Source organism: Chrysoperla carnea, chromosome 1 (genome assembly GCF_905475395.1).
Source record: "Chrysoperla carnea chromosome 1, inChrCarn1.1, whole genome shotgun sequence".
NCBI classification, from domain to species: Eukaryota; Metazoa; Arthropoda; class Insecta; order Neuroptera; family Chrysopidae; genus Chrysoperla; species Chrysoperla carnea.
Window position 1 is genome coordinate 50,207,029 of NC_058337.1, and position 72,089 is coordinate 50,279,117.

Here is a 72,089-nt window from a genome sequence, read left to right on the forward strand (position 1 = left end):
TCTCTTTTCACTATTGAGTTATAGAGATGACAGACAGACGGGCAAACGAAAATTAACTAGTGATTTTATGAATACCTACACCCAAATTTTGTCTGTAGTATCAATATTTCTAGGTGTTACAAACTTGATACTAAACTTAATATACTCTAATATATTTTATATACACGGTGGATCATTTTAATCTATATAGGCAAATATGTCGTTTTGTAGTTAACCAATCAAAAAATAACTTAAACCAAAGTTGCAGAGTTTGATGGGGGACATCATGTTCTGATATCAAGACCTAGTTCTTCGGGTTTCTTTACTCGCAAATTTGGATCCTATACGGTAAGAGATAGAATAACACATTAAATTAGAAAGTTGATCCTCATAAAAAAAATAATATTTTTCATCTAAACCATTTTTTCAAAAATCGTCAGCTTTCGGAAGAAATGCAACTTGAAAATATGTCATATTGCATTTAATCGAAAGAAAACACACTAACTGCGGAAAAATGCTTTAAGCAAAAGTTGTCAAGGGCAATAGAGGACACTCATCTGTGTCCATAACTTTGACCTACAATTATCGATAAACTCTAAGCGTATTTCGAATAAATCCAATAATGTCATATTTTTAAGTCGCATTTCCTCCGAAAGCTCACGATTTTCGAAAAAATGGTTTGAATAAAAATGTTAGTTTTTTTATGAGGCACAACTTTAAAGTGATATTCTATCTGTTACCGTTTGGGATCAAAATTGGGTATTTTAAAGAAACCCCGAAGAACTAGAACCAATCTGATGTCAGAACATGATGGCCCTTTTCAAATTCTGTAACTTTTGTTTAAGTTATTTTTTCATTAGTTAACTACAAAACGAGCTATTTAACGATGTGGGAGGAGTAGTTTTTTTTGGGAAATTTTTGAGATATATCGAACAATATTCATCCTATTGTCAAAATTCGATTTTTCAATTTTCTGGGTAGAGAAAACACGCACAAATTTTCGTTTCGAAATGTGACAAATCTTAAAGGTAACTTGAGATATCACTTAAAATTTTATTAGTGAAGATACTCCAAGCCTGATAATTTGGATTTTTATGTTTTTTGAGTAATTTTCCTTTTTCCAGACGCAAAAATATAGTTGATTTGGCGAATCTACGATCGAACTACAAGTTTTTTAAGTATGAAGTGAAGAAATTGCTACGCATATTCTCGATTTATTTCAATTTTCTTAAAAGAGCTATTTCATTTAAAATTTTCAAACAATCCTTTTTTTTACACAAAATTGTTTCTTAGGAGAAACTTCGAAGTAGAAACAGTGATGGATTACCGCCTAGGCCCGTGAGGCCCGGGCCTAGGGCGGCACAATTTGGGGGGCGGCTGTTAATTTTTCAGAATGTCAAAATTTTAAATCTAATATAATGTAACGACAATACATTTTAAGGATCTATTCGAATTTTTTTTATATAAATTTACAAATAAATTTCTATGAAATAGAATGGAATTTATTTTCTGATTAACTTTTTTATTTGTGAGTGCAATACTGATAAAAAATGGTTTATAACAGAAATAATTGAATATTGATAAGCTTTTTTTGAAGAATTTTCAAAGCTCTGTTGATTTTTTGTATCTTTAGTAAAACTAATCTTACATGTAAGCCGCTTCTACAATTGCACAATGTTTTCTTATTTTATTTTCAATGATTATATATATACCGTATAGACGGTATACGGTCTAGACCGTAGACGGTATACCGTCTATACGGTATATATATAATCATTGAAAATAAAATAAGAAAACATTGTGCAATTCTAGAAACGGCTACATGTAAGATTAATTTTACTAAAGATACAAAAAATCAACAGAGCTTTGAAAATTCTTCAAAATACCGTCTATACCGTCTACGGTATACCGTCTACGGTATACCGTCTATACGGTATACCGTCTATACGGTATACCGTCTATACGGTATACCGTCTATACGGTATACCGTCTATACGGTATACCGTCTATACGGTATATATATAATCATTGAAAATAAAATAAGAAAACATTGTGCAATTCTAGAAGCGGCTTACATGTAAGATTAATTTTACTAAAGATACAAAAAATCAACAGAGCTTTGAAAATTCTTCAAAATACCGTCTATACCGTCTACGGTATACCGTCTATACGGTATACCGTCTATCCGCTACCGCTAATCAGACAGGGCCTAGGGCGGCAAAATACTTAATCCGCCACTGAGTAGAAAAAAGTATATAGAACTATGAACAATGTTTCTAAACAAAGAAAATATCACTTTCGAATAATCTTACTCGGCTTCGCCTCGGCCTTTTTATCACCAAGAAATCTAACTTTCTGGCCTAGGGTCAAAATATATTATTTATAAACGTTAAGAAATGTACAATAACATCGAAAATTTTTTTAAAGAAATATTTAAAAAGGGTATTTTATCGCAATTCAAAATAAAAAAGTATCTTTAATTTTAAAATTTGGCGAAACTCGATATACCTACCTATAAAGGAACTTTCACCAAAAAATACAAGTATACGATTAATTTAACAATTGGTGAGTAGTTTTAGAAAATAAGACCTAAAATTTTTTACAAAAAGTTGAAATTTCAGAGCAATTCTGTATATACGAGAAACTACTCGTTCGATCGTGAAAGACTTGTTCGCATTTTCTTGGTAAAAGTTGGTTTAAATAATCGATTTTTATGCGGACCGGAGAGAACAAAAGGATCTCTCTGTTACAAATCTCTGTTCAGACTGATTCTGAGCTCTATTATAAAGCGATCATACTGATTTGTTTTGTTTTGTTTTGTTTTTTTTTTTTTTGTTACTATGTCCATCGACAAAATTTTTATTCAGACACATGGTAATGATAAACGCTTATATCCATAATTGTTCAAGAAAATGCTTTGGAAATGGCAATCAATTGAAAATAAAAAAAATGTGAGCCGTCAAGGGACGCCTGGCTCTATTCTCGTTTTATTAAAACACAAAAAAATATGTATTATAAATTTATTTATCGAAAACTCTCAAAATTAATCCTGATAATAAAAATAGGATATACTATTCTGTGATTAAAAGTCAGTTTAGGCCGTTCTGCCATCTATATGAAAAAAAAAATCTTCAGCATCGTCAAATCGTAAAAAGCTAAACATTGTTTAGCTGTTCATTGTTTTTCATCCAGATAGCAGCACAGCCTAAACTGGCCACGTGACCTAATTTGACGCTCAAACTCAGCATCATCATGAAAATACACCTTTTACTCAGAATCTCTATTAATCAAGATCGCATCCACTTACAGGCTAACAGATCCCTCGCGTTCTCTACGTAGAACGTTCGTTTGTTCATATATATATATATATATATATATATATATATATATATATATATATATATATATATATATATATATATATATATATATATATATATATATATATATATGCGATCTTCATATCCCTATACATATCAGAAATCTATTTTAATCGCAACTCCAAAATAACGAATTGACTGCTACTGATTTAAATATGAAATGGAGAGGAGGGTGGAAGAAATAATGTTTCCTTAGAATATACCTATAATTAAATGACATAAAAAGGAAATGATTTTTTTCTTTATTTATACCGGTTTATACCATAGAGATAAATGTTTCAACTTCAAACCCTCTTTTCAACCATTACAGTGCCATCTATAGTTTATTGTAGTCGCGAATATAACTGTAATAGGAAGTAATCTCCCTTGTTATTTGATACCACTGGTTGACTGGTAGAACGTACACTAATTTTGACAAGTGTTTTATGAACACAGTTTACCAACATGTTATGTTTACAAAAAAGTTTTCTACAGAAATAATAATAGTTTCAAACTAGTTTCAAATATCCCACCTTTAAATTAATTCAAATGTCAATGGGATGAAAAACGTAAACAAAAAATATTATAATATTATGTAGAACAAACTATACCGGCAACACTTTATACCCATCAAGCATATAAAAATGGAAAAATCTTCTGAAACGGAAAATAGTTATGAAGAAAAATGTCGAATCTGTATGCTTAATTATAACGAAATGACAACTGTTCAAGTACTTAATAACTCATTTGATATGCAATGTTTATTGATTTTCCTTGGGATTGAGGTAATAATAAATAATTAGTATCAGTTTAATTTTTACGAAAATGCTATTCGGATACTATCGTTTGTTTAGCGTGAGTCTCACGTTAAGATAATTTGGAGTAGCGATATTTAGCGAGTGTTTTTTAAACGTTAGGATAACACATAAATCAAAGCATTTTTTAGATAGATTACGAATCCGTTATCGGAGCTGGTGAAAAATCAATAGTTTTTCTCTGTGATTGCGTTCACTCACTGATACATGGGCTGGTCATGGCGGGTCAACTTAGCACGGGTCTGTGGGATTTTTAACTTTTTGGTTAATCCTGTGATTACGTTCATTCATGATCCTCAAAAAAATCTGAGAAAAGCTCAAAAAAATTAGTTAATATTCTGTTCACGATAATCATCTACTACAAATTATCTTAACGAATATCCTCACCCATTATTTTAATATTTTCTTAACCATTTAATTAATGTTATTATCCATAAATTTATCAATGATTCTCGTAAAATTTTTCGTTCACAAGCTGATCCCTAGCGTGAGTCGTATTTACATAAATAGACCGCAAACCCAGATCAATTTTTAACACACTAACTCAACTTGAGACCGCTACATGTACGATTGTGTGCGGCTATCTTTGTCTAAGTTTTAATTAGAAGAATCTTATTGTAATAATTGTAATAACATTACTATCAAATTACTAGGAATACTCGAAATCAAGTGGAATCATGTTTATTTGATATGTAAAAATATTATGTTGTAAGCTAGCAATTTGATTTTTGAGCAAGCATGTTTTTATTTTAGGTAGCAGAAAATAAACCACTATTGAATTTAATTTGTAAGAATTGTTCGTGCCGATTGGACGAAATTCTAAATTTAAAGAAACAATGTGAAATCTCATATAATATTTTAAGCCAAATATCCGACATTAGAACCGAAAATAACAATCCACCTTTAAAATATGAAAATAATGAGTCAGAGACGGAAATTAATAAAGACGAAACATTTAACACAATTTTCGAAACTGATATTGATAATAACTCATTAAAATCGTTCAATTCGGATATATCTCAAAATGATGATAAAGAATCAAATGAAACTATAAAAAAATTTTCTGATGTCGAAACTATAGGGGAAAACAATTCATTGAATTGTAAAGTTTGTAATAAATCTGTAGCAAATAAACGTAGTTTACGACGGCATCAATTGCTACATCAAAATAATAAACCAACATATTTCTGTTCGCATTGTAAGAAGTTTTATAGTACCTCTAGTAATTTATCGTATCATTATAAGAAATTCCATAGTGTAAATAAATTAACACGAACTGCTTGTAAATTATGTTCTAAATCGGTATGGAACATTGGTGAACATATGAAATTCACTCATGGTGACATTAAACTTCAGTGTTCGTTTTGTGAAAAGAAATTTAAATCACGTCATGGTTTACGTGTCCATTTTGAAAACTGTCATGAAAATGTTGAGAACAATTTTAAATCATTATGTTCGATATGCGGTAAAGCGTTTCGTACGAATGGTGATTTATCAAGTCATTTACAAACAAAACATAATGATAAACGTAATTTTAGTTGTAAATACTGTGAGAAAAAATTTAAAACACGCAGTCATTTAACATCACACGAAAAAGTATCACATTTAAATTATCGTCCGTACGAATGTGAAATATGTTCAAAATCTTTTGCTTCCAAACAAATTCTTTTAAATCATGTACGAACACATACTGGAGAACGGCCATTTGTTTGTACAATTTGCTCAAAAGCTTTTGGACATACTTCATCGTTACGTAATCATATCAAGTTGGTTCATGGATCGAAAATATAATGCGCATTATAATCTAAGCAGATATAGCACATTTTGCTGAATCTCAAAGACTTCGTTAGGATACATTGTATGGATGACAGAACGTTACGCTATAAAAGCAAGCCCCAGAATCAGAATGAAGAGTAGAAGGTGACAAGGCAGAAGTGATGAAATAGAATATAGAAACAAATATAAGAAATATATAAACCTTAGGATTATGGATGCGTAAAGCGTACGATGTAATATGAGTACCTAAAGCTCATACCCAGCTGCAATGGAGATATTGAACACCTTATTTATAAAAATAATCAATTATTATTAAATAATAATTATTGTAAATAAAATCATTTGATAAATCAAAAATCACAGTTATATATTTAATATATGCCCCCGCCCTGAGCCCACAACACCCACTTGAACCTTCTTAACGCGTCCTTGGTCCTCCATAGCCCATTTCAGCTCCTGAAATTCCCTCTTTGTACACCAAGGACTTCAGCTTGAATGCTGAAGTACTTGGTGTACAATTTTGCGAGCAAAATGCTCATTTTGCTCGCAATATTTGCAATGTTTACAGTAAAGGAAGAGTTATTACTTAGGCCAACCGCCTAAGTAATTGGGTTGATAAGTCCGCCTTCTTCTGACAAAAATTGCTATTGTTACTACCTTAGTAACTCATCGTAATCATAACCAAAGGTATATTAACGTTGTTGTCTCGCTATGAGCATTGTGACAGATTATTATAAATTTTTGTATACTCATTAAGGATATTATAATACAATTAACATGAAAATTTGAAGTCGATTGATTGTCTCTAACTCGAGATAAGTTTAATTAAAGTTTGGATAATTAACATGAAAAGAATAGGAGAGGTTGTTTTTAACAAGTTTTTGAATTCTAGAAAAAAACTAGATTTAAGATTTTACAAAAAGTAACATTGATGGATTTGACCTGAGTTTAAAAAAAATTATTGACCGTTTAATTACTGAGATATAATTATTCAAAGTTAATGAATTTTATTGTTGTACAGAAACGACTATAATTAGAGTATAGATAGTTGAAGAGAGACTTTATTTTGAGATTATACTTTATTTTTCACGAGAATATCTCCGCATTATACATTAGAAAGGTAACGCACTAGTTCACAATGTATGTGTAGTATATGTATACATACTTATTAAAAGTATAGTCCAAAACATTTTTACAATATTGTACAATGACAACATCCTTAAAATCATCTCTGGCCAGATGATGTGAGAATCATTTTTTTCTGACCAGTGATCCTCAAGTTTCGAACTCACAAATGTCCACAGATACTTTATTATATGGACCGTATAATATTTAATAAAATGGCTCGGTGCTCTGAATAGCATTTTGAATTAAAACATAAATAAATTGAGAACAGCTTAGTATTTTAGAGTCACGAAATGCACTTGCGGCACTTTAACTTCGTTTATTAGGGTACTTCTTGAGGTGCTCCATAATTTTATGTTTGACGTTCTATGCTAGCAGATCGTTGATTTGTTTTCAATAAACAAAACACTGACATTTAAGCTGTCATTTGTTTATTTTATTTGTGTTTTTAAAAAGGAATTTTTTTGAATTAAAATAATTGGTATTTACACAACTTAAAGAATGCCCATATCTAGAGAAGATTTTCCATTAATTTGTCGCCTTTGTTTATTATTTGAAGAAAACATGTCCTCGATATATACACCGGAGGTTATTAAAATGATTCAAATTTGCGTTGATATTGAGGTAAAATTTGATTTTATCATTTTCCTGAATTAAAGTTAATTTATAATTTATCAAATTTAATGTTAGGATAAACCAAAAGTAATATTACAAATTTGATAATTATAAAATATTCTTTTTACAGATTAAACAGAATGACGAATTTCCATCATCAATTTGTAAAAATTGTTATGATCAAATGAATAAATTTTCATACTTTCGAGAAACATGCAAAAGTTCTCAAGAAATCTTAGAAAAAATAATCGAAAGCTGCGATACAAAGGATTCCGAGATAAACTCAGCAAATATTAAAGACGAATTTTCATCACAAATTAAATCTGAACTTTTTGATTCTGATAACGATTATAAGGATGATTTTGATAGAGATAACGATGATGATGATGATGATGATGATGAAGTAGATGATAAACAAGCGAATAATAGTTCAGTAAAAGAAGCAAATCGTGGTGAAACTAAAGAAAATATTGAAGAAATGTTAAGTAAAATTGATAAAACTAGTAAAAAATCAGTATCATGTAAATTATGTGGAAAAACAATGCCGGAACGAACACTTTATGGACATTTGCGATATCATCAACAAGGCACTCGACATAAATGCGAACATTGCTCAAAAGCATATCGTAAACCCGGTGAATTGGCAAAACATTTACAGCGTGTCCACAAAACAAAAAGCGTTATCAAATGTAATGTTTGTAATAAAACGTTTCTAATTCAAGCACAATTAGATTTTCATAAAAAAACACATTTTAATAAAAAATATCCATGTGACATTTGTGGAAAAGAGTGTTATCTAAGTGCAAATTTGAAACGACATAAGGAGACACATACAAAACGTGAGAAATCATTTTTCTGCTTACATTGTGATTCAACATTTTTGGGTGAAGTATCATTAAAAATACATGTTAAGAAATATCATTCGGATACACCACAAGAGAAGCATGCGTGCCCACTTTGTGGAAAAATGGTTTATAATGTACGACTTCATACATTGAATACACACTCTAATGTTAGACCGCATAAGTGCGATCAATGTGATAGAGCATTCGGGTTCAAATCAGTTTTATTAAAACATGTACGGGAAAAACATTTAGGTATTCAACAAGAGTATAAAGCATTATGCCCGTCATGTGGAAAATCATGTCCGTCACAGGGTGATTTGCGTAAACATTTACGTACCCACGCACAAGATCGTCAACTTTATGATTGCCATTTATGTGGTAAAAAATATAAATCCCGTGAAGGTTTGCGTAATCATTTAAAAGTACATTCAGGTTTACGGCCATATGTTTGCACGTACTGTACAAAAGCTTTTCATACAAGTACAATATTGAAAAATCATATACGAACACATACTGGTGAACGGCCGTTTGCATGTCATATTTGTGGAAGAGCGTTTACACAAAAAGTATCTTTACAAACTCACGTTAAAGGTCATAATGATTGAATTATTAATTAATTAATTATTAATTTTATTTGCATTTATTTATATATTTAAAATATTTTTTATTGTATATCACATAACTTAGTATTTATTTTAATGAAAACTTGTAGTGTGGAGAAATAGATTAATATATTCATCAAAATACCTATAAATATTTTATTTTAATTTTGTCTCTGTAACCTTCAAACAAGCTCGTGGTTATTATAACAGTTAATAACAGCTATGAAAAAGTTCGCCAAAGCAAATATTGGTGCACCAAAACAGATAAAAAAAAAAGATCATTGGGGGACCTTTTTTAGGTAAAAAACATTCCATGTCTTTTTTTAGAAATATTGGTGTTTACAAGCCCATTATAGTTATTTGATGCTACCAAAATTTTGATAGTGTAAACATTTAACTTTGACATAGGTAAAGCAATGGTACGTACATGTAGCATTGCTTTGTAAACCAGCTGGCTCTTTGTATTCGAGATCTAGGGGTGATTTCTAACCCTTTTCCAGTTAAACTTCTTCCCTCAACTGAACGCTAACGTTCTTTGATTATCCCAAAAAAATTATTTCAAATAGAATATATGGATAAAATTATAAATATCTGTCTCTTTATTTAAAGTGTTAGAAATGGAATATACTACCACCTAAAGCTTTTCAATTTGTACTAAATCCTTCCAAGAAATTGGAAAGAGCTTTGTACAATTCCTTTATAGTTTGATAAATTTAGCGGATTTTGATAATGAATTCGATAAATTTTTGTTAAAGGTTTAATTTTTTTTTAAATAAGTTTTTTTTTTTTTGTAAAAAAATACAGAAAAGTAGTTTTTCGGTTCCGGAACGATCCGCGCGACCTTCTGCACGCGGTTTTATCACTACAATGCTTTCATTGGTGACGTTTTCTTGAATATCTCTGCTTCTATTATTCTTCTCATACTTCTTATATTATTATTATTATTATTGATCGGATTGAATCTTCTATTGAGCCGAATAAAAATAAGTGAAAAAAAACAATTGACTGAGTTAATTGTTGAAATGCCATGTATAGACAGGGTAGACTAGGCAATCATATGTTTTTTACGTCATATAAGTAAAGAAAGACAGCCACTCTTACACACAAAGTAATAAGAGTATCTTTCTTCTCACTTCTTCAATGAACGATAATTTGTAAACTAATTTGTTGAACCCTAATTTGTTAAAATTTTTCAAACAAAAGTTGTTTATTTTTTTATAAGAAACATTTTTATACTTTTGTTCTATCTCTAACGGTTTACAAGATGGGACCCAATACCTATTTGACCTATGTTGCTCATTTACGAACTCGACCTCACTTTTTGCGTTCTGAGTACGCTATAAATTTCAGCTTGATAAAAGGTTATTTTCTAAATTGAATCAATTTTGAGATCAACCCTCAAAATTATAAAAAAAAAAATTTTTGGTTATTAATTCTAAGCAGTACAAGCTTTTGCTTTAGATGACACTGCCTAGGCCCTAGAAAAAGAATTCTTCACCCTTACAAATCGATTCTACGGATACAAAGCCATAGAAAGAGGTCTATAGCTCGAATTAACCCCATCTGTATCGGCAGAATCTCTGTTAAGGCTTTGAGAAATACATAACTCGAAAGCTAGATAACTCGAAAATTATAGCCTTAAAAATTCTTTTTGTGATTGTTTTCATATTGTTTGGTAGGTGTTGCTTAGGCAGTATTATCTAATTCTATGGCTTGTACTGCTTAGAATTAACAATAAGTGTTTTAAGCTTTGGGGTACGATATCTCGAAAACGGTTCAATTTATTAAAATATTCATCTAAGAACTTTTTACATAACTAATAACGGAAATTATATATAAGAATGTTTAGATCGGTCGGATGAAGGGTGTTTTATTTTCCTCAAAAGGGGGGGGTGAGCGAATTCTGACTGGGATTATGAATCTAATACCATAAAAACCGATTCTAGAGATCAAAAACACAGCTATTCATGGTCACAGAACTCCTGCCAGTGAATGAAGTATTGGACACCTTTTAACATCTTTTAAAATTACAATCTGCACTGAGCAAATGTAAAAAAGCTGCTATACTCAAATCACTTTTTTTCCGATATACATGTGATAATCTATCAAAAAAATCTCAGAATTTTTACTGATTTAATAAATATGAATATTCAATTTGTCCAGATTTTGTGACGCAGAGATATTCACTCAAGATTACCATTTACCACAGACATATACATATTACAAACTATGCAAGTCCGTGCATATGTAAGTCTGTGATATTTTCATTTGTTTGTTTATAAAAGTGACGTTTGCGGTTTGCTTTTGTAGAAAATGTTATTTAAATTATAAAACATAACAATGACGTTAACTAGGAATGATTTTCCCCTGATTTGCCGGCTATGTTTATTATTTAAACGAAATATGTCTTCCATTTATGTTCCAGAGGTTATTAAAATCATCCAAACTTGTGTTGATATTGAGGTAAATATTTTTTTAACTAAGAGGTATTTTGGGTTATTTTAAAACAGAAAACATTAACAATTTTTATTGTATAGATAAAAATAAATGACGAATTTCCTTCATCAATATGTGGGAACTGTTCAGAACAAATATTTAAATTTTCATCATTTCGAGAAGTATGTAAAACATCTCACAATCTCCTACAAAAAATAATTCATGATAGTCAAAACAATACGGATTATGATAAATTAAAAAATTCAGTACCATCGACCAGCGTTTCAGAAATAAACACGGTAAATATTAAAGAAGAATTGTTAATTAAAGATGAAAGTCAACTAAAAAGTGAACCTTTTGATTTCGAAAACAACAAAAGTGACCTAAATGACGATGACGAAGATGATAATAACGGCAATAATGAGGAAGAAGAAGAAGACAGTTTTGAAGATGACGAAAAAGACGCAAAACCTGATTTTAGTGACGAAGATGAGACTTATACGGAAATGGATTCGAATAAAATTGACAAAACAAGTAATAAAACAGTTGAATGCAGAATCTGTGGAAAGATGATGCAAGAACGAACACTATTGGGGCATTTACGTCGCCATCAACAAGGAAAAAAACATAAATGTGATCAATGTTCAAAAGCGTACCGAGAACCCTGTGAATTAGCGAAACATTTACAACGTGTTCACCACACAAAAGGTGATGTTAGTTGTCCCGTGTGTAATAAAACATTTCTAATTCAAGCACAATTAGATTTTCATTTAAAACGACATTTTAAGAAAAAACATCAATGTGATATTTGTGGAAAAGAATGCTACAAAAGTGCTAAATTAAAACGACATAAAGAAATACACGAAAAACGAGAAAAATCATTTTTCTGTTTTAAATGTGATTCAGCATTTTTACGAGAGGCTTCCTTAAAATTACACGTTAAAAAATATCACTCGGATACTCCATTAGAAAAACAAGCCTGCCCACTTTGTGGTAAAGTAGTTTATAATGTTCGGTTACACACATTACATACACATTCGAACGTCCGACCTCACAAATGTGATCAATGCGAAAAAGCTTTTACTTTTAAATCAGTTTTAGTAAAACATGTGCGAGAAAAACATTTAGGTATTATTCAAGAGTTTAAAGCGTTATGCCCAACTTGTGGTAAGGCTTGTCCATCGCAAGGTGAATTAAAAAAACATTTACGTACGCATATTGATGAACGACAATTCGATTGTCATTTATGCACAAAGAAATATAAATCACGTGATGGATTACGTAATCATTTAAAAGTGCATGCAGGATTACGACCATATGTTTGTACATACTGCTCAAAAGGATTTCATACGAATACAATTTTAAAAAATCATCTTCGGACACATACTGGTGAACGGCCGTTTGCATGTCATATTTGTGGGAGAGCTTTCACACAAAAAGTATCGTTACGGACTCACATGAAAGTGCACAGTACGTGAAACAAGTTACGGAATTTTTTTTTAAAGTGTTCTATTTGATATTATTATTTTAATTTAATAAATAAGTTTTTTATTTAATAATGATCATATCTATTAAAGTTACATTTGAAATATGCCTCTAATTCTTTTATCCCAAACATTATTTACAAATATTTGTTTCAAATCATGGGTGTGGTGCTCTGAAACTAACATGTATTAAACAAAATTTTTGATCAACATTAAAGTTAAATTTTTGCTGTACAGTAACCCAACTAGGTTGTCTTCAATTCTAGATGATTGTGCGTTAGAGGTTCATATGGCGCGCATAACAGTTAAAATAATATTGTTTTGAATACTTAACCTTTGAATCAATAATTTTTGGAGAAATGGAAATGCTTAAAATAAACGAACAAAATCATGAAAAAAATTAAAAACACCATATTGTATTCTTGTTTATAGTATGATGTAAGTGTGATGAAATAGGCCTAGTTAGGTCAAATCATGACTTGTGGCCATTTTTTTACATGCTAGTATATATTGTGTGTGCCAGTGTGTACTTATTGTACCTAGAACCTAGCATGTAGAGAAAAAATTAAAAACTTGAATTAATATAATTTTGAAAAACATATTAGTGCAAATAACCAATTTTAAAAATATATCTGATTATACTCGGCGACCTGAAGGTTGCACGTGATAGAATTGAATTATATTAGATATTTCTTTGTGCTGAAACCCATTTCACACATGTTTTATCAAAGACGCTTGGCGCATGTAATGAAAGTCTTAAATTTGGAGCACTGTTATTGTTAATGTTCATTTACTACAGTATTAATAATTCATCATAAATTCAAATAGACCGACAACAATTTTGTTGTAAAAATTAAAAAAATTTTAAGATTATGGGGTTTGACAAAATGGAAGAACAAAAAAAACGAGTGAAACTCATGCCACCATTTACCAATCTTCCTTTTTGAATTTTAGTGACGTGGGCTTATCTTTTGGATAAGATTCCGTAGGATTGAGTTGGGTAATTGGTACTGCGGATTTAGGATAATTTTATAAGTTCAATTGAGGTGAAAATCGAGAAAACTAATAATATTTGGCGAAATAATTTTTAGTTTGGGTACGCTGATACGAAAAATAGGTATATATTATACACGGCATCGTTAGTTAAAATAGTCAATATAACTTTTGTTTGAAACTGTTTTTCATATTTATCTATCGCCTGCGTTTTCGAAGAAATTGAAAATAAGCGTTTTAAAGTATAAAGAAACTTAAATCTATAATTTTTTGTCTGTAAACATATAGATATAGGCATTTACTTTTTGTATAAAATTAAAGTAACTTAAAAAAAATTAAAGTTAATCTATTACTTTTGTTTGAAAAATACATTTTTTTTTTTGCATTTTTCGGGAATGTAGGACTGTATTTTTATTTTTGTAGGATTTTGACTGGGGTACTTTTTAAATGGAAGTTTTGTACAGATTTTAATATCTATCATATATTATGATTTGTCTAGTTTGTTAATAATTTATTATTAATTTTCGCAAATTTCGTTTACTTTAAAATTTTCTAACGCCGCCCCTGATGACAAGTATTATTTTTGTATCATAGAGATAACAATACCATAGAGCTATATAGACATAGGAAACACCCTTAGATCATATATTTTAAATAGATGAGCCCAGCGTATACCAAGTATGTTTATTTTGGCTTCACAGAGTAGATTAACAAAGACAAAAATACAATATTCAAACAGCTGACGGAGAAACACGTAATACCGAAGCATGGTATTCAATATGCATGATCGTATGACCGGAATCAGCTGCATCAATTATTTGTTTATATTTTACATTCACAACTAGTAATATTGTTAGATAATTTTGTATTAATTGTATGAAAAAAATTTTTTTTAATGTAAAATGGTAATTTGTACAATATACTGTTTTAATTTTATTTAAAAGTGGTATAATCTTATTTTAAATACGCGCCAGGATATTATGTTGTATATTAAGACATGCGTATTATGACCATGCTTCGGCATTTATTATCCTTGTCAATCTACTTTGAAACGTGGTTCTCACTCTGTTAACAATTCCAGTAGTGAATTTTCAAAGGAAACACCATAAGTAAATTTTTGACCACAGAGAAAGAAACAACTGATAGACGTTCTTCCCTCTCTGACTCGCAGGCAATAATAATCGCAACTTACATCAAGCGCATAGACAAAACATGTTTTGTATTTACTCGTATGGTTATAGCTGGCGCAGGCCGACAATACATGCTTTGTATATAATATTATGATTATAACACGTATAAGAGAGATGAGGACAGCTATACGCACCTATCCATGGATATAGGAATATTTTAAAACACCTATCTTATCTAGTCTCTCTACTGCGATCAATTGCGCGGCGACTTAGTAGCTCTATGGTTTGTATACAGTATGAATAAGGAGGCTAGAAGGAAGAGGCACAATCTTATACGGCTGTTTGACCCAAAAAGGGTCCACAAAATTTCAAAATAGCATTAAATAAAGCATTATCTTATGGAACACCAATGCCATCTTAATTTAATGCAATTGTAGGATTACTTTTTTAACACAGAAATTATGCTCCCTCCCTCTACCCTCTATAAGTATGTAACTAAAGCGCTTTTATCGACCATACACAGCTGTGTAGTTCAAAAAATGACTACTAGAGCATTTCGCAAATTTTAACCTAAAATAACACATGCTGTTACCGCTACATGCTAGTAATAATAACAGTAAAAACACACATGTTTTTGACTTATGTGCTGTTATTATTGAAGTGTTGATCTAATGCTGACAAAATTATTTTTGAGAACTTTGTTATTGTAATAGTATTATCATACTTAACGTTTATTTAAGTAATTACGATGGGTAAAAACGCACGACATAAAAAAGTAGTAAAATCAGAAAGAGCCAAAGTTAAACTAAAGGCTAAAAAATTACCCAAAGAGACAAATGTAACGGATACAAACTTCAAAATAAAGAAAATTATAATTAGTAAACAATTGGAATCACACGATGGAGACTTATTGACTTCAAAAAAATTAAATATACAGGTAAGACCAGTTTGATTTAATAATAATAATAATGAAATTTTTATTTGTTATCCATGATAAAATGAGTATTTTTACTTTGCTTAATATATATATAATGCTTTAAGGATTTACTTGTACGAGTTCGGCATTATAATGTATCATCACGAACAGAGGCTTTAATAGGCATTCGAGAATTAATCAGTGCTTATCCGACGGAATTAATTGAAAAACATTTGAATGCACTTTTAGAAAATGTAACTAGATTAACTACCGATATTGAGAGTAGTGTAAGAAAACAATGCTATAAAGTTCTTCCAGATATTTTAAGTTCTGTAAGTATATATTATTATAATTATTTTATTGCGTTTAAAACCAACGAAATACAGTCGTTTGGTTAATTTAAAACTTCCTCAAGCAGCTCTGAGTTATTTTTAATAATGTAACTATAAGTGTAAATATTGAATTTAAAACTTGGGCAATCTTTTATTTTTGTAAGAAGTAGTCATTATTTATTTGTAAAGGAAAAGTATGTAATTTAAAAGTAATCAAAATGTATCAATTGGAGTCCGAAAAATGAAATTTTTTTATTTCTATCCATTAAATCTATGATAATCTATTTTAAAACTTTGACAATCTTCGAAAATATGCAAAATAAAGTTATTGTCTAGACGTAGACAATTACAAAAATTTAAACTACTTATAGTTTTGCTGTGAGAGAAAAAAATTGACGGAATTAATAAAAGAAAAAATATCCAAAAAAAGTTTTATACTTATTATTTTACACTTAATTGATCAGTAGACATTATGGCTGTGTTAATCATTTGCGTATGTGGTTGTTACCACGGCATTTGATTCCGTTTAATTTGAGATAAATTTTGTACATAGTTAATGATGATCTAAAAATAGAAACCTTGAGGAACTTGCTGTTATTTCTTTAGAAAAATTCTAAATCGATTTCTTTGCCTATATATTTTTTTCTATTTTGCATAATTTTTATTTTACTTTTAGGTACCAGCTGTAAAAATTGCACCTTACTATAATTTGTTAATATCATATTTATGCTGTGCTATGACACATATAAAGCAAAATATTCAAGAAGATTCATTAATATTTATGGATATATTGATACAAAAAACTCCGACGTTATTCCCTAATTATTTTATTAAAATATTTCCTAGTTTTCTAAATTTAATATCAAAAGTACATAATGAATCGAAATTAGATAGAAAATTATCAACGACGTTGAATAGTAAACAGACTACGGTTAAATGGCGTACAAAGGTGTTACAGCGCTTAGAAGATCTATTGAATGCTGTTGTTTTCAAAGATAATAATCGGGATTTATTGAACATTAAAGAAGTTTATGTTGACAAAAAATACGATAAGAGTTGCTATAATTTTTTTGCTTTATATAATTATAATATTTTACAATCTAATGTACCATTATCGATGTTTTGTACCGTAAACACACTTAATCACGGTGAAGACGTTTTGTTAAAATCTGTAAACATTATTATTCCACTGTTGTTTGCTATTTGGATAGAATGTAAACCAAATGATGAAAATTTTCAATTTGGTAAGTATTTGAAGGTCAAGCAAAATCTATTGTTGGTAACAGCAAAAAATTGAACAGCGTTTACGTCAAAGCACTCCTGCTGTTCTGAAACAGCTCAAAATTGTTCATGGAGTAGTGGGCGGGGATGAGCCAATCCTCGGTATCACAACGGATCCTGTAGTCTAAGTGTGTCCCACCCTTAAATTTTCAATGAATTTATAGCTAGATCCTTGATATACACTAATACAAATATAATAAAAAGGTACAGTACAATCTCACTAATCCGAGTATTTCATTAAAAAAAAAATTACTAAAAAAGATTATTTTCGTGTCAATGGTGATACTTACTATGCATTTTCCTTGACAATTAAGTAATCCAAACTTTCCAATATTCGGACACCCTCTGGTTTTTAATAGTGCTTGATTAGTGAGATTGTACTGTATTAATAATTAAATAAATAATATTAAACTAAAAATTTAAAGAAAATCTCGACATAAAATCAGGTTCGATCGATTCGTTTGTGGCATTGTAGCTCCTTAACGAATTAATCAATTTGGTTTTGTTTGGAAGATGATTTGATCAAGAGTTCTTAGCTATATTTCAAGAAAATTCACTCATCCGTTAGCAGATCATCACCTTTTTTCTATTTTTTACGGAACCCCTAACTCACACTAAAACGTAGTTAAGAATACTGTCGATCATATTTTCTTTTAATCAAAAACATCAAAATAGGTTCATCCGTTTAGGAGCTAAGATGCTACAGACAGACAGACACACAGACACGTTAAACTTAAAATAACCCTCTTTTTAAATGGGGATTAAAAAGATTAAACTTCTATTAAAACTAGCCGAAATAAATTCATGGATGCTCAAAATGAAAAATTGTTTTGGAATCTCGAATCCTAAATCTTTCGCAATTAAAATACTTTATTAATTTATGCAAGAAGTAGGTAGGCTAGAATTATTATTTAAAAATATATATCAACAATTGGTTCGAATGGCGTTTAGCTCAGGGATTCGATACATTTTTGGACTAAGTATTGGTCTATAAACATAGAGAAGAAAGATTTAAAAAAAATTATCACATAAGCAATCATTAATTTATTTCTCCGATTTTCATAGAAGTGGTGGACCATACATAAAAATTTGTTTCCAACAATGGGTTTTTCTTTTTGAATTTACTTTAACTTCTAACTAATTATAAAATATTTTTTAGAATCCGCATTATCAGACGAAGCATTAAGTACGTTAAATCATATACTAAAAATTTTAAAGTTAATTTGGATACATTTAAAATGCAATGGCCATCTGAGAACTCACAGTACATTAATATCTGAATTTTATACACAAATTGATAAAAATTTTGGTAAACAATTTGTGGAAAATTTTCCATATGTAAAAAGTGAAAACATAAGAAATCATCAACAAATAAATAATAATCGTGCTGGCGATTCACAATGCTGGGAACAAAATTTGGAAATAGTGAATTTATTTTTGAAATTTCATCCCATATTAAGACAACAAACATTTTCTGTTAAACATAGTAACGATGTTTTAGAATATTTAAAAAGTAATAAAATTAGAATGTGGTTAACTCGGAAATCGTTATTTAATTAATGAGATATTTACATTACCTTATTTAGCGTATTATTAACGAACCTGCCGTTTTTTGAATGGAAAACACTTTTTCAATTTCCGGTTATTATGCTCTGGATAGACGCCGTGCTTTCTGTCGGCTGGTTAAGATTTAATTCTCAAATTTTCAAACTCATTTTTAGAATCTTAAAATAAATTTAAAAAATCAAAATAAAGAACACAAAAACATCAAAATAAAACTTTCTTAAATAACGATTTCAAGTTTATGTTTACAAAAATATTCCAACGTAACATTCAAAATTTTTGATTGATTGTTTCTTTGATTTTCTTTTGTAGATTGTTTATTAAATAGTCGTAAATTAAATCAGGAATGTACCGCGATTTTATGTGAAATTCTCAAAGATTGTTTTTCAGTGGAATATAACAAACTTCATAAAAATGATACTCATAATATTTTGAGAATGACAATTCGTAATTTTAATAAAAATCATTTTAATGAAAATATTCGTAATGATATTTTTAATTTACTTTGTGGCGTATTAGAAAATGAAAAATTGGCTAAGTAAGTAAATTGATGTTTTCATTCATAAGGGTAATAAAATTAATAACTACTTAGATAGTAAAATATACTGATCGTTCGGTAAGTTTAGTGTGCGATCTTCTGGCATGCGGCACCCTACAAGTACGTTATAGAATAATGAATAACTGAAGAGTAAGTTGCGGAGTATCCACTTTATACATTTTTTGTCCATTTAAGGAGGCATCGGAAATAGATTTAAAAGATCGTGAATAATAAAGTAAGAGGCGAGATTATATAAAATAATCTTAATCCATTAATGTCGATAACTTTTGTTTTATTAATTATCAATTATGTATTTCGAATTGTGTTATTACTAGCACAAATTCAATTATATATATTTTTGTTCGAAATTTCTTACTGCACCCTCTTAATACATTTTTGGTATTTTAATAATTAAAAAATTATGTTACTGAAGTCAGTTAGTTGATTAATCTGGTATTGAATTTAATTTTACTTATAGCTTAGTCTTGGCTATTGATTTTAGGACAAAAGTGTGATATTTTCTGCCTTAAATAGTTCAAGAAATGTGCTCTTTTGGATATTTAGTTACAGGCCGTCTTATATTTAGAAGATGTGTAATCCCTCAAGATTCACTACCTTCGATTTCAATTAATTTAAGAATGCTACGAATGAAAAACCTATTTAAAATATCTCTAAATCATATTAATATTACGTTTAAGGTGCGACGAATATCAAGTATTTCTGAAAACATTACCAATCATGTTAGCTAAAGATACAATTTCAATGCCAATTTTAAAAACAGTTGCAAAACTTTGCAGACAAAACAACCAAATTGTAATTAATGGCATAAAGGAGGGGCATAATTTATTTAAAATTATTTGTAAGTATTTAGAAACAATTTGTTCCTGATAATATATATAATATCATATTGTTTTCGTTTTTAGCTAATTTTGAAAAGTTCCAATTAAATATGGGTAAAGATGAAGAAGATAAAGGGACACCCATAGAAGTACTAGAACAAATATTGTATTATATAAAAAAATGAAGTACCTTTATTATTCAACTGAAAAAATTTCAGCCCAATGCTTAAAATATATAAAAAAATTTAATTTTTGTAAAAAAGTTTATGTAAAATGCCACACTAAAACTCTATAGAGATTTAATTGTATAAAAAATTAATAAAAAAGATAAAAAATAAAATATTTTTATGGCACGCCATTTTACTATTTAATGTCCGAAAAAAAATGATCGTAATAATAATACATTATTATTATGTTATCATCATAATAATAATCATTTTCATTATGTACATAATTTTAATTCAATCATTTTTATTATGTACATCATTTTAATTCAATCATTTTTATTATGTACATAATTTTAATTCATATTAAATAGTAAAATGGCGTGCCATATATTTCCATTATGTACATAATTTTAATTCAATCATTTTTATTATGTACATAATTTTAATTCTCAATTTCTATTATGTACATAATTTTAATACAATAATTTTTATTATACCATGCATATATGAAATATACATAGTATATTAAGTTTAGTCCCAAGTTTGTAACGCTTAAAAAAATGATGCTAGGAAAAAAATTTTGTCATAGCTGTTCATAAAATCACCTAATTAGTCCATTTCCGGTTGTCCGTCCGTCCGTCCGTCTCTGGACACGATAACTCAAAAACGAAAAAAGATATCGAGCTGAAATTTTTACAGCGTACTCAGGACGTAAAAAGTGAGGTCAAGTTCGTAAATGAGCATCATAGGTCAATTGGGTCTTGGGTCCGTAGGACCCATCTTGTAAACCGTTAGAGATAGAACAAAAGTTTAAATGTAAAAAATGTTCCTTATAAAAAAATAAAAAACTTTTGTTTGACATTTTTTTGTAAACATTACTGTTTACACACGTGGGCGTTAATTAGGTGCAAATTTTATAGTATGTATTAATATGGGAATATCAGTTGTGTGTGTGTCTATTTAAAAGTGAATATCTTTTGTTATTTACGTGACGACAAAAAAACAAACGATTGCGCATCAACACTGGCTATACATTTTTGTATGTGTTATGTGATAAAGAAATCAACACTGACTATGCATGGTATTTCAACAATTAACTCAGTCAATTGTTTCTTTTCACTTGTATATATAAATTTCTAAAAAATTTTCATTTTCATTGCTAGGAATGAAATATTAGGTTTTAAAAATAATTGAAAGAAAAATCAAAAAGCTTAAATTAAAAGCAACATTGTCAAAACAATTATCACTTTTAACGATTTCTTAAACTGTTTAAATTCCAATCAAACAATTTACCGTTTTCAGAATACATTAAGATCAAAGAAACATGTTATGTATTCAATAAAACAAACTAAAGTTGCATTAAGTGCTAGTGATGACAAACGAGTTTTAATTGAAAATCATCATACTTTAGCTCACGAACATTTTAAAACTAAATGAAATCTGCGTAAATTGATTTTTAACTACTAGTCTGGTTCACATGTACGATTTTTTCTAACTTTTTTGTATATTCTCCGAAAATTACGAAACAGGTGTCATTCGATTCGTAATTTTATGTAGAAAGTTTACTGAAATGAAACTTTTTCCGAAATGGCGCTGAAAAAAATTGCAAAAGTTATAAACAATTAAGTGAAAAATAAAATAGGGGGCTCAGTTTTTTTTGAATAACTCAAAAAATATTGAAAATTTTCAAAGCAAAAAATTTTTAAACCACGGATTATTGTTTATTTATGTATCTCAAAACTACATTAATTTTTTAATTTATTAATATTCATATTTTATATGTTTAAATAATTTCTTTTGTTAGTAGGTCTCAGAGACAGAACGCGCGCGAGAGCCAGACTTGCCGTATTTTGCGCTATTTTCAAGGCTCTGTAAAAATTATAAATATTAGAGATACAATTTCGGCAGTCCGAACTTTATTTTAGGAAATTTCTTCATCTTTTTGGATCTTTTTTCAGATTTTGAAAATTTTCAATATTTTTTGAGTTATTCAAAAAAAACTGAGCCCCCTTATTTATTTTTCACTTAATTGTTTATAACTTTAGCAATTTTTTTCAGCGTCATTTCGGATTTTTCAGTAAACTTTCTACATAAAATTACGAATCGAATGACACCTATTTCGCAATTTTCGGAGAATATACAAAAAAGTTAGAAAAAATCGTACACGGACCACATATAACAAGACAACTTCTAAAACAGAGTGAAGGTTAGTTAAGTTCAAAAGCTATCAAATGATAAGCAAATTGTATGTATATATACAAAATAATTTATATATAAATTCAGTTAAGTTTGTATTCATTAACATTCTGTTTTATTAATATTATATACGACTAACTAATAACTATTAAAAAACAATACAATGGATTTTGTTAAAATAAATTGTCTTTTAATTGTCATGAGTGTAAACATGATGATAGAAGAAATGGAATCATTTGCACAAAAACATGGGCGGGATATACCCTTATTTATCTTAAGTTCTGAAGTGGATATGTTTATCGGGACAATTTTACGGCTTTTAAATTTGGGTGAAACGATGGAACCCCTGATTGCGCTAATATCAATAGCTGCGCATCGGGAAGGAGAGCAGGGGATCCGAAAACCGTCGGTCAGGTTATAAATGCCTATAAAAAATATTATATACCATGGATGTTCTTGTAAGTTTTCTAAATTGATATAATATTTACATTATATATTAATTTGCACTCTTTATAGTTGGAATTTGAGAGAACGTTCATCATGATACCTGAGGATGGGATCCAAATAGGATGAAGAAGATAAGTTTTAAAAAAAAAAAAAAGTAAAAAAGTAGTTTTTCATAATAAATTTTTTTTATGTATCCAACTATTGTGATTATTTTTAAAAACCTGGATATTTTACATACAGCTGATCCCCTTTTCTTTTTAAAACTTTTTCAACTAAATAATTTTTAGGATATTTAGTCTTTTGTAATTCAAGTTCGTAGAATCCTCCAAGTATTGGATTACCTAAATAATCTTCCAGAAGGTAAGTTACAGGATTTGTTAGTTGTATTTTTCGAATTTTAAAAATTTCGGTAGTCCACGATGGTGTATATCCTTTTTCAAAATTAGTTTTATACTTTGAGATTCTAACGTAGTTGCCAATTTTATATTTTGCTTTATCAAAAATTTAACTGGGACTCGCATCGTTTTGTCACATTTAACGGTTCCGTTTTAATAGTTCGATGAATGGTATGATTATAATCAAACAATATTTTTATACCATGTATATATGAAATATACATAGTATATTAAGTTTAGTCCCAAGTTTGTAACGCTTAAAAATATTGATGCTAGGAAAAAAATTTTTGTCATAGGTGTTCACTAAATCACCTAATTAGTCCATTTTCGGTTGTCCGCCCGTCCGTCTGTGGACACGATAACTCAAAAACGAAAAAAGATATCGAGCTGAAATTTCTACAGCTTACTCAGGACGTAAAAAGTGAGCTTACTCAAGTTCGTAAATGAGCATCATAGGTCAATTGGGTCTTGTAAACCGTTAGAGATAGAACAAAAGTTTAAATGTAAAAAATGTTCCTTATCAAAAATTAAACAACTTTTGTTTGAAACATTTTTTCGTCAACATCACTGTTTACCCGTGAGGGCGCCAATTAGGCGGAAATTTTATAATATGTACTATACTTGATTATCAGTTATGTATGTGTCACATGTTTGTATGTGTAATGTGATAAAGAAATCAACACTGACTATGCATGGTATTTCAACAATTAACTCAGTCAATTGTTTGTTTTCACTTGTTATGTACATAATTTTAATTCTCTATTTCCATTATGTACATAATTTTAATTAAATCATTTTTTTTAATCTAATTCAAATAAAATTAACTGATTTATTATTATGTATCATCATAATAATAATACATTTTTATTATGTTATCATCATAATTTTAATTATCATCTCTCTTTTCTCATCTTATCTTATATCAATCTCTCTTTTACTAAGACTTATTTTACAAAATATAAAATATAAAATTTCTGATTGAAAAAAAAAAATAATTAATTTTTTTCTCGATAAAAATTAGCCTATTAAATAGTAAAATGGCGTGCCATAATATTTTTGATTTAGTTTGGCCAATTTCCTAGTATTTTAATCTGTGAAAATATTCCAACTAACTTTTTTTTTTTCGAAAATAAAATGATGCTTGCCATTGTCTTTAAATGTCACATTCCGTCCATAAGGGCGAAATGGAAATCTTAGATACATTTTTATGACGCTTTCACATTGATGTGACTATATTGTCTTGAAAAATAGTTTATATTGAAAAAGAACTATAGTTTTCAATGCCCATAGATAAATAATATTTAACGGAAATGTTTGTTTGTCATCATGTAAACTATGGAAAACGCCAGTAAAATCTTATATAAAAAAAAAAGAAAAAACAGCTAAAATCACAAGCCCCGATTTAAAGCTACTTTTTTGGTCATTTCGGCCGCTTAAAACTATAAAATTTTCGTACTTTTTTTCAGTTTTTGCAGTTCAATTCAAAAACTATGAGTTCTGTATGTCTAATAGTTTTTGAGATACGATGATAGAAATGCTAAAATTTTGAGTTTTGTACCGTTAGAGATAAACCAAAAGTTTAAATGTAAAAAATGTTCGTCATACCAAAATATATAACTTTTGTTTGAAGAAATTTTTCGTAAACGTCATTGTTCTCTCGTGCAGGGGAAAATTAAGGCAAAACTGGCGTCCATTTTCTCCAAAAATATAAACATTTTTTACAGAAAACATTTAAACAAAACTGTAGTTTCTCTTAAACAATATTGTAGATTCTTCATGATTCAATATTCGTTACACTATTTTACAGAAACATAAGATTTTAAATTTAAAAATCGAGAGAGATAAGTTCATTCAGAAAACATGTGGATTTAGACTCAATATATCAAATGAATATTTTCGTGAAAAAGCTTTATTCCATAATTTTCAAATAGCAGTAATTAAAATAATTTCTTCCAGCGTCGTTAGATGACGCCATGTATATCATATTTTATGTGGTTTATCCAAAGAGGTTATATAACATAGAGGCTTAATAGCATAGGAAACGCAAGAAGTGAATTATTGACCGCTAAAAAAGAGACCGAAAAAAGGGACCGTCTTCCCCCTGTCCCGCAGCCTGACAAATCGCGAATATTTTGAATTATTATATAAACACGTGCATGTCTGTGTATTTCATAGGGGTAATATAAGATAGACGAAGACAGATATACGCGTACTTTTTTTAGGTCTCCTTCTATATCGATTAACCGTTTGGATGGCTACTTTACGGTTCAATGTTATTACTTCTATGGATTTATCAAAAGTCTGATCCATAGACATAAAAGAATAAACCGCGCTAGAAATGGGGCTATCGTGTAAGAGGATGAAATATCTCTTTAAAAAAAAAACGTTGGCTTAGTGATCCCGCTGTCCTAGTCTTGGACGTGTACTTATCGCATAAGGAATAGATTTATAACGAAAATTTAATATGTATAGATAGTGTGTTTCTTGTATATAATTGACAATGAAAGGGAAATTCGTTATATAAGTATATACCGAACGTTTAATTCACACTTTCGCATAGTGCATCCCGTGAATGTGAGAGAGTACATACATATGTTTACATTCAGCATAGTGTCTAAGAAAGAGATACTATTATGAGTTGCTTGTTCACTACTATGCTGTGTGTCTACTACCGAAGCTACAACATATGCATGGAAACATATCTATAATAGCATCTTTTTCTTAAACACATTGTCTAATGTATGCATATGTATGTACTCTCTCACACTCGTGGGATGCACTTTGCGAAAGTGTGAATTAATCTTATTTCTGAAACTGCTTAGTAAAATATAACAAAAAAATACGGTTAATATAAGGCCTCAAAGGCCTGCCATCATAGTTTACAAGAAAACCGATCCGAAAATCGAAATCTGATTAAGAGAAATAATTGGTAGGTGGGGCCTTTATTAAAGAAAATTAATGGTAAATAATTAATCTGGCATAAAAAATGACATAAATATTTTTTTATAATTTAAAAATGCAAAAATTTTTGGAAATTGATTATTTAGCCCCATTTGTCACAGAAACAGCTAACTCCAAATTCGAGGTGGTATGGATTTGTTGTATACTGCGAAGTTTTGCGTCGATACCTATCTTCAGATTTTATAAATTTATTTTTTTGACCCAGAAATGTATGTTTAAATGTAGTAAGGACAATTGTCACAATTTTTAATCTATGGCAACATGGCTTCTTGGATTCCTCAAAAGTCTCAGTTATACAAATCTGCTAAACGTTCCTCGTATTTTGCATACTCAACTACCAATCATATTTACCTCTAGAATAATTTAATTGATTACTAGGGATGCTTATATCGTCCGTACAAATTCAATGTATTATTTGGATTTCAAATCTTTTTGTTTATTGTTAAAAACAATATGTATATGAATCACACATATCATTACCATACAAACCATTTAATTTTTAATTATACAAACAGCTGAAGTAATTTATTATTAATTAGTGCGGTAAACGATGAGGTAAATAACTAAACGGTGATATAATTGCTACTGTATTAATATGTATACATTTCTGTTGCAGTATAGATCTATGTACAAAATAGGTAGTAATACAGGGTGGATCATTTTAATCTATAATGGCTAATACCTCATTTTATAGACTCTTGGACCCAGTTCTTCGGCTTGCTTTAATAGGCACTTTTAAATTCTAAACGGTCAGAGATAAAATAACACTTTAAATTAGAAAGTTGATCGGGAAACAAAAAAAATTTTGTTCAAAACATTTTTTCGAAAAGCGTAAGCTTTCGGAGGAAATCGGACTTAAAAATATGTCATTATATTGCATTTCGGTGATCATCAGTGGGTAGATTTCCGTTCAAGTGAACCTTTTAGTTACTATAGATCTATTTATAGTTCTTTTAAAAACTGAAAATAGCAATGAAAAAAAATTGCATTTAATTAAAAGATAATACGCTTAAAGTTTATCGATAATTGTAGGTCAAAGTGATAGGTACAGGCGAATATCCTCTATTGGCCTTCCGTAATAAGCGTGTCTTCTTTCGATTAAGTGCAATAATGATATATTTTTATGTAAGATTTCCTCCGAAATCTGACGATTTTCGCAAAAATGGTTTAGATGAAAAATGTTAATTTTTTTATGAGGATTAACTTTCTAATTTAATTGTAATCTATCTCTTACAGTTTAGGATCTAAATTGGCTAGTAAATAAACTCGAAGAACTAGGTCCAATCTGATGTCAGAATATGACGTTCCCCATCAAATACTGCAACTTTTAACCAAGTTATTTTTTGATTAGTTTGCTACAAAACGAGCTATTAGCTATTATAGATTAAAATAACCCACCCTGTACATCCACGCAAATAGTTGAATGTTTGTTAGCCCAGTTTGTAGAATAAATAATACCCATAAAAACTCATTAATACGGGCTTTTACTTTTGATATATTGATATACCAATTACCTAAATAAATTCCTGATTAAGAATTCGGATACCAGTAGAAAGTAAGTAGTGAATTTTTTTATGTGATAGGTAACAAAATTAGTGAGGAAATATGAATTCCTAAAAATTCGCTTTAAGTCTCTTCTGGTATCAGCATTTTTTGCTCTACAGACCTCTTACGGTTTTTTGTTCAAAAAAGCGTAAAATGATATAATAATAATAATTATTATTATTATTATAAAGCAGCATAAACATTTTTTGGAAACTAAAACTTCCTGTTTCAGGGCTAGTCGACATCATCATAAAAATTGCTAGATTTGAACCGGTATTTCTCTCCGTGTACCTAGTTTTGTGTTCTTCCAACTTTCGTTAAAAATTCAAGAATTACTTCCAATATTTTATAACAAAAAACTCTAATCCATGGCAGCTCATCAATAGTAACTTTTCGGGTTATTGATCTTATAGCAAAACTCAATAATAAATTTGTACGAGGTACATAAAACGTCTCCTAAAGAAAACGGCTATGTGGTTGTCCCATTTTGATATTTTCTTAATAAATATTTTTCTTCTTCTTTTTTCGGGTCCCGTATTTTTTCTTTGTCGGTTTCGACAGTAAATTATACAGCGATGACGATATTTAGCGTATTTTTTATTCTTTCATCCCCAACCATTGACATTATAACTTTTACCCACTACATTATGTGAGAAAATTTTGTGTGGTTAATAAGGGTGTTATGAGATAATTAAAAAGGGTTAACCAACGAAACTTATGGGCTATTCCCTCTTTAATCGATTTTCAAAATGTAAAACGATACAGGGGCATAAATTCTATGAAATTTAGTATATACAGTAGAACTCCAATTATCCGAACTCCGACTATCCGAATCGCCGATTATCCGTATCACTTTCAGAAAAAAATTTTTCCAAAAAAAGTCTAAGTGCGCTATTATTCTTCCCCCCGCGAAGCCAGTGTTTGCGCGTTCGCTCACTATTGTCCTTCCCTCCGCGAAGTCAGTGTAGGCACAAAACGTGGTATGAATTATGTCATTGTTTGTTTTGATTGTAGTCAGTGTGCTATTGACCTTGCTCGAGGACGCTACTCTTGTGTGTGTATCTGTCTGTCTGCCTACTTGGGCATTGTAGCGCCTAAACGAATGAGCCGATTTTGATTTTTTTGTTTCGTTTGAAAAGTTATTTAATTAACAATTTTTGTCTTCTCACTTAACGGTTGTGCACCAGAACTCCCAAGATTATTTTTTTAAATTTTTTAACATTGTAATCTGTATTGTATATAGACGTAAGAATAAATAGGCGAAGATGAAACATGTGAAAATATCATGTTTCTTTCAAAAAAATAGTGCAATATCAAAACGTAGCTTTTTTTCTCTCCAATGGCAATTTTTTTTAAAAAACTCCGATTATCCGAATATTTGATTATCTGAATGGGTCCTGGTCCCCATTAATTCGGATAATTGGAGTTCTACTGTAGTAATAAATTTTAATATACTAATAAATCCTTATTAAAAACAATTCGATAGAAATCGATAAGAAACAAATGAATTGGAAACTATAAGAATTACGGTTCGAAAAATCAGCACTACGAATCTAAATTGAATTTTTGTATGTCACTACTGCACAAACATCTTTTGAATTATGTACCTTTATCTCTGTTGTGATTCATACACTTACTTTTACTTACATATGTTATCTCCTCCATTGCATGTATATCTGTAAACTTTCTTTCCTCAAGAAAATAAACTTGAATAGGGATTTCATTATAAAATTACGATTCATTTTTGTTTCGTTCACAATGATTGATAACCAATGTGATAAAATTAATAACAAATATCCTATATCATAGTCTAACTTATTAATGCCTGTACGAAAAAACGAAGTGTGCGCTTGCGCTTAAGACATGGTGAAAAGCCCTATAAGAAGTTCAGATTGTTTTATGTTTTATATCCGTTAAAAGGCTACGCACAATACGCAGGTGTTGTGTGCTTGTCAAATTTTCCACAAACAGTTTGTCATGATTGATTTGATTCTCACGCAACTATTTCAATATGGTCGAGGGGCAAAAACTTTATAGAGAGAGTTAATGGATCCTTAAGAAATGGATTAAAATAATTATATTATCGTGTTTGGTATTAAATCCAAAATAAATTCTTCAAGACCTTTGGTTTCCCTGGTAGAAAAAATATTTGAAGAAAGAATAAGAAATTCTGAAAAAGTCTTTGAATTTCTCAACGTTTTCGGACTAGTCTAATTCAGAGTTATTCAGAGTTCTTAATACTTGTTTAAAGTTTTTAAGACTTTCAGAGTTTCTTAAGACTTACTAAGACTTATTCTTTTTTCAAATATTTTTTCCACCAGGGTTAATATCAAACACGACATAATTAATGCAACTTTTTGTAAGTATTGTATATCCCAAGTATATCCCAGGGCTTTTCTTCTCTTCTTCCAGAGAGGTACATAAAATGCCATACATTGTATGTGTGACATCTTACATATTAATATTAAGGAAAGTTTTCGCTTGGTTGCATAAATTTCACTTGAAATTGTAACAAAATGGTTTTGATTAATAAATTAGGAATGCAATAGTCTTTCAAGTTTATGAATTACTAGCATGATACTCGCCTGCTACCGCCATAAAAGTAAAAACCACCGCCATAAATCCATTACCTCCTTTGTTCTCACTTACCCATTTTCCATTACAATCGAAATACTTTTTATTATGAAACCAAACTATTTAGTCTTTGCTTTTAAAATAGAAAGTTTACTTTAATAGAACTACTTTTATTATTGAAAGTTTCATTCCAAACCCATTAAATAGTTTTTGCTTAATAGCGTAACAAACAAAAAAACTCACTTTCGTATTCATAATATAACTAAAAAATTTTAAATATATCTTTAAAAATTATAACTCATGTGTTATTCTGATATATGAGCTATATTATTGTTAAGTTTTATTCAAATCTATTCATTGGTTTTTGCGTGAAAGCGTAACAAACAAACATCCTTACTTTCACATTTATAATATATAGAGATACGGATAGGGAAAAAGGAAAATTTATAGAATGAAAATAAAAAAACAAAATTTTCAGACACTAAATTTGATTTCAATAATTATTATTTGTTTTATTTATAATAATAAATCACAGTTATTTCTTACAAATATAATAAACAATTAGAACATATTTTATATTCGTAAATGATTAATTTCTATGACTATTCTAAAACATTTCACACAATAATAATATTAACACCAAATTATTTACAAAACTATCAAATATTTAGAAGTCTACCATTTATCTTTTATTAACAAGATGCGAATATAGGCCACGGTTATTCGATAATCAAGATGGTGATCAAAAGGAACACCAGTTCCCAAAGTTCGTTATTTAAATACAAATTTGGAGTCAAAATTAAAAAAAAAAATATTCAAACGGCTTTGGTAGCTTATAGGTCAAAATTTTTCTATGAATAAAACTACGGATTGAAGTTTTATTTGCACACGCTCTATTGTGAGGGCTTCAGGAGGAGAGTGGTAAAAGGCTTAGAAAAAATTAGATTTAAATACAAATTTAAACATAATAAAAAATTGTATTTTCCTAATGCCTATTTCAACTTTTATTTATTTTTTAATTTCTGAAACGACTTTGCGAATTTGGTGTCATTGAAGCTGGGTAACCATCTTATAAAATTCTCAAATTTTCCTTTTCGTATGAAGTACCTTTCTAATACGTACAATACATATATTGAAGATTTTAAGAAATAGTACGCTCAAGAGAACTTAAAACAATCGATTTATACTAATTAACAGCAAGTCCTATTACTTCCTATTTTTAGAAACAGTAGTGAAAAAGTGAAAAAATGAGTAAATTAAATTAAAAAATGAGTAATTAAAATGTTTAATTTGCATATACTGGTAGATTTTATAAAAAGTTTCCATCCTTGTATTTCAAAAAATATAGTAAAGTGAAATAAAAGTATAGTATTTGGTTTTTCTAAACGAAGTTGTCTCGATGGTCAGGCAGGGGTCAACCTTGTTTTTTCGAATTGGATTCGTGTTCTTTATCACAAAAAGCTTTTGTGGTAAACTTTTGCTTAAACTAAAAACGATAAAAATAGTATAGGCAAAAAACTTTTCGGCGAGAAACAATTTGTTTTCGATATAAAATAAGAATATATAAAAACATTATTGTTTGGGAATTTGTTAGTTAAAAATGTTAAACCACATAATACCTGAAATTAGGAGTCAATAATTGAAACCTAAGAAAAAAAATTTCAACCAAGTTTTTTTTTTTTTGCGGAAAATAAGAATTTGCTACAAAAAAATATGTAGTTTCATTTAAAATAAAGTTGATCCCTGTTTGACAATGTAGATAACCCGATATAAAAAAAAATAAATATTGTATTTGTCTTCGTTGATACTGTTTTCGATTTTTCATTCCGTTTTAGAAATATAAGGATGGAAACTTTTTAAATAATCCTGTATTAAAACCATAAAAGAGCCTTGATCTGGTTGGTTAAGGCGCTTTATGCTAAACCTGGATTCGAAATTTGTTAACATACACTTTTTTTTTGGAAAAAGATCCTGATCAAGAACTTGAATAATTAGGCGACAAAATCTCCGTGTTTCTTGATTTCTAGCTTTTAGTATTTTTGTCTGAATTTTGTGTGCGAATACAAAATTTTTTTGCATAATTAGCCTTTTGATATAAAATTTTACAACTAATTAAATATTAAATTACAACAATAATTCAATACCGAAATATATTCATAAATTCGATAAAATGGTGGAAGCGCAATTAAATCATGCAATACGTTAATTCTTACCCGCGCTTTACGTTTATCTGCACCTCCACCATATTTACTAAAACAAAAATCTAATGTTGAATCTTCTTCAAATCAACATTTTTTGAACTAAAACCTTTCTGAAACAATACGTATGACAAATTTTTTTAATTTTCTATAATTCATTATTTACACAAAATAATTTATTTGCTTGCCCCTTAGAGCATTTTGGTATTTTATATGTTGAAAATTTATCTTTCTGAAGAGTATTTGAGTCGCATTGGTGTTACAGTGACTCATTATTGCTCCTAATTCTTGAACTCTTGAGCCTTAGATAAAAGTATAAAGCCTTTTTGACTTAAAATTGTTCAATGAATTGGCGGACACTCTAAAAACACTATTTTTTATGTATTGAAAATTTTACAAATAACAAATTGACTTAAATTTTGTTGTTGTTTTTTTTTAATAAAAAAATTTCACTGTTTTAAAAACAGTCCAAAGTATACGAACAAAAATTATGTTGCCATATACGAACAGAAACTACAACCTTAGAATTTTATTTAAGTCAAATTTTGATTCGAAACTTCTATAAAAGTTTGAGGTTGGAATTTTGTTCAAATGTTTACAGAGATCACATATTCACATATCTTGTAAATTTTTGTCTTTCTTTAAAAAAAAAATTAAGGATAATTTAATTAGCAATAAAAATGACGTCTTGTTCCTTTCTGGCACCTTATAGACTAAACGCGTGAGCACAACTTGAATTGAAAAAAAATTTCCAGAAGTTTACATAGCAACTTTAACAGTCTGGACCCATTAAAATTTAGCCCACTCAAATTTTCTCAACAAAGTGTTCGAACTATTAAAGTTTCTATGGTAAACAACTGGACTTGTTTTTTCTTCTCAGTTTTTTTTAGCAAATACCACGCAGGATCCATATTTTGATATTATTATCCATTATTATTTATATACATTCATATTATGTATTTGTTTAATATGAAGTTTAATATAATTTGAATTAAATTAGTTTTTTTTAATCAAAGATAAATAATATAAAGTTCGGATTCATGAATAGGAAATTTCAATTTATTACTCTTTTTGATTGATTTAATATTCATCGGACTTTTGTATTATTTAATAATTTTATACATTTCCGTCTATCAGTACTAGTATATAATGTGATTAATAAATGAGAACATTGCATGTTACTAGTTTCTTATTATTTAAACCATTAAAACATTGAAATTTTTATTTTAGAAATTAATTGGTGCAGAGATGTACTTTATGAGTCTTTTGCCAGAATATTTGCTTTTTAAAGCCCACTTCTAGATGCAATACTCCTCTGTATCTCTAGAACTCTGTAGGTACTATTATGACAAAATAATATAAATATTGGGTTTTGATGTTATTAGAGGGTTTACAAGTACCGGCCCAGGCAGGCTTCTAGCCCAGGCAGCGGCAGTATGAACAAAAAAAAGTTAATGGGGCGGTAAATTGATCACATTGTCGTCGCTTGGATAAGAACAAAGTAACCGACTATGTCCACATCATAAATGTAATTGTATATATTCGAATGTAGTAGAAATAAATAAAGATTACAAATCATGATGTGAGTGGTCTCTGTTAGAGACTTATATGTCTGTGAAAACATATAAGTCTCTGTACTATGTTGTGAAAAATCGATTATCAAAACTCAACTTTAATTTAAAAGTATAAATTATACCAAAACATTTATTTTTAATATAAACAGTGATGATGTCATATAGAATATATCCAATCAAAATTAAGTTAATATTTATTTCTGTTTATTCGGGATAAATATTATAATATGTAACATAGGTATATAGTTGTTACAAAGGTTCGTTTTGTTTATGCTAAAAGTTCCAGAATACCTAGATAGAAGTGAAACAGGTTGACAACATAACATTAATATTCGATAAATGTTTTCTTATTTAAGTGTTAATATAATTTTGACATACTCTGTATAACAAATATATATTGTACGTATATTATTATAGTAGAAACTAATATGAAACAAAAATATGGTAAAATAACTTTTTAACCAATCTAGAAACAAAAATAGATGATTACAATAAAATATATATTTACAGAATGTTACAGTAGGTACGAATGTATATTATTTTTGTTCGGACATCAGAGGAATTTCCATGCCCGATTGAGGTCCACTACTGTATCTGGGTTCTTTTAATTTACTTCATGATTCTGAACTTTAAGGTAAAAGCTGGAAAAAGACGAAAAAATGAGAAAGAAGTTTCATTTTCTAAATTTTTTTTTTTTTCAATTTCTTTATTTTTGAAACGCCTCTTAAATTTACAATTTTTGATGTTGACAATATACCTGTGTGACAGTATAACATGACAGTATACCTGTGCAAACAATACAAGCCTTGAGTATTGTTTGCACAGGTATACTGTCATGTTTTGATAAAAGAGTGTGTGTAAGATCTCCAAGAAGGTTTTTTTCTATTTAAAAAAAAAAAAATGGAGAAAATGAAAATTCCTTTATTAATTTGATATTTGATCAAGCGATTTTTGGAAAACCGCTGCTTAACTATCCATAACTTTCCTTTTCCAGTTTAAAATTAATTAAAGTCTAGCAGAATTTTCTTTATTTTATCCCCTAAAAATCTGGAAAAACTTTGCTAATGCTTAAGAAACATTTTAATGATGCTCTTCTCGTAGATTCCATCATTTTTACATCGAAAACCATGTACCACAAAAATAGAATATACAGTGAAAAATTGGATTGTTAAAATTGTCCAACTCATAGAGTAGATGCTCAGTGCAATCGATGGATGACTAACAGATGGAAATGGGAAAATATTTTTGCATAGCTTGTTCGAATGTTTTAAATGACTGATACTTAGACATGTCGAATTAAGATAAATCGTGTAACAAACAGCAGAAAAAAATTATTTTTCGAAAAACTATAAAAACAACCAAGACAAAAACCATCAAAAATTTGTTTGTGTCCTTTCTAGCAAAATAAAATTTAGGATGGAGTTATTATGGAAAACATAGTATTATATGATGTCTAATACTATGTCCGTATGTCTTGGGCAATTTTAAATTTAATTTCACTTTTTGTCATCTCTTTTACGGTATTTTCATATTTTGTTAAGAAACACGAAAAAAAATTTTAATTCATAGCCCTGCTATTGTAGCTGCTTTACTTTTACCAAGTATAATTTTGCAACTTTTTCCAAATTTTTTTAAAAATATCTTGTGTAATAATAAACAGAAATTATTGAAACATCTGGTAAATATATTATTATCGTACAGTAAAGAAAAAAGTTGAAACAATAAAACAAAAATTAACTTAAAAGAAATAACAACTTTTCTCCAAACTATACAACACAAAAGTTTTTCTTTTACATGCTTTTGTGTAGCCAAGGACTGACTATTTTTTGCACCTTTAGACAGAGTATTGTTAACATTTTTATACATTATACAATGATAACTTGGCAAGTAAGTTAAATAATATAAAGAGGTATACCATAAAGTAGTTTTCTACGAATTTTTGTCATTAAAAAAGAAAAAAAAATCATGAAAAATTTATCATATACTTTTGTACAAATAAACATACAGTTTGATGCAAAAAAAATTGAAACAAGCCGTCCAGAAAAAGATGTATACCAAAAATATTTTTTAATTATCTACTGCATTATTTTATTACTATTAAATCACTATCTATTTGGTTTACTCTTAAATCACTATCTAAACTATACTTAGGATATTGTCAAAATTTCTTCGAAGAGACATATATACATTGCTTTTTTGCTTTCTTAAGTGTCCCGTACTATACGTTATTTTTATTCTTTCATACAAATCTCGTTTATGCCTACTATTATAATTATTTTTTTCTATTTTCACTTTACGAAAATGTATTTAGTAAATAACTAATCACTATGTCTAAATGCTTACTCTTATACAAATATCATACAGCTTTCTGTTCGCGTGGGAAAATAAACTCATTTCGTTCCGATCTGGGTTTGTGTTACTATCAGAATGTAGACAAGATAAGGCAATCTTGTGTGAAACAGTTGCAACCAATCACATAAAAACTTCAATCAATTTTTTTTTTAAATTTTGGTGCTTTTATTATATAATAGAACAGGGTAAAGAATGCGGTGATGATTCCCTCTCATGTATTATCTTTGTATCGGGGTAAAACGTACACTCATAAAAATATGTACTTTTACGTATTACGAATAATAAAAAGTATATTAGCTAGAGAGCAAAAGAAAAGAATAGCTCAGATCCCATCCCGACGCGAAGCCGAGGGTGACAATGTATATACATGGTATTTCAACAATTAACTCAGTCAATTGTTTGTTTTCACTTTTTGTTTAAAGCATTGTAGAATCTTTTTTTCTGAGTACAGCTCAGTTTCAAGTTAAATGTGTCTATATAAGAAAGTTTTCCTCGTTTTGGTTTTATGTCTGTCGTAAAATATAGGTAAACCTATTATTTTTTTCACATTGTAAGTGGCGAATAAAGCCAATCAATTCAAATTTTTTATAGATTTACATTTTATCCCCGCTTTAGATTTTCTAATAAATAAAATAATCACAAGTTTATTCTGTACAGATATCCACAAAAACATAAAACATTTAGAGCTTTATTCAGCATGCTTCAATTTTTTTGCTTTAAACTGTTTATTGTATAATGATTCTAGTTCTTAATTGTGTATTATATACAACTAAGAAAAAATAAACATTAATATACATAGAATATCGTGTATATAATAGGATGTTGCAGTTTTTGATGTGATTAGTGGATGCAATCACGGGATCTAGAATTCTGATATCTCAAAAGTTATTTAGGTTATTTTTTAACTTATAGAGGAATATAAAATTTATCGTGAACATATAACACTAGAATTTTAAACATTATTTCACTATCAATCTAATAGTCAAGTGCTAATGTTATTCTATAGCCATAATCTGAGTACTGAAATGCTAATGAAAAGGAAGGTCAAATGTTACTTGTCTTTCTGGTGATGAAGGTCCGGTAATGATCCCGTATATGTATTCTCTTTCTATAAAATAAAAGAACAAAGGTTTTGGGGCTATTTTTTGTTTCGTAAATGCTGAAAGAGTCCAAAGATTACACTGAATGGTAAAAATACACGTAAACAAAAAATAGTTTCTCTGTAAATATTTCCAACTTGTTAACCTCACGGTGTATCACATTTTAATTGTCCGGCCAATTTAAACATACGAAGGTACAAAAATTAGCATTAAGCTGAAATTTGGTAGGATTGATCAAAATACGATCATAAATGAAATCCAAGAGCAACCATTTCTGAGATATAAAGGTTCAAAAAGTTGGAAGAGTTGTAATTGTCATATAATTTTATGGATGGACCTATAATACAATGGCTTATATTGAAAATTTAATAATATTTTCTAACAAATTTAAATCAGTAATTATGTGAATTTACATATAAAAAATATTATTTATACAATTTCGTATCTTCACAATTTCAAATGCAACAAGTTTAATTAATAGCTATATTTCAATACTTTTAACTGGACATTTACTATACCATTTACATGTGAAGAATTGCAAATTAGTCATAACAGCCACCATTACGCTAAAATTATCCACTGCAAGCGCCGGTGTCGATTTGATTATCTCTACCATGTTACGTACCGAACGGATATATGTAAGTAAAAATTGTATACATGTAAGTTACACTATGACCGACAGAAAAATATTTTTACTTGTATTACAGCTTCAGTGATATACGTGGCGTACTTATACATGTTATGACGATTGCAACTTTTCCAACTTTTTGAATCGTTATATCTCAGAAACGGTGGCTCCAAGAAAAAAAAATATGCAGACATTTTTATATATAATTATTTGATCTAGAATTTTTGTCTGAGCTAATTTGATGATTTTTTTAATGAAAATCATGAAAATCTCGTTTTGGTTAACTTTGACATCGCGTAAATATTTTTCCGCGTCTCGGACCGATGATAAATTTTTAGATTTCATTTATGGTATTTTGAATAATCCTACCAAATTTCAGCCCGGTGCAAATTTTTGTACCTTTACTCATTTTTTTTTTTAAATTTCAGCGGATAATAAATGTTAATTGAAAAATACAAATAGATATAATATTCAGACAAACTATTATCTATATTAGCCCGTCACATGTCATCAAAAATTGTATCGACTTAATACACTTCTGTCACCATGTTTTTTATTACAAATCTTCGAAGTTATTTTTTTTGCCACCAAAATATATAAAAAAATATATAGATTGTTAGAAATTTTGATCTCAGCGTGTTTTTTATTTACGATAGTAAAAAATCTTTTTGATTTTATTTTTCAGTCGCCTAATTTTTATAGTAATTGCATAGAAAATATTGTTCATCGTGGTTTTAACATGACAGCAGAAAAAATATCAAGTTGGTACATTTTTTTATGGCGTTTGACTGTTTTTTTAAAACTGAAAGCAAGATTCAAAGCTAAATGATAATAATTGATGTAGACATATTAAACAAGTATCTTTACCCACAAAGATCACAAGCCCATGCTGAAATTTTTCGGGTGAAATGACTCACTAGGAATCATGTTGAAAAAGACACTCCTGTATGTAAAAGTAAATATAAGCACCGTGGCATTAGTTTTGCGCCGTGGATGTCACACCCTTTGGTATCTCACCTCTGCACCAGTAAATATGTACGGCGTTAGTCGATACTAACTTTTCATAGGTATTCGAAGCGAATTACATAAATGCCGTACAGAAATAAATGCGACAACTTTGGTACCGGAAGTTAAAAAAACTTTTGATCTCCCGTCAATTTCTGAGGCCTACGTGTTTATTTCTGTACTGCATTTATGTTATTCGTTTCAAATACTTATGCAGAGTTAGTATCCAGCAACGCCGTACATATTTGCTGTTGCAGAGGTGAGATACCAAGGGGTGTGGCTTTTATTTTTTCACCTGCACTCACTTGTACCGTGCAAAACTTGCGCTATGGTGCTTAAACTTACTTTTACATATAGGATAATTTTTTAAATATGTTTCCTGGTGGGTCATTTCACCGGAAAAACTTCAGCATGGGCCCGTGGTCTAACAGCGGCAATTTGTTCTAATTATTTCGACATATTTTGGAATTTTGAGCATAAGATGATGACAGGTAACATAGTTTTGTTTCATGTTTAGTAAAAATATTATTATTATGTTATTTATTTCATGAATTCTTTTAATTTTATTTATTATTAGATTTGAAGTATTTTTTTTATTGTGTTTGATTGTACTGCTTCTAAAATTTATTTGAATAACGGCGTGACTTAAATGATAAAATTGAATTTCATTATATTATTATTTGACAACAATGTTACTAATATATGTAATGAACTTAATATTAATATTTCATATTTCATTTTTGTTGTTATCAAACTACAGCTGCGCCCATTCGGTGACATAACTGAAAAATAGATTTTATTGTAATTTAAAAATATGGTAAAATGTAAAATACATTCTTTATTGAAGAAAGTTTTACGAAAGTTTTGGAATGAGTGATTAAATCTAGAAAATAATGAAATGAGAAATTATTTCAAAGTGTCTTATAATTTTAAATTTTTGTTGAAAGGAAAAAAAAACGAATGTATAACCTGCTGATACTATTAAAATATACATTTAAAACAGATTATTCAACCTATTCTACTTTTTTGCATACAAGGTAAAGTTTTGGTGACGTACAGATTTTGATGAGTAGAACCCAATAAAAAAGTTTATATCTCTAACGTAATCCCAATATAAAAATTTGTCTTTTCTGCCCAGAAAAACTTTGCTTGCAAGTATTTGCAAACCTATTAAAAAAAATTAAAAGTTATATTACCAATTTAAAGAACGTAAATTCTCTATAAAAAATAATTCCATCTTAAAGTGTTTAAGGAAGTAAGGATTTTTTATGAATATAATTATATTACAAATTTTTTATTTTCGATTATTATTAAACAAAAGTTTAATGTCATTCAATTGGAATTTCATTTGTTCGAATCGGATCTAACAAGTTATCAGAAAGAAATGTTAACAAATAACTAAAAGAACATTATCAATAAATAGACTATTACTTATTAAAATGATTAATAACATTATAGACTTTTGTATAATGAAAACTGTTTTTAATGTTGAAGACAAAAAATAATTGAATTTTCATAAATTTTTATTATTATACCATGTATATGAAATATATCAAGGTATACTAAGTTAAGCTCCAAGTTTTAATTCTATTTATATGAAATATATCAAGGTATACTATGTTTAGTCCCAAGTTTGTAACGCTCAAAAATATTGATGCTATGAACAAAATTTTGGTATAGGTGTTCATAAAATCACCTAATTAGTTCATTTCCGGTTGTCTGTCTGGCTGGCTGTCTGTCTGCATGTCTGTCTGTCCGTCTGAAAACACGATAACTCAAAAACGAACAAACATTATAGTAGTAGTTGGGTCATGGGTCCGTAGGACCCTTCATGTAAACTGTTAGAGATAGAATAAAATTTTAAATTTAAGAAATGCCTCTTATAAAAAAATAAACAACTTTTGTTTGAAACATTTTTTCGAAAACATCATTGTTTACTCGTGAGGGCGCCAATTAGGTTTGAACATTTTGTAATATGTATTATATGGGAATATCAGTCATGTTTGTGTGTCATGTATGTATGGCTGGATATCTCACTTTACTTACATAACGTGAAAAAACAAACGATTCCGTAATCAACACTGTCTATACATGGTATTCCAACAATTTACTCAGTCAATTGTTTGTTTGAACTAGTTTTCAAGTCAAAATATTAACTAAGATAAATGCAATGACTAAGATAAATGTTATAGACGCTATTCTTAAGTATTTGTTTTATAACAAACCTCAAAACTAAATTTTGAAAATTCAAATTAAATAATCTTTTATCTTCTGCATTAAAAACCGCTTTCATTGTGTAAAAGGCAAAGTTGTTAAACAGTTTAAATAATATTTTATCGATAATTTTTTTTTTGATATTTGTAAACACTTTTATATGATGACATGTATCATTCAACTCGGTAACACTAAACGTAAATCATATTTTTATGTTTGAATTTGATTTAAATTTCATCTTAATGTAATTTTTTGTTTTCAAGATACGAGCTTTTTTTCTTAAGCATACGTACAAAAACAAATACAAGTATTTGATCGCGTTTTTCTCGATAGAATTTTAATCTCATTAATTAGGCAATATTTTAAATATTTAATTTCAATATTTAGGCAACTATCAGTAGGTTGGATTGGAAATATTTCAATCAATGTTTTTCTGAGCAGAAAAGAAAGCCTTAAACTTTTATGCTTTGCTCATTCTAAATAAATTTATCAAGTAATAGGTATGGAAAATTAAATACAATAAACATATTTTTGATAAATATTAACGTTCTTGTGAATTGAGAGTCGTAGACTTACTAAATACAGCCAATTCAATTTCAATTTGAATGTCTTAAGCAAACGCTCCAAAAATTAGTTTTATTTTTCAATAATAATTTTGTACTAATTATGAAACCACATTGTCATTCTATATTAATGGAAAATAATTCATTATTGAGCATCATTTTAAAACTAATTTCTTACACCAAGGTTTACAAATGCCGGAAATGAAATTTGTGTGCTCAGACGACATAATTTTCTACGCAAAAGTATTGTCGCTTATAAACACTTTAATTAAAAATTAAAATAGCCAATTCATAATTAAGAAAACAAAAAACGTTAGGAATGGGTACTTAATAGGAAAAGATTGGCAATTACATTAAGATTTCAAATTCTGATAACTGAATATTCATTTATGTTTTAGGGCAGTACGTATCGGCGTATAAAACCAAAAACATTTTCTTTTCGTCTTTTTAGAAGTATATTGTAATTAAAACATAATCAGATCTTCATCACTTTTGCAAGAAACGGGGTGTGCTGCAACAGCTTTTATTGAGTATCTTTCTTTATAAAGGTCAATGTTTCTTTATTAATGCCGTTGTAATTGAGCCGTTTAAAAGGTACAAAAGGACTTCACATAAACTATATTTAAAAAAAATTATATTTTGCTTGCCGATTTTGTGTGAATGAAAAATTTTACTTCAATTATACGAAACACGGATCCTCATCCTAAAATTGGTCGTGGGAAAATTAACTCTATTTTAAAAGAACAACATAGGCTTTTGTACACTTTAACTTTCCTCTTAAAAGTCAGAAGAAACATTTTGGTACAAAATTTTTCGAAATCGTGTGCCAATACATTGTGAATTATTTGCAAATTGTGTATTTAATAAATAGTCTATATTAATAGTTTCTAAAGTTTGAGATGTAATTACCAATGTTTACTTATGACTTTATTTAATTTGTCTTCTAAATGTAGGTCGAATAATCATAGTTGTAAAAGAAGAAGTTATACGATGTATGGTTCGTAAAATTCGTTTGCTATACGCTATTCATGAGAATAAAGCGATTTAGTTAAAATGGTTGAAGTATTTAATGGTTTTCAGAATGTTTTATAATTGCGTTCGATCAACGCACACAAAATCTGCACGTTTGGGCAATCACTTCAAATTTGGCCATCAATTTTCTTTATTGAGGCTGATATGAAATGATGGCGTAACTCTTAATCTTCCTCAACGTTATTGGGGGGGAGGGAGAACATATAGAATGATATTAAAGGTCTCTCATTAAGTTTTCAAAATACCTGCGGAAATCAGACGGGGCTCTTTGACAATATGAGTTAATAAAATAATATATGTATCATAATTTCATACCTCGCTCATGTATTGGCTCCCCTAATCGTGCTGTCAGCTGCACACTCGTTGATCGATGATAATCAAGTGATTGAATATGTGCTGTACATGTAATCTCTAAATTATTTTTCCCATAAATATGATAACTTGAATCGTTCGAAGTGTATATGCCATTATTAGTATTCAAATGATGATTATTCACTAACGCAGCAAAATGCATTGGTATTAATTGTAAACTTAATGTTGCTGTAGTCCATTGTTGACCACTATAAACTGTAAATAACAAACTTAATTAACTTGTATATTAAATTATCAAAGATAATAATTAATAAATAATAACCAGGAGCATTTTAAATATAATTTGAAATTCGGCCCAATGCCTAGATCAATTTTATTGTATTATAAATACGTATTTCAACTATAAAATAGTTTTAAAAATTAAAATTTTGTTTAAAATTTTGAAAACTTTGAAAATTATTGGCGTAGGTCTATGGACTGTTAGCTATTCCTAATTTTTTTACTGGTAGATATGTTGTTTGTCTCTAGTTTAGTAAAAAAAAAAGCTGTGCTAGATATGAAAAGAGTATACTCTAGTGAATATCGAACTCATAAAATTTGGTATATAACATTTGGTTTTATACTTCATAAGTTAGCTGTGTACAGTTCTATCATAATTGACATCTTGTTTATTATCAAAATTGGTTTATTAACCCTTTGAACGCCGGACTTAGAACATAGTTGAATATGACTGCCAAACTTTGACATATGGTTTGTAGACCAGTCGAAACTAAAAATTTATTTGTCATAAACGATTATATGTTACGAGAGCTGGCACGTTTTGAGAGTTTATTTTAAGACGGATGTATTTGGGATTTTTCGTTCTTTATTGTATGTATATAACTTAGTAGGGATGGAGTACGTTTTGAAGTTTTTAAAATTACAGCTCCCCAAAAATGATTTGAATACGTTTTTTGAAATTATTAATTGTATATGGTACGCTTTTAACAACGGTACAATTATTTGACAATTTATTTCTCAAAAGGCATAAAAAATGGTCTTAAATATGCATTTAAAATCAATAATTTTCGTAGGTTTTACCATGAATGCACATACTTCATGCCTATCTAATTTCAGTAAGAAAACTTTGTAATATGAACATCTAAGCCGTCTTAAAATTAAATTTTTCGTTACTTTTATTGCTCTAAATAAGGAATTATGTTAATTTATCTACTAAAACTTATTATTTATGCAATTTCGTATCTTATTTTCACAATTTCTAATGCAACAAGTTTAATTAATTGTTATTTTTCAATAATTTTAATTCGACATTTTGCTATACAATATACATGTAAAAACTGAAGATTAGTCATAACAGCCACCTTTAACGCTAAAATTATCCACTGGAAGCGCTAGCGTCGATTTGATTGTCCCTACCATGATTACGCAACCACCGGATAAGTTGAAAATTTTCAATATTTTAAAACCATTTTTAAATTAACTAAAAAAATACTTTGCAAAAACACAAGTGTCGATATATCGGCAAACGGTTGTATTCGTATTTACCGTGAAAGTCGATATATCGGCATTTGGCGCGATAAGGTTTAATTGCAAAACTTAATGTGGTTGTAGTCCATTGTTGTCCACTATGAACTGTAAATACCATATCATTTATTTGTATTCAATAAGAAATTATGTAAATTATAATAAATAATGTAAATGGAATTGATATATCCCAATATGATTATTACCATTATCCCGTACTGCTTCATTTGTATTACTACTACTGCTTCTGCTTATGGTGCTTATGACTCCTGTTATTAATGGACTTTCAGCATCATGGCGTTCAATGGTCGTTACGCCCACCTGATTGTAAATAAAACTTGGTTTAAATTGTTTAGTATTGTTGTGTATTGTATTTTAGTATTCGAAAATGTTCTTTGTTATATAAATATAAAGATGTATACATCTTTTTTGTATTTAGTGATTGCTTTTTTGTCTTGGGTTTAGAGGTTCCGTAAATCTAACAAAAGCAAACTTGTGATTGATATGATCTTAGACGGCCAGGCTAATAACTTTCTGATTAAGTTTAATGATTCTATTTATTCTAAGATAATTGCATCATCTCTGTAAAATAAATATTTAACTTGAGGAAGTGAACAAATGAATGATAGATTTTCTACCTAGTCTGGTTATAAATACTAATTCTTTTAATAAACAGAACGATTGAGTGCATGCTCGGTTATACAGAGAAGTGTTAAAAAACCCATTCAGAGGGTCAAATTAGGTCATCATCCCTCATATGTAATGGTTTTGCAATGATTGTGATTGGTGTTACCGATCTTCATTCATCGGTGAAAGGAGTCGAGAATTAAAAGAAGTTTTTGGAAGCATCTTAACTGATGTTCGCCAACAAACGGTACACATTCCAACAACATTTTTTCTAATTCCCAAATAGAAAACTGAAGGGGGGGGGATTGAAACTTTATTTTACTAACGGATAATCAGTCAATTGATCAATATAGACAGACATCAACTTGTTGGATTGTAAAATATGCTTTTAAAGTGATCGAACTGCTCTACTTGACACCGAAAAATTGATTCATCCAATATTCTAGAGAGGGAAATGCGAAGGGCGGTAATTTCGAAAGATCTCTTCTATGATTTGTACTCATCATTTAAAATCAAATTTTTCTTGTCTTAGTATTTATGACTTGGTTCTTAATTAATTAAGAAAATCAAATTTTTATGTTCACTTCTTCCTCCTATGCTACGTTCTAATCACACTTCCCCAGTAACAGTACAGAACCCCAGTAATAAATTAAAACTTCAAATACCTAATAATTGCATACATTACAAACACATACATTCACACACATACATTTTTTGGAAATGGCACATTGCATACGTCTCAAAATGCAAAAATACTATAAAGTTTTTTTATTTAATTTTTTGTGCCGCATAAAATAACTTATAAAAATTATACAAAAGAGCTTAAGTTGCGTTAGGTTGCAGAAGAAATTCTTATTGGCTATCCAGGTCGGACACACTTAAAAGATGTCAATTCCAAATCGTTGTCAAAAAATTATTAATCCAAATATGTCAATCTTCTCAAAGCAACAGGGATAGATGCTCTGTTAAAGTAATCCGGCCGTCACTTGATTAGTCAACTAGGCAATTTGTATGACGTAAATGTAATAAAATGCTCTAAAACTATCGTAAAAGCTTGAAAAACCAAAGTTTTTTTATGTATTTCTTTTTTTAAAGCACCGTTTTTTTTTTGTGTATAAACAGAATCTGTGATAAATTTTCTTCATGATAAAAACTTTTTTGAAGCTCAATTACTGATTTATACACAATTTTTAAAAATCACAATTTCTAAATGAAATAATTCAAAATTTTGCTCCACAAGAGGCCCCAAAATTGTGTTTATTGTGATCAAGAGACTTTGAACAATCATCTACCGCAAAAAAAGAACATTCACGGTACTTACTCAAACAACCGAACTACCTTAAGCTTTATTCAGATTGGTCTAATAGCCGTTACCATTTAATATTTGATAACCATTTTCGTGGTGAAAATAATAATTTTCTATCAAAATGATTTTAGTTAAAAAAACTACTACTATATCATTTGTCCGTTCTTATACAAAAGAGCTTTATATTCAATAAAAAAAAAAAACAACAACGATAATCCTTTTATATACTTTTTCTATTGTTATATTTTTGTACAAATGTAATGTGCGTTACGTTCGTTACTTATAAATAATATATGACTTTTGAATAATATTGTTGCAGTATTGTACGGAACCCTTACATAATATATGGAGATTAAAGCTTTACCGATTTGATTTTGTGTTGTTTTAATACTTGTTTAGTTTGTTTGGTCTTTTGTTGTTGTTTGTCTAAAAGAGAGGAAAACTTTTTGTTTTCTCATGATCTGATAATAATTTACAGGGTTATTCAACTCATTCTCAATCATTCTATTCTTTTGTTATTTTCACAAATGGATTTAGAAACAAAGAAATTGAAATATTGTATAGATTATATAAATGATAGTTGATAATCAATCAATTGCTTTTTTTGTTTTGTTTTTGTCTTGGTTTTAAAATTGTACTTGTCTGAAAAATTGTAAAAAGTATGTAAGAAATACAAACCGTATTATATAATTTATCAAAACAATAAAATAATATATACAGAGTGTTTCAAAATTTCATCTATTACATGAAATGAATTATTTGTATTCGCTCCAGTGCAAAATTTCTAGTTCGTAATTACGATATTAAGAAAAAATTTACACACATACATTGAGGTGCTTCGAATCATTGTTGATACTTTATATTGAGCGCCTCCAGCATTTATAAATAATCCTGTATGAGTGACTCCTACAAAATTATTGTCTCCTTTACAGTACAATAAAAGCAAGATGCTCCTTAATATGCATTGTCATCCAGACGTAAAATTTCAACTCAATCGATTGAGGACAACTGTTTCAAAATGGAGTTACAATGTGTATCAAAATTGGCGGAAGCGATGGGTCAATCAAAACGTGCATTGTCATTCAAACTAAACGTGTATGCAAAATTTCAGCGCAATCGGTTGTGCATAATTGCTTCAAAATTGAGTTGCAAAATTCCACCCAAGCAAACATAGTTACATGTGTTGCAAGTTAAATATAGATGCTTGTAAAAAAATCCTCTTGGTAGTCATGGAGCGAGTACATCTTTCATGTACAAAACTAAACTTTACTTACTAGCAAACATTTTCGGATTTGTTTTTTTCAAACATGTTGTAATAAATAAGAACGGGGGATATCTTATTGTATATAATTTATCAGGAAAATCTTATATATAGTACTAGCTGTTACCCGCCCGCTTTGCTGGGCAACATCCCCACTTGCACCCCTCCCTCCACATTTCCTTGCGTTGGATAACAGTTTTGTAATGTACACGTCATGCTCTTTTATTTGATACCCCACTTAGGTATATTTGTAAATATTCGATATTTCCTTCCCACTTTCTCGCTACACCTTTCTACCCTCCGAAGGTTAAAAAAATTTCTAAATGTAATTTAAAACATTCTGACTAAGTTTTGAACTATTAAAAGCCATAATTGAAAAATATGAATTTTTTATTCATGAACACCCCCGCAACCCCCCTTGTGGGTGGAATTTCGTAAAATCCGTTCTTAGCTGACCTCTACTTGGCAAAAGGAATATTCCTCCCAAATTTCAAGTCTCTAGGTCTTATAGTTCCAGAGATATCGTGATGAGTGACTATCTATCTATCTATCTATCTATATCTATAGAAAGTCTCCTATATATTTATAGATTAGAAGAACTCTTAGTATTTAAGGCTAAATTTAATCTAATATCTACTGCACCTCGTAGGCAAGTATATTTAATTTTTTATTTTAAGGCATGGCGAAGGAGTCTACTCAATAAATATACTCAAAATTATAATCGAAATATTTTCAAACAATCCAACCAATAATCAATTATTATTACGAGAAATCGAGCCGCTGGATTGCAAGTATTATAAGCATCTAGAAAATTTCTGCATTATATTGATTTTATATTTTATTTAAAGGAAAAAGCTGACGAATTTTATTGATAATTACGTATTATTTGTGAACTACTAAAAAATAGTGTTGGTTGGATTTTTTTAGGCTTTGATTTTTTATACATAGCTGTGTAATAAAAAATAATGCTTTTTAATTTAAAGTAAGCTGAATCAAAATATTTATATAAAAAGAACTCAATATCGATATTTTCAGTAGATTTCAAGAAAAGCGATTATATACAAAAGCAATAACATCATTTTATAACATTAACATAATCATCATCTTAATTTGAATAATTAATATAAGTGTTGCCTTTGAATGCCTGCTTATTAGTTGTAAAAACTCATCAGTTAAAGCTATTTCAAATTTCGTTTTTATTAGGTTAGGTTCGGTTAGGTTAGGCTAGGTTATATTGGCTGTCCACGAAGGACACACTTGGGCTATAGAGCCCATTGTGATACCATATATGTGTTTTACCATCTTTCCGCTGATAATTTTATTTATCAGATTCTCAATTTCAGCGGCTGAGTGCTATTTCATGCATATACCATGCACTACATCAGCCCATCACAACTATTAATTAAATTAATTTTGTTGCGACGGTGGAAATCGAACCCGCTACCCCAAGCATACTGTGGACGGAATTGGTTACGCCTTAACCAACTGAGCTAATAGGGCGACTAGTTTTAATTAGAATCATACATTCATTCGACAATTTAAATGATTTAAGGATTTTAGCCATACAGATTTTAGACAGAGAAGAAGTCTATATCAAAAATTAAAATTATTAAAAAGTTTATTCAAAACATGAGTCAAAAATATACTAAATAAAACGACTGTAGGGTATAAATTCATGTTTTGATATCTTAGGATGTTATGTTTTAAATGTAATGTAAGAACGGAAGAAATATAAACACATAGTGATGTGAGTATAAGGAAATTCAGAATACAATAATAAAAAAAAAGAAATAACGATATTTGTTTTTCTATTATGTTCTGAATATCTATCCTTTATCATTTTCCTATATCACCAAGCTTATATTTCCTACTTAAAAATACAATTATATTGAAAAATTAGTGACTTTACATCTTGAAATTATATACAGTGTCGTCCAGAAAAAAGGGATAACTTTTTTTTAATACTTATCCAAATGATATACAAATGATTAAAAATTTATATTTAAAAGCTAATTGGGTTAATTGTTTACACTATTAATGTTACAAGTTACCCCCCGTTTCAATTAGCTCCATTTTTCTCTATTTTGAAGAATCAGCTTTAAGTTTTTACATGCTTGAAATACTTGCAAGTTGTAGGAAATAAAGTTTATTGTAATTTATCATCGGCTCGTTTTTCTATAAGTTTAATATATGCATTCAGAAATTTACATTCAATGTTTTACTATAAAATATTGAATTTTTGAAGTAAAAACTTCTTTTGACACGTTGAGCACTTTCTGAGTGAGCAAAAATGATGGAACTCGCCTCATCGTGTGTTTGTAATTGAACTGCTTCCAAACGGATGGACGACTTTTGTGAAATTTTGTGTGTGTTGCAAGTGGATGTGAGGATGATTTAGATTCACAATTTAGTCCACTACAAAATGCTTTTGAGGGTTTCGCACACAAAAATTAAAACCCATGAAGTAAATGGTGGAAACGCATGTAAATAATATATTATATTACATCTTACTATTAGAATGCATTTATTTGCGCTCTCATCATATTTATCTAGAATTGTGAACAGCTGTTTGAATAGTATTGAAGTATTATTTATTATCATTCAGGTATTGTGAATAGGTATTTATTATAGCTATATGCGACCGATGCGAGCTCCACTTCTATAGGCTTCAGCCTGCTCGAAGATTTCAAAGTTTTAAGTTTTCACTTCTGCTGACAGTCCCCACGACTGACTATCTTTTTTTTTATTTTATCTGACATAAATTTCTTATTATTAAACTTAGCGGAAGAATGTTTCGAAGATAATTATAGTAAACTTTCCTATTTTCTACAGCTTTGTTTATTCTTAAAATGTACGTTCTCCTTATATTAGTCGAGAAATTCTTAAATTGAAAACGATAAGAAGCCAAAGAACTTTTTGCATTAGAATATCCCCCTTGTCATGTGATACTGTTTATATCGTATACCACGAAGTGAGATATTTGGAGAGCGATTGAGTATATTGCAATAGGCATATGATTAGGACTTCCAAACACATTTGGCCTTACAGAAATTCAAATAGAATTGCCCTTATATTTTCGCACAATATATATTATTATTTGCCACCAGCAATAAAATTGTGTTTTTCATAATATAACCAGTATAATCAGACGTAACGTCAGACCCCTCTTTTTCATTAGGCATTGCAAATAAGTGTTTGTGAGCTTAAGTTACATAGGGCATAGAAATTAGAGACTCGGTTGAAGATTAAAGCCGTAAAACTTGCGGCTTCAAAATTGACTCAAACCCCCAAAAAAACTCCATGAAGAAAAGTGCCTAGGGCCCTCGTTAGGTTAAAAACGGTCCTGTATACCTTATTTGCTCAAATATAAAATTATATTGAAAAGCAATACTGATACTCGTAGAAAAATTTTGTTTTTAATATCCTTCTGAAAAAAGTACTGGGAAATAACCAAATATATTTGCATTTCCTTAATAAATGTAAATATAGGGCTTTCGATAGTTTAAAACATTACCGACAAAATTTAAATAATAGGGTAAAGAGATAAAAAATTTATAGTACCAGAAATATGTATTATAACCAAGAAAATGAGTTTAAAATCAACAGCGGAACACAAATTGTATTGAAATAGAAAGGGAGCTCTGTAAAGGGTGCGTTTTATCACCGCAACTACAAGTAAACTAGCATCTATAGTGATATGAGCAATTTATAAAAAATGTCTTAGAATATTATCAAGAGGAGTTTATGATTCTTAATGGAAAATCTATTAACAATAATAAGATAAGCTGATGATACTGTGTTGATAACAGACTTCAAGAAAGGTTTACAAAAGCTTGTAGATAATGATTTGAATGTACTAAAGCTGGTGGATTAAAAATAAATACTAAACTATAGTTATATGTTATATAACCGAAACAAATACAATAGGCAGACAATTAACGAAGCACCCTATGGTGTCTCTTTCATAAATAATAATTGTATGGCTAAGATAATAATTATTGTACGGAAAGATTCAACAGATTTTCATAAAATTAAGCTAAGAACCATCCTGGTTTAGCATGGAAAATCTTTAAAATTTTAAGACTTTTAAAATTATAAGACCTTTTGCGTTGACAGTTAAAAATTAAAAAAAATTCTTCACGCAGAAGCTGCGTATAATAAGTGAATTATTTTTTTAGAGATAATTAAAAATAAAATTATCACGTTCCTCTCTTAGAATAAAGTAGAAATTTAAGGGTCTCACCATCATTAATATTAGTCGGTTCTTTTCTTCATATACGTGATTATCCACCAGCAATAACATTTATGTTATTGCCAAAATGAAATTGTTGTGGCCATTTTCGATATATATATCTAAGAAATGTCGAACCAAAGGAAATTAGTACTATTTTTTAAAGAAATATCGCTAATTGTAAATGGAATTGTCTAACATAGGTGGGGCTAAGAGAAAAAGAACATTATATCGCTCTTGTAAATTTGGTTTACAATTATGAGTATTGTAAAAGTTACATCTACTAAAAATACTACTAGTCTGATACCAGCTCGATTCGCTGGGCAATAACCATTTGCTAAGTAAAGGAAAACGCGTTATAGCATCCACCTGCCTTCCTCTCACTTATTCTCTCTTCCATAAAACTACTTTTTATTAAGAATAAAACAAATTAACTAGCTTTCACATTATATTATGTCTCTGAAAATATAGACTTCTGCACTGTATCGAAGGCCAATGGAGAGAGGGTGGGTGGTAAAATTATAAATCCGTTTCCTGACTCCTAGAATAGAATTTATATGTGGATTGGTGTTAATTAAGGGATTTTTAACAATTTGGAGCGATTTCCAAGAGAAGAACAGCTTTTTAAGTTTTTAAGTTTTTGTAGCTTTTTTATTCTCATCTCTATAGTTTCTACTTATTGTACTAAAGAATTGAAAATCGATATTTAGGTTGAGTTAATGTCAACGGAGTGCTTTTTGCTGGCTATTTTTACACAATTCTGTGGTGAATTTATGCGGTTTTTAAACCTCGCACCTCCTAAACCCCTCCAAATTGATCTGTTTCTCAATTTTCGAGCAGTGAGCGTCGGCAAAGTTTTGTAGTGCTGAGTCTCCGGCCCTCTTTCCAACCTTTATGCAAATATTCCAGGTGTTTATAAAAAGCCAAAATTTTCCTTTTCATCAGAAAACATTAAGTAATAGCATGAAATAAGGGGGAAATATGACTTAGGAGCCATTATTTCGAAATGATGAATAGTCATTCGAAGTTGATTTCCGAAATAGCAAATGATTTTGTTAAAATTTTTTATTTAATTATTAATTTTAAGTTACAAGAATCTGCATACCACTAAAGTCAATTTAAATCAAGAAATATTTTAGTAACTTAACATATTTCAAAAATAAATTTTTGAGTTTTCAAAATAAAGTTTTGTTTATTTTATGCTCTCTATAATATTCTTCTCGCATAGATAATAACTTGATAGCCAATCCCATCTCATATTCATTTTGCAAAACAATTGATATGAAATAAAATAAATGTACCAATTTCGGGTATTAACACTTCATCAATTAGTATTATCCATTTTACTACAATGAAACTACGCTCATTACAAACCAACTATTAAACAAATATCGATTGTTTTGTTGTTTCGAACATATTATGGCAGCTACCACCTATTTTCATTACATATTCGTAAATTACCAAATAACATTCTGTTTAATAGTAGCTCCATTTTATTCCAAATCTTATATATCAAATATTATGTTTTACGAAATTAAATTATTGGGAATTCCAATTGGCTGTGCTAAACTGTATATATCCCAATGAGCACAAAAATTGTTCTTTAAGAGTTGAAAAGCAAAATTAGTTGGCATTTTTTATCATTTGTAAAGATATATGACCGTGGAATACCACGGTTTTTATAAAATGTTGAATACATACTTGAAACTTTGTGAGCGGATTCCTTTAGACGTCTCTACCAAACTTTCTTCTACGATTTTATTCGAAAACTCTGCGTTTTCAAATGAGCATCAGACGTAATATTTGAGTTATCTTTTTTTTAAAAAAACGCAGAAGGGAATTTGTCGGACACTAAGATCTCTGATAAAATTAATAATTATTTAACAGTTTAGCATAAGTGAATCATGTAAATATTAAAAAAAAAACAACTTAAATACGGCATGTTGGAGGTCGTACACAAGCTCATCGGTGCAGTTTTTTTGTCGGACAAAAAATATTATTTTTAAATAATTATTAATGTTATAAAGTGGCCATTTTTCCGAACAATAAGCTCCTATTCTTAGTAAGCTCTGAAGGTAGTTTACGTATCCTCCAATGAGAGTAGCCAAAAGAGATATGTTCGTTCTGAGGTGACACTCACTCAGGGTAAATAAAGTATTTTACCATTTATTTTTATATTTAAAACATTTATCTGGGAAAAAATATGATAATGTAATATAAATTTAATTCCTTTTATAGACCGAAAAGCAATGGTCTTTTCCTTTATTAATATCTCTTCTAAAAAAAATTACTAAATTACTTTTAAACATTTTTCAATACAAAGTAACCCTCGAAAAAATTCAGAGATGAATGAATAACCAAACAAATTTATCCCTACTCCCAAACTTAAATATTGGCATGTGTATAGTAAATTAAAATTCCTCTTGTAATCCTTTTAACAAACTAAACTATTTTCTATTTAGATTCTATATAAGTAAAATCGTCATTACAGTCGGGGGACCTCTAAGATTAAACAGTTTTCCACATAACCGAAAAGAGGTCCCCTGACTGTAATGACGATTTTACTTATCATAACAATTTTAGGTGAAAATATTTACTTGTTTTCATACTTTTAATAGCGCGTTTCTGTAATTGTCGGGGTTTTAGTTTCCGAACTTTAATGTGACGCCACATAGCCTATAGCCATCGTGAAATCAAGACGCTTCTAACGATACCTCATTTGTCAAATTATGTTAAGTTGTTTAGAAGCTAGGTCAAACACATAACCCTCGCCATTGTATAGTCGGGGTAAAAATAGATTCAGCGTTTGTCAAGTTGGATATTTCTATTAAAATCTGAAAATCTCAAAATTTTAATATCATATGTGCACGAAATGATGTTATAAGAGCCCAAGATAAATATTTTGAACATTCTACGGCTGGCTTTTGTCCTGCCACCCATTATCAATTTCTTAGTCCCCATTTAAAATATCCCACGTCCACTGATTCTCTCTTGGTGTTTAAATGACAACTATCAAAAAAGTGAAATTTTCTTTTATTTTCTTATGTATTACCTTTTTTGGTATTCGTCCTCGTATGTTAAAATAAAATATCACGCCACGTTCCTACCGAAAAAATGTGTCAAAATAGTATACAGAAATTAGTCACTTGTGACGCTGATGACATGCTGATTGACATTGGACAGAGAAGTTTTTAAGGTTGATAAGTGCCCTGAGGCACTAGCAATAAACGTTAGCAATAAACGTGAAAAGCCGGACAAAAATGAATACGGAGGCATTATTATTTTGCCAATTCAATAATATTTATTATATATAATGAATGTTATGCAACTGGGAAGACAATGTTGTTTGTAATAATATCGTTAATCATCCGAATTATATGTATGTGCAGGATATAGAAAATTTATGGTATTTCATTAAGTCAACATATCGATAACATTTTCGAAAGACAAATTACGAGCAAAGTTAATTTCAGTGCTCAGAATCATGAGGATGGCAAGACGGTCCTATGTCAAGCCGAAGTTAAATGAATTCAGGAATGATCAAATTGGATATTTCCCTTGAAATACTCCAAATTTTTTTTGATTACAATACTGAAGTCCAAGAAGAACAAGGAAATAACAAACGATTATCAATTAAAAAATAAAATGATGTTATCTGAAATGAAGGTAGGTTCACCACCTCTTCAACATCTCGTGGTAGATATGGCCTTTTAGGGCTATCCAAAACTGTCTCATTCAATTTGTTATAGAATATTAATACCGTAAATGTAGTGATTAAATTTCTAACAAAATGCATTCTCTACAACCGAATACGACTTATTTATTCATTATAACAAATAGTTTTATTATAATTCGGTTATTACAGTAGAGTCTCGATAATATGGACTAATCAATCAGGGAGTGTTAGATAACTGAATTTGATCTAATTACAGGGATTATATAGCAAAATATGTACGTACATATATTATTTTTATGTAATTATTTATTGGAGGTTTCGAATAACTAGGTGTTCTGATTATCCTAATTTGAAATGAAAAATTAGAGTTACCATGTATAAACACATTTTTCAAAAAGTCATGTATAGTAGAGTCTAGATAATTGGGACTCAATCAACCAGAGTTGCTCGGATTGCGTATTTGTTCAGATTACTGAGATTGAATAAAAAAAAAAAACGCATGCATATGTTTGGACACTGGACGGACAGTGTTCGGATTACTGGATGTTTCGGATTATCGAGACTCTACTAAATTATAATTTGTATACCATGTATATGAAACATACCAAGTTTATTATACCATGTATATAAAATATAAGAAAGTATACTAAGTTTATGAATTTTGGTATAGATGTTCATAAAATCACCTAATTAGTCCATTTTCGGTTGTCTGTCCGTCTGTCATCACGATTACTCAAAAAAGAAGAGAGATATCAAGCTGAAATTTTTATAGCGTGCTTAGGACATAAAAAGTGAGGTCGAGTTAGTAAATGAGAAACATAGGTCAATTGCGTCTTGGGTCCGCAAGACCGACCTTGTAAATCGTTAGAGATAGAACAAAAGTTTAAATGTAAAAAATGTTCCTTATAAAAAAATAAACAACTTTTGTTTGACACATTTTTTCGTAAACATTACTGTTTACCAGTGAGAGCGCAAATTGTATAGTATGTATTATTTGGGAATATCAGTTATATGTGTGTGTGACATGCATGTATGTGTAATGTGAAAGAGTATTCAACACTGTCTATTTCAACAATTAACTCAATCAATTGTTTGTTTTCACTTGTTTCATATTATATTCATATTTTACTAATCAAAATCAATATATGCAAAATTTTGAGCTTGTTCTTCTTGTTACGCTTGAATTTGATTTATTTTTTATTAAAGTTCAATTTCATTCCAATTCGAATGATATTTCATCATTGTAGAACCTCATTATTAAATACACTATCATTTTATTCGCCGTAGACACAGACAGTGGAATCCTTAAAACGAAAACAAATTTTTTGTCTTGATTTCGATTTTCGGAATGAAAATAATAACTTTCTACCATAATGCAATATTAAAAAAAAAACATTTTTCGGTTATTATTATTATCTTCACCCACTCATGTTATGAATTATAATTCAATTTGAACCTTTTCTTTTTTTAAATTTTGTTAATATGATATGATAGAACCGGTAGCCACCATACAATAATACTGTTACAATAAATGAATTGAATCATATGAGAATGTATATAATTAAAAGTATTATAGGTAGGTATATCTAAAAAGGTTGTGACAATATCACGTTATCAGTATTATACCAGCCAGTCAGCCTTTAAAACATTTTATAAATGTGTACGGGGTAGGTGCAGTATCTGGGATCAAAATTTACGTTTATGTGTTTTTTAAGCAATGCATTTAAATATCATAATGCAAATTATCTCTGTTTTTAGCTCTGTTATTCCTCAACATAATGTATTTTTATACTATGTTTATATGAAATATATCATAGTATATTAAGTTAAGTCCCAAGTTTGTAACGCTTATAAACATCGATGTTACGAACAAAATTTTGGTATAGGTGTTCATAAAATCAACTAATTAATCCATTTCCGGTTGTCTATCCGTCTGTCTGTTTGTAAGCACCATAACTCAAAAATGAAAAGAGATATAAAGCTGAATTTATTGGCTAAGGATGTTAAAAGTGGGTCTTATTGTGTCTTGACCCACCAATTGATCCACCTTGTAAACCGAAGAGATAGAAAAAAAGTTTAAGAGTAAAAACGGTTTCTTATAAAAAAATAAACAACTTTTGTTTGAAACATTTTTTTTGTAAATATGACTGTTTACCCACCTGGGCGCAAATTAGGTGCAAATTGTATGGTATATATTATATGGGATTATCAATTATGAATATGTGGCTATCTATGAGTGTATATCTTTCATTACTTACGTGACGTCAAAAAACTAGCGATTGCGTCATCAACACTGTCTATAAATGGTATTTCAACAATTAACTCAGTCAATTGTTTGTTTTCACTTTTTTTTTCTAGAATTTAAATGTTTAGCAACTATCGATAAAAATGTGTGTACCAACGTACACATGTGTTAACCACGGTACAATTCATAATGTATCATGGCTCATACCTTTATTTCATACACCAAAAATAACACCCACTGGCTATACTTAAAGGCGTACCCTTTAACATGTAATCGTTACAGTTCTAGGGAACATAATATATGTGATAGAATAATTTAAAACCTTATTCGTTTCCAGGAACAGAATCTCTACTTGGAAACCCATAACAAAATAAGAATATAGTTGTAAAATTTAGTGCATACCTCACTTTGAGTATTTGAAACTTTACCTCTTCAAAATTATACGATATAGGAATGTTCAAAACTAGGATATGTTTATAACCACTTACTCATCAATAATTAACGATTTACGTTATGTATGATTTATGACAAAATGCAATGGTTGGCCTCAAATAGAAAATCAAAATAATCAAAATTCATTACTTTTTTCATCAAAAATTGTATTCTTATTTTATTCGAATACAAAACTACATTGATAAACAGTCTTCAGTCTATCTGCTTTTTGATACAATAGTCTCATTTCAATACAAATGCTGTTTAGGTAATATCAATATTTGCCGGAAAACACAGAATGGTTGTAGGTATATTTGACTTTAGGTACTACACCTTACCCTTACAACTAATCTTTTTCTACACAGAAATCCTTTCAATTTACGTGTTATTAGTTTCTGTTTTGTATTTTTTGTTATGTTAAAATTACAACTTACAATTACATTTTCGTTATACGTATTATTTAGGTAATCTCTATTTACCGAGTATCTAAAAATTTAGATAAGGTTTTCAAAACTTTTACTTAAATTGATTAATAGATCGGAAACGATTGGTCAAGGTGCCTCGAAGTTTTCGTGTTGCTAACATAGTAAAATTTTTACTTCGACTTTTCAAAACAGCCATGGTTTTATATTTTTTGATAAAACTTAGCATTGCAAAATGATAGGTAAAAAGATTGAAAGACGATATTATTTTCTAAGACAACATGACAATTTTCTCTATTCAAGTTGTAAAGGATGATCAGATAACAGTTATACATTTTAAATTGGAATAAAAACAAAACGTTATAAGATATCAATATGATTTTTGTTTTTTTAGACATTTGATCATGGAATTTTTATTTTAATGATATCATGAACGAGATAATAACAAGGCTTAAGTTTTCAAATATATGATGCAATTGGAATACCTCTATACCATATACACACATCAAAATGTTAACTTTTGTGAATGTTTCCGTTATTCATGAGCATTAGTCCAGGCTAAATAGTAAATAGCCATAATTAATTATTTTTGGAAAAAATTCCTTCCAAGACTCGTTTTTCCGTGAAGAAAAAATATAATTCGAGAAAAATAATTAAAACAGCTGAATTAAGCCGATTTGTGGCGAAGATAAGTATTGATTTTAGAGAAAAAAGTTAAATGAGAAAGTTGTAGATGATAATAAACAAATCAATTACTTTTATGGTGACCATTTTTTGACCTCACCTCAAGTCCAACGACTAAAACGTAATAATAAGCCAGATTGCATCATTAAAGTTAAGAAAACTGTTCTATCTTCACATCCATAAAAATTAATAGTTTGCTAAGGCTTGTGGTATGAAATTTAAAATATGTTCTGCGAACCGGAAGTATAAAAGAGAACCTTCAAAATTATTCGTACAAATATCTGCGAATAGTTGAGTAAGATTATAGTTTGAAAAATGAAAAAGTAATTTTTGCATTTGTTATCAGAGCAAAATTATTGGCAATGTTACGGTCTATAATCCAACAAGCTGGGTGCCTTAGACCAATAATAACAATTAATATTTTCAAAACTTCGTAGTTAACGATGGTATGTATCATCATCAATTTTGTAAAATTGCGTGGTCTATTCCAATCGGGCAAAAAATAATTTGAAATATATAGGTATATACTTAATATATATGTTGTGAAATGTGCGACAAAAATTATTTTACTTCATTTTCCTGGACTTCCGGTTTTGTACATTATTTTACCCTGAATTTCACTGTTTTTTGTACCTACATATATAAATAATTCACGGAAGAGAAAATGTGTAGTCGCTAGGATTTAAGTGTGTGTATAATTTCGTTAGAGAGCTTTATGCATCCTGTATTTTATATAAACAGGTACATCCTTTGTACTATACATGTGTATTATTTATACAAGGTAAAACGGAACGAACACGCCAAAAGCAAAAAATGGTTTCTGAACATTTAGGCTTTAAAAAAGTAAAAAAAAAAAAAAAAAAAAAAAAAATTGGAAAACACAAGTTTTTATCCCACTTTGAAGTTGAAATTATTTTAACCCAAGAAAAAATACGGTATTCAGTAAACTGTTAAAAATCATTCATAATTATTATCCGTAATTTGTCTGAATTCTGAATGGCGCAGAGTTACGTGCCCAGCCAACTGCAGATAATACCAGCATCTACTCGATATATCTCATAGCTTTCCAAAATACGTACCTTTATTTAAGCTCCCACCATGTTTATATTGAATTTTTTATACATAAAAAAACTATAACTAGCTGAACTAAAAATAGAAAATAATTTGATTAATAAGTAAATAAATCATTTGAACGTAAACAAGCGTGGAGTGCTTTTTAAGATATTTTATATTGAGTCTACTTTTACCAATATCTGTAAATACAATATTTACAGTAATTGAAATCTAGCACCCCACGCTTTTTACGATAAAATAAATTTTTTGTTAATTATTAATTTTTTTTTAAAACTTATATATAGAAATTATTTTCTACTTTTTAGTTCAGCTGGTTACAAAATCTTGTTTTTTTAATTATTATTTATTAGTTTATATTTTTTAACATCTACTATTAAATTAATTGATTAAATACATTAGATGTATTGTATATATTACACTAGCTTGATACACGCCCGTTTCACTGGACTTAAGTATAAACCACCGCTTTATAGCCTCCACCACTCTTGATCTCACTTATCTCCCTTCCATAACTCTTGAAGGGATTGTTTTACACAGATAAAATATATGCAGTTTTCAATTTTATTAAGTGTAAAATGGTCATAATTCATTGAGTATATCAGAAAAGGTGACTATGAATTGTTTGACATTTGCTATTTTAATTTTTTACAGAAATCTTTAATTTATAGTTCAAAATGATGATCATAGATGGAGCAGTAAATGCCCGATTAATTTTTTTTTAAATCTTTACAAATTATAACTCATAAGTTATTCTGATGTATTAGCTATATTGTTGTACAGTTTCATTCAAATCTTTTAGGTAGTTTCTGCGTGAAAGCGTAACAAACAAACAAACAAACATTCATGATTTCACATTTATAATATATAGGGGATGAATGTATGATATTCATGAAAACAATCTGTGCTTGACAATATATTAGATATCAGTGCAATAGAAGACGCGGTAGGTATTTAGTTATTTTGACAAACATAGTTATTTTGAAAATTATATGTAGTAACATTCAAATTAAATACCTACAACATATCTCTTTCACTATTCAATGTACAAGTAATTCATTCAAATATTAAATTTTGTATCAATTGAAACGTGGCGTAAAACAAGTTTGTATTAAATCTGAATACCACCCAAATTTCTATAGAAAAGCTGGCTATTGTTTAATTATCAAGTGTTGATTATGTGTTTTTTCTTTATCATTAAGGTTTGATTGATAATTAACACGTTCAAAATATTGTAATTAAAGCCTCAATTCTCTTTCCAAATATTAATGTCTACCCTCTTTCAATGTTTAATTATTAGAACGTATATACTTTGAAAGAAAGTACAGTCAAACTTGAATTAGCGAGAAATTTTTACTACTCGTAATAAGTGCCTATACATAGTTATATTATTTTTACTCATGATAATCCTTTAAGGAGGAACAGAAAACTTGGTTTGAGAATTTTCTCACGTCTTAATCTCTATAATTCGAAACTGCCTTTTGCTTTACGCTTCAATAAGCCTTTTATTGCTAGATTTTTGATTACTTTTATGAACTTATTGAACTGATAAAGTTTGAAGTAAAATTGAAAAAGATTTGGTAGATGTGTCCACCAAAAACTTTCCGGTGATAAATGCGTCGAACGAGAGCAATATAACGGCTATATTTCTCATTTGCTGGAACTTGTATTTCCAACAATAAACATAAAATTTCAACAAAGTCATCGTTTATTGCGTCTAGTTTATTTTACTTTTTTAATACACGAATTATTTTCAATCATTTTCAATCGTAGATGGTTATCAATAATCAGTAAGTAATTTTTGTTGCCTGGTAAGTAAGGGCTGGCAATGATTCCAAGTTTTGAGATCTAGGCCGAATTAGTCCCGGTGTATATCACCATACATTGTCGTTGATAAATAAATTTCTAGAAATTGAGTTTCGTTAAATATGCTACGAAAATTCTTGTAAATGGGGAGTTCTTTTTTACGTGATCCAAAAGTTTCTTTCCCGACAGTGAATAAAAAAAGGATGTCCAATGTCTGATAACTTGAAAATGGCAGAAAACCATTATTTTCATGTTGTTGGATATCGAACAACCCTTTTGATTCAGGGTTTGCAAAATAATAATTTTGCATTCATATACAAGCTTACCCTTTTGCCTGAATAACAAAATACTGATATACTTTAAATTAAAGCTTGTGGGCGTCATCAGAAACTATTCGAATCGCTGAAAGAGATCGCTCCACTTACAATAATGTACTAAATCAATTTGCAATAATTTATTTTTCCTGGACTTCCAAAGACATGGTTGGAATAATGAAATTTTTTCATAAACGAGGTTTTTTGATAAAGTTATTTGTAAAAATTGAATAGATAGTACTTGTATCTTGATTTTAAACTCACGTTTACCAAGTTTAACTGTATTAAATATTACCCAATCTTTTGATATTATACATAACTTTATGAAATTGTGACATTAAAAATGAATTTGAGACATCTTGTAAAACCTTAAATTCATTTAAAATTATTTTATACAATTGGGTTAAACTTATCATCTCTCTCTCTCTCTCTTTCTATCTATTTGATTATATTTCTTAGTGTTTTAATTCTTTTAAACAATTATTTCAATTTTAAATGAATTTAAAATAATTAAGATTAGAAATTAATTTAATTTGTTTAACGATCTGTATGTGAATGTTAGTGGAATGGAATGGAAGTGTATTGTTTGTTATTAGAGTAGTTATGAAATTGGTTTGAAACGATTTAGTTTTTATTATATTATTAGGTATTCGAGGTAAATATTAATTTAAATCTCATATAAGACTTTGTTTTTGTATTGATAATGGACGATTTGTTATTTATTTAGGTATAAGTGTACCTTTCTATAGTTTTAACAATGTTTGTATAACAGTATCTCTATTTCATAGCTTTAAGTATTAAAATTCCATATAATCTGCGTCATATATATTCTAAATGTACTTTTCATGATATTCTACTCGTGAATAACTAGATTTAAATTTTCTAAAATTATTGCATCCGGCTTATACCTTGTTTATGTATAAAAATTAAAATGTAAGGGTATTATAAGTTTAAAACAAAGTTTTTAATAGTAGGAATGTAAAAAAATTTGTGTTCGTTGAGTGCTAAACAGAGTTTTTATCAGTGGTAGTAATAGCACGACCCTTTTGGAGAATAAAATTTCGATTAAAATGTTCAATATTTACACAAAGTTTTCTTATAACATATCGATCAAAAATTTCTATTACGACAATGCCCAATTCCTTTATCAATTTCCATTTTCTATATCCTGAAGAAGATTTATTATATAAAAGTTTACAGAGCCACAATGTTTGATTCCTGCTCCAAAACCCAAGCGTGTAAATTTAGGCTTTAGAAGAGGGGTGGATTTAGGATAGGTATTTAGGTTGGCTGATAAGTCCCCGGTCTGACACATAGATGGCGTCGCTAGTATTAAATGCATATTATTTTTATATAGTACCAACCTTCAAATGATTCGTGTCAAAATTTGACGTCTGTAAGTCAATTAGTTTGTGAGATAGAGCGTCTTTTGTGAAGCAACTTTTGTTATTGTGAAAAAAATGGAAAAAATGGAATTTCGTGTTTTGATAAAATACTGTTTTCTGAAGGGAAAAAATACAGAGTCCGGAAACTCATTATCAAGCCAAGTTTTTGCTTCCACTGTATTTTTTCCCTTCAGAAAACAGTATTTTATCAAAACACGAAATTCCATTTTTTCCATTTTTTTCACAATAACAAAAGTTGCTTCACAAAAGACGCTCTATCTCACAAACTAATTGACTTACAGACGTCAAATTTTGACACGAATCATTTGAAGGTTGGTACTATATAAAAATAATATGCATTTAATACTAGCGACGCCATCTATGTGTCAGACCGGGGACTTATCAGCCAACCTATTATGCTATACCTATTTCCATTATGTATGATACATACAATCATATCTGGATAAGCCAGTATGATTACCAAATTCGGTCATTTTATTCCTATTTGGATGAGAAATAAAAAATCATAGCTACCACGCCATAAATCTATCCCTCTTAATGATGATTTCATATCCGAATGTTGGTTTATGAGCGACACGTTCATTAAACAAAATAAAATTATGATAAATTGTAGAAAAATCAACAGCTACTTCTGGTTTTTTTGGAAAGGGTAAAAATCATTAGTAAAATCGTTACTAAACAATAGAAATTTATCTAATATCGCTAATATGTTTTATAAGAAGGAAGCAGATCAAATTACTACCACACAAAACGAATATCAACTTATAGATGGCATATACAAAAGTAATAAAATAGATATTATTTTAAATCAATTAAGATTCGATTTTCCCAGCAAGCTACAAACAAATCTACATTTAAATTAGAAAAAATTTGCCCCAACTGAAGGAGCTGCTGTACGACAATCTTTCAGAGTTTATTATAAAGTTCAAACTTGGCTACGTTATTTGGAAATCGAGCTCGATAATGAAAAAGCCCAGCAATGGAGTTGGAAGGAACAAGTAGGTGAATTTATTCCTGATAATTTAGATTTAATTTCCGAGAATTTAATCAGAAGGATAAGTCGCAGCTGTGAAAGTGGATGCAATAGTCAAAGTTGTGGCTGTCGCAGACACGGTTTAAATGTTCTAATTTATGTGTTAATTGTAATAAAAAATGTTCCAATAGAAACATTGTTACACTACAAGTAATACGCGATTCAGAAGAGGAATTAAATGAAGAAAACAGTATTGACGCTGAAGTAGACAAGCTGGAAGAAGTAGATACTTTTCAAGTAGAAAATTTAATTCATAAGGACGAAGAGCCAGAATTTAAAAAAATAATAATTAGAATTGTATTTTTCAATTTATTTTTAAATTTTAATAACTCAATTATTAGAAATAATCAAAAGAATTTTTTTCTATATACATGTAAAAAACAATTTCATATTTATAAATAAAAATTATTAATTTAATAATTATGTATTTAGTTTTAGTAGTTATTTTTTAGTTTTTCAGCTACTAAATGAAAAATGGGATATTAACATATATATACCATTGGAAAGTAGGCATTTTAAGGATTAAAATGAGTAAAAATAAGCTCTTAATACCTAAAAAAACACTAATAAAGGTTTCCGCGGAAGATTGAGGTATTTAAACAACAAAAATGGAAATGTGTGAAAATATATTTACTTTTTTAAATTGAAAAAAATCATGCTTATTTGACATAGGAAAAGGTATATTTTCACAAAACTTCATGTGAATAAAATTATTATTACGTGAGAAAAAAACTAAAAACCCGATTAAAATAAAAAAGTAGTTTTTCCGCCATTTTCTCGAAAATTTGAGGATATTTTGAAAAATTTCTTATACAAAAGGTACAGCTTCTTATTATCAAAAATTTGTGTGTTGATAACTTTCCACGCGATCAAGTTTTGACGCAAATCGTTACCTGGCAAGGTCTCGTGTCCAATTTTATTTTTTTTAGTTGGTTATAACCCTAATTTCCTTTTCCACAGGGTTTTTGCCTGCTATTAGTTTTCTTTGGACAAGTAAAATTTACAAAATTTAAAAAATCCCCGACAAATGCGATTTATTCCTTGTAAACCGATTTTTGTAAGCTTTAAAATGTTCTCAATCATGTCGGTTCGACCGTTTAGACTTTTAGAGGTTACGATGGCACTGAGAAACAGACAAACGCACAAATAAACACTTTAATCTTATAACACTCCTTCTTAAATCAATATCAAAGTGATGGCCAAGGACAGAGATGAAAAGGATATTTAGAGAGCTATCATTTTTTGGAATAAATTTTTGGAAATATTTTATTTGAAATTGAAATATTTGAGTTGAGTTTATTCTTTTGGATTATTGTTTAGAACTACCTAATTATTTTACCATTTCAAAAAAATTAAAAATCGATTCACCCGTTTAGGCGCTACGATGTCACAGACAAACAAACACACAGAGACATACGCAAATAGCGGTCAAACTCACCTATAACACCCCTTTTTTTAGTTCGGGAGTTAAAAAAAAGTAATTTCACTTCGCTACTATATTTAAATTTCATCAATTTTTTGAGAAAATAGGTTTACGGCCAAACTACCCTAAAAACTCTTGAAAACAGTGCAGCGTTACAAAGCTCAATGTAGTATTTTCACCTTGTATAATTATATTTGAGTTGAGTAGGTATTAGTATGCTATTAGTATGTTATGCAATGCACAAATGCTGTAAAGAGTAAATATGGAAATGGAAATAACATTAACGTGTAGTGTAGAAATTGGGTTACCGATTTTCGGATGTATACATTGAATGTATAACATATATATGTGGGTATACCCTACTGAATGATTTTGTATTATACGTGTATAATACATAAGATTAACAGCATTCTCATAGGAATGTTTATGATTTTCATGCCTGCACTTCAAGAATGTATATGTTAATTTGTTACCATATTATACTGTAGTAGATAAAGTGTCGTATGAAATTGATATTTGAGCTGTGATTTTTATTCGAGGTATTAAAATCGAGAAACATACAGTAAAGTTTGCAGACAACAATATAGAACTGAAAGTGAGGTGCTAGGTTCGCATAGCTTTCAGTTATGAAATTAAGAAAATGGTAGACTCCACGGATATATTAACATACTTACTAAATTAAAAATCGGTCACAAGTGTAAATGATTCTAAAAGATACTCGCAACGGCATATAGTATAACTATAAAAAATGAAAATTGTCATGAGGTTTGCCAATATTTTACAAAAATGGTGTCTGGACAGGTCTTGCTTAGGTTGCACTAGTTGAGAAATTTTCAACATATCTACTTGTTTTTTCAGACCGATAGCTGATGTTCATCTGAAGACGCACGCAGCATTTTTGAAAAAAGTAGTAGAGAGTGAAAATTTGACTGACTCGCCAAAAGGAAGCCACTCACGAAGTTTCAAGTATGTATTGTTCACTTAATAAAAAGTGCGATTTAGCAATTGTGTTAAATATAAAGAGTTGTTCACACTTATAAATTTCACCGCCCGTATTTTTTTTAACACTATGTCAAATTCAACATCCGTGAAACATGTGCTTAAAGAACCATCTTCATATTTCAGTGCACGGAAAACTTCAGTTGAATGTTGTGAAAAAACTACTGCAACTAAAATTTGGATATGTTAAACAAATTTAAGAGCAATACACATATCCGACAAAGTGATGACCCAACACATGGAGAGATCTAGTTTCCATGACCCAACATCTCAGTACTCTTTCGTAGGCTCGCGGGTTTTTTAGGCAAGAATCGTTCAATGGGTTATTAAAGAAAAAAAATCGCGAAGTGCTATTAAGCTATGAGTGGGTGAAATTGAAAATAGGGGTGAAAAAGTTTACTATCGGATTAGTATTTAAAAAAAAAAATTATTTCATGACAAAACAGACGAAACAAAAAGGAAAAAAATGACATAATTTCGATTTTTTGTGGTTATTTGTTTTTTTGCAGTTTTTTTTTTGGGCAGAGTTAGGTATAGGGAATACGAAAGAAAATAAGTGGAGATTAAATTTCCTTTTAAATAGTATATTGAAATATTACTTTTTGGTTTTGTTGTTTACTTTTAATCATGCATATGATGTTTTTAATATGATGCATACAGTGTAAACTAAATATTGACAAGTATCTTGTCTAGTAATCTTAATTATAGAGAATTGAAAAGAATACATTCGAACCAGGGCTCGAACCCGGACTTCTTGGATATTGAAATATATTTTGCGTTGAAAATTGACCAAGATATACCCATTTCAACCTGGTTTTTTTTCTCTGAGTAAAAAACGTAAATACCTTTTTTCATTGAGTAAAATAAAAATTTTTATAATATAATGCGAACGAGGTAAGAAAAAAAAGCCAGGTTGAAATGGCTATATATCGGTCAATTTGTAATTTTCCAGTATACCCCATTTAAAAGGAAATTTGATCTAACTTTTTTGTCTGTTGCAATCCCTATGCCTCTCTCTGCCCAAAAAAATAAATAATAAAATACTGGCTAAAAGTCACAAAAGTATTTTTATTTAAAAAAATACTAATCCGATGTAAAATTTGATTCTCTACAAATTTTATAAAATTTCTTGAAATTTTGCGTAGCTTACGAGATATTTGGAAAAAATAAAAATCTTCAATTTCCACCTTCTCATTTAATGTGTTCTTTCTTCTTTAATAACTTAATATTAAATAATTCCTGCAAAAAAAAAACTCGTGAACGCCTCAACTTCTTTTTATATGACATAATCATTAGCCAACAGGAATTTCTATAAAAAATAAATAAGACATATTTCGTTGAACTGTCGTTATCGCTCGTGAACTGAAATATGTAATTGTGAATGGACCTTTAATCTTATAACCGCCTTAGTGTACATAATTTTTTTAACTTGTTGCAAATAATTATTATTATTAATAATTGCACGGTATGATACCTTGTGTATTTACAAGACATTAAATAAATTTAATTCTACCAGTAATATAAATGTAATCTAATAATAACAAGTGTATTTTTGCTATGACTGTTTTCGAAAATTATATTTAAATTAATGGTTTATTCTATTTAGTAGGATTATCTCCCAATATAATACACACAAAATGTTTGAAACAAAAAGTGGGTACTTGTTTTCACCCTTAATTTCTCTTGGTTGATTTTAAGTAATATTAGTTATGCAGAGTACATCTAATATTTGAAAACCATATCCTTTCAAGATAAACCGAAGTGATACTATTATGTAATCAAGATAATGAATTTTAAAGTACTTTGTTTTTAATTGGAAAAAGCAATAGTTGATTTAGAATAGAATAGCTTAAAGAGAGATATCGAAGAAATTATTTACATATATCCTAACAATATAGTCAACTTTAAAGTAGATACAAATATCCTCGATGTCTACGCTTTGCTATAACAGTCTTAATGATTTTATAAAAATATTGATGTATATTTCCAGCAGTCATTCCAAACAGTTTAAGGATGTACATTCATCAGACTTGTTAATAGACAAATAAAATATTTTGATAATATTATTAACAAGTTTAAATGATTTTGAATGATTTAAAAAAAAAATAATAATGTTATCGAAATATAAATCGATATTTTTCAAAAATAATATCGATAATTATACAATTTTCTATTAATATCATTTATTTAAAATTTATATTCCTTTCTTATGAACGCACATAGAAAAATAGGTTGAATGAATGAACGTCTTTAATAAATTTCAAAATACAATCGAGCCAAAAGCTGTGGCAAATCTTGTTGTTTAATTTTAGATATTTTTGCTCAAAAACATTGTGTAAATATCTATAAAAAGGTGACAAAAAAAAAAAAAAGCTTTACGGTGAATGGCTTCAAGAATATAAAATGCGAATGAAATAGACCGTGGTACAGAAATATATCTACTTGAAATTTCGTGAGCGGCTTCCTTTCTACGAGTCTGCCAAATTTCTCTCTACGACTCCTTTCGAAAACGCTGGGTACTCAAATGAGCACCATGGCGTCATTTTAAGCTATCGGCCTGAAAAAACGCAGCAGAAAATTTTTTCGGACGCTATAACCACTTGATAACATTAATAATTATTTAACAATTCTGCAAAAATGAACTACGTTTGTAATGAAAGGCAAAAATACTTACTTCGATGTAGTATTTTTTTCGGGCTTAATATTTTATTGTTTAATAATTATTAATGTTATCAAGTGGTCATAGTGTCCGACAAATTCCTTGCTACGCCTTTTCAGGCTGATAGATTAAATATAACGTCATGATGCTAATTTGAAAACACAGCGAAAAAAAATTGTAGAGAGAAGTTTGGTAGACACACCAAAAGAAAGCCACGCACGAAATTTTAAGTATATATTAATCATTTTACAAAGCACCCTTTCTGTCTCACGGTCTAAAAATTTTCATCTCGTAGACAAATTTAAATCAACCTTAGATTATAATCTTACATAGTTTGTCAAAGACAAAGACTACTCTAATCCGTACGAGATTTTCATTACTTTCGAGAGGTTTTACCGCATTGTTGATCAAGGAGCATTTAAAAAAGCTTCGAGGCACAGCTTTCCAGAACTTATCTTTTGAGCTTGTCTTTCAACGTAAAAATCCATCGAAAACTCACTATCGTATTCTCGGGTGATAAACCCTATTTACTTATCCCTATTTTTTGTGCAGAAAATTGAAAAAACTTTTTATATTCTTAGGTTAGGCTAGGTTAGCGGGGCTGTCCTGAGGTGGAACCCACTTAGACCATAGGGTCCGTTGGGTTATCGAAAAAGGGTTGGCCTATTCCTGGACACTACTCCATGAACCATTTGGAGCTGTTTAAGAACAGCAGGAGAGCTTTGACGTCAACGGACTTTAGGTCGGAGAGGTCGTCAAACAGAGGATGGCTCAAGTAAGTCCATCTCCTCATGGCAAGAGCTGGGCAGTGACAGAGAAGATGAGACATTGTCTCCTCCTCTTCACCACTGTGACAGCTCCTGCAGTAGTCCTGATACACTTACAGGCTCAGGCGTTCACTTTTATATTCTTGGAGAATGGTCGATTATGATCAATTACGGCCTAAACGGTGACATAAAATTTTATTTCGAAATTTCTTAGATGAGGTGATAATATCGAAGACCTAATAAACAAATAAAAATAAAAACTCGTATGGTATAAAAAAACATGAACCTTAACATATTACTCGTATATATTTA

General features: G+C 29.2%; 5 protein-coding genes across 5 annotated transcripts; 4 read left to right on the top strand and 1 right to left on the bottom strand.

The window, feature by feature from the left end:
- The first annotated feature begins 3,905 nt into the window (after positions 1–3,905).
- LOC123305716 (zinc finger protein 98-like) lies at positions 3,906–6,206 on the top strand. The gene is made up of 2 exons (XM_044887510.1): positions 3,906–4,123; positions 4,907–6,206. Exons 1-2 carry the CDS (start codon positions 3,983–3,985, stop codon positions 5,942–5,944), a joined length of 1,179 nt encoding a protein of 392 aa, XP_044743445.1. The 5' UTR covers positions 3,906–3,982; the 3' UTR covers positions 5,945–6,206.
- Positions 6,207–7,544: 1,338 nt separating this feature from the next.
- On the top strand, positions 7,545–9,119 carry LOC123305565 (zinc finger protein 791-like). Its single transcript, XM_044887324.1, has 2 exons — positions 7,545–7,678; positions 7,800–9,119. The coding sequence occupies exons 1-2, from the start codon at positions 7,556–7,558 to the stop codon at positions 9,117–9,119; spliced, it is 1,443 nt and encodes a 480-aa protein (XP_044743259.1). The 5' UTR covers positions 7,545–7,555.
- A 2,348-nt stretch (positions 9,120–11,467) lies between these two features.
- On the top strand, positions 11,468–13,051 carry LOC123305575 (zinc finger protein 878-like). The gene is made up of 2 exons (XM_044887346.1): positions 11,468–11,579; positions 11,654–13,051. Exons 1-2 carry the CDS (start codon positions 11,520–11,522, stop codon positions 13,028–13,030), a joined length of 1,437 nt encoding a protein of 478 aa, XP_044743281.1. The 5' UTR covers positions 11,468–11,519; the 3' UTR covers positions 13,031–13,051.
- Positions 13,052–15,698: 2,647 nt separating this feature from the next.
- Positions 15,699–20,977, top strand: LOC123305158 (testis-expressed protein 10 homolog). Its single transcript, XM_044886789.1, has 7 exons — positions 15,699–16,096; positions 16,201–16,407; positions 17,084–17,651; positions 18,848–19,201; positions 19,564–19,789; positions 20,488–20,648; positions 20,713–20,977. The coding sequence occupies exons 1-7, from the start codon at positions 15,908–15,910 to the stop codon at positions 20,811–20,813; spliced, it is 1,806 nt and encodes a 601-aa protein (XP_044742724.1). The 5' UTR covers positions 15,699–15,907; the 3' UTR covers positions 20,814–20,977.
- A 19,438-nt stretch (positions 20,978–40,415) lies between these two features.
- LOC123305568 lies at positions 40,416–45,536 on the bottom strand. Its single transcript, XM_044887338.1, has 3 exons — positions 45,437–45,536; positions 43,895–44,146; positions 40,416–40,552 (listed from the first exon to the last, which is right to left on the bottom strand). Exons 1-3 carry the CDS (start codon positions 45,534–45,536, stop codon positions 40,416–40,418), a joined length of 489 nt encoding a protein of 162 aa, XP_044743273.1.
- Positions 45,537–72,089: the final 26,553 nt, after the last annotated feature.

What these genes read in the sequence shown, in the direction of transcription:
- LOC123305565 (XM_044887324.1), top strand. Translation starts at nt 7,556, where the DNA reads ATGCCCATATCTAGAGAAGATTTTCCATTAATTTGTCGCCTTTGTTTA. An exon ending in AAATTTGCGTTGATATTGAG is followed by an intron (nt 7,679 to 7,799) that starts GTAAAATTTGAT and finishes TTCTTTTTACAG; the next exon opens with ATTAAACAGAATGACGAATT.
- LOC123305158 (XM_044886789.1), top strand. Translation starts at nt 15,908, where the DNA reads ATGGGTAAAAACGCACGACATAAAAAAGTAGTAAAATCAGAAAGAGCC. An exon ending in TTCCAGATATTTTAAGTTCT is followed by an intron (nt 16,408 to 17,083) that starts GTAAGTATATAT and finishes TTTTACTTTTAG; the next exon opens with GTACCAGCTGTAAAAATTGC. An exon ending in TGTTTTAGAATATTTAAAAA is followed by an intron (nt 19,202 to 19,563) that starts GTAATAAAATTA and finishes TTTCTTTTGTAG; the next exon opens with ATTGTTTATTAAATAGTCGT.
- LOC123305575 (XM_044887346.1), top strand. Translation starts at nt 11,520, where the DNA reads ATGTCTTCCATTTATGTTCCAGAGGTTATTAAAATCATCCAAACTTGT. An exon ending in AAACTTGTGTTGATATTGAG is followed by an intron (nt 11,580 to 11,653) that starts GTAAATATTTTT and finishes TTTATTGTATAG; the next exon opens with ATAAAAATAAATGACGAATT.
- LOC123305568 (XM_044887338.1), bottom strand. Translation starts at nt 45,536, where the DNA reads ATGGTATTTACAGTTCATAGTGGACAACAATGGACTACAACCACATTA. An exon ending in CCGATATATCGACTTTCACG is followed by an intron (nt 44,147 to 45,436) that starts GTAAATACGAAT and finishes TGTTATTTACAG; the next exon opens with TTTATAGTGGTCAACAATGG. An exon ending in GGAGCCAATACATGAGCGAG is followed by an intron (nt 40,553 to 43,894) that starts GTATGAAATTAT and finishes TCTATTTTTCAG; the next exon opens with TTATGTCACCGAATGGGCGC.
- LOC123305716 (XM_044887510.1), top strand. Translation starts at nt 3,983, where the DNA reads ATGGAAAAATCTTCTGAAACGGAAAATAGTTATGAAGAAAAATGTCGA. An exon ending in TGATTTTCCTTGGGATTGAG is followed by an intron (nt 4,124 to 4,906) that starts GTAATAATAAAT and finishes TTTTTATTTTAG; the next exon opens with GTAGCAGAAAATAAACCACT.